This window comes from Rhinolophus hipposideros, assembly GCF_964194185.1.
Source record: "Rhinolophus hipposideros genome assembly, chromosome: 10".
NCBI classification, from domain to species: Eukaryota; Metazoa; Chordata; class Mammalia; order Chiroptera; family Rhinolophidae; genus Rhinolophus; species Rhinolophus hipposideros.
This window is the reverse complement of record NC_138056.1, coordinates 4,580,539-4,646,691: the sequence shown is the minus strand read 5'-3', so window position 1 is coordinate 4,646,691 and position 66,153 is coordinate 4,580,539. Positions and strand designations below refer to the sequence as shown.

Below are 66,153 nucleotides of genomic sequence, written 5' to 3'. Positions count from 1 at the left end.
TCCCCAACAATCACCAAGTCTGAAAGCTTCCACCTGGATGTGTTTGGAGAACCTGCTCAGCGCCCAGCCTAGGCCAGCCTCCACCTGGGGCCCAGCTGCAGCCTCAGCCCACCTGGCCAGCTCTGCAGGAGGGGTCTTTATGAAACACAGCCAGCAGCGCTGTCCCTTATGGCCACCATGGGGTCCCAGAGTAGGGCCTGAACCTCCGGAAAGGGGTTCCAAGGCAGACAGATGGGGTTAAACACCATTGCATCTCTCATCCTGCAACTCTCTGCAATCGTCCTTGTCACGCAGGGTCTCTGGTCCTGCTCCCAGCAGGTGAACACAGGAGATGTGGAGGCTGAAACGGAACAACCACCACACCCTGCTCGCGACGCCAGGTGTCACACAGGGACTCAGCTCCCTCTCCTCACACAAGGATATGGTGAGGCCAAAAATGAACAGTGGAGCCACAGATGGGGGTTCATACCATTATATTCTCGATGGCGGCCGGGCAAGACACAGGAAGCAGGATCAACACAATCGGCAATCTGCAATCTGCTTGTTAACCGCACTTTTTAGCTGCAATCTGCCGTGAATTTCTCTGCCAACCAACCAACCCCTAGCGTAGCCACGGCAGTTATATTAGTGACTAATGGCTAACCGGTAACAGCTGATGGCCATCTGATTACAGCTGATGGCCGTCTACTAGCCAAGCCAGCACCTTTCCACGTGAGGCCGAGAGCCTGGACACTGCTCTCTGGGACTCTGTCCCCACAGTCCTCAATCCTGATGCCACAGAGGGACACAGCTGTTTGGTGCTACTGTGCCAGAGACACCTCGCTAATGTTATTTTGGAAAAGGGAGGGTCCAGTGTCCCCTTGTCCAGACAGATTCTTAAAATGTGCTGTTCTCCTGATTATTCTTACAGTGACCTTCACTTATAACCAGAGGTGTGGGTTTCCAATTAGGAGTGAAACAGGTTCCATTTTTCAACAGGCGCATTTGAGTCAAAGTGAGGTAGTTTAGGGGAAAATGGTATGGAGGTGGCATACGGGTACATCACGTGACAAGAGCCATGAAGGTGGCATTCAAATGACAGATGGGGATGCCAAGCCCGGCTTGGAGTGTGGTTTATGTGAATACACGTGTGTCTGTCCGTCTGTGTGCAGCGTCTGTCGCGTCTTTCGTCTGTGGGAACAAACGTCTACATGCATGCGCTTGTGCCTCTGAGGTCTGCGAGCCAAACAGGGAAAGTGGCCGACCCGGCAAAGCAGGGCCTCTGGAAGATTCTGGAACCTGTACGCCAGCCCTCACCGTGAGCCCACTAGCCCCAGGCGGATGTTGGACAAACCCTCCCGGGGCGCAGGGTCGTGCGGTGCGGGCTGCGCGGGGCTCCGCGGCGGGGGTGCAGGCGGGCAGCCCAGGTTGGGCAGCGGAGGGACAGGCCAGCGCCGTGACTCAGCGCTGGGGGTGGAGCGGGGCGGGACGGGGCGGGGCGGGACGACCCTTATAAGGCTCGAGGCCTCCGAGCCTGCTTGAGTGCCGCCGCCGTCGCCACCGTTACTTTTGTCTACACGGCAACCAGTGAGTCCATGCGGCGTCTCCGAGGGCCTCGGGGCGAGCGGGGCTCCCAGGGGGCTTGCAGCGCACCGGAACGCGGCCCGGATCCCCGCCCGGATCCCTGCTTCGGGCCGCAGCTCCTAGGAGGCCCTGCCTCCCCGCCCCACCTCCACAAAACCGGCCGGGGATCCAGGACACCCGCGCTGGATTGGGGTTTTCCGGGAGGCCCAGCACCTCGGGCGCAGAGAGCAACCCTTAGGGAGCCCGGAGCATCCAGAGCAGGGGGCAGGACCCCAGGGGGATGGGGGGATGCGCTGCCCTTTATAATGCCCTTCACGGGACTCTAACAAACTTCTCTGTCCCCTCTAGTGCCACCCTACACCGTCGTCTACTTCCCTGTTCGAGGTAAGGGCCTGTGACTGGGAGGGAGGGTGGGGGGCAGAGGTTGGGGGCTGCAGTCCATGGCCCATCAACCACCGAGGGGAGATCCCCAACTCTTCCTTATCCCTCCTCATGTGGCTACTAGCCGGGACATCCTTTTCCAGGTCCCTGAGCTCCCAAGGCTGGAGTATCCTACGTTCTGTGTGCTGGGACATTATTGAAGGAGACCCCACCCCCATGGTCCCTCCCCAGGGCTCTGTGAGGCTGGGGCTCTGCCTGTCCCCACACTCTTGTCTCCCCACCTCCAGGGCGCTGTGAGGCCATGCGCATGCTGCTGGCTGACCAGGGCCACACCTGGAAGGAGGAGGTGGTGACCAAGGAGGCCTGGATGCAGGGCTCTCTCAAGGCCTCCTGTGTGAGTGCTCGTGCCCGGTGGGGTCAGGGGCTGGGCCGTGGGGGACAAAAGTACCGTGGGGGGCAGCCAAGCTCAGCACCTCTGACAGAGCTGTGCCACCCCCCAGCTGTACGGGCAGCTCCCCAAGTTCCAGGATGGAGACCTCACCCTGTACCAGTCTAATGCCATCCTGCGCCACCTGGGCCGCTCGCTTGGTGAGTCCTGAGGTCACAGGCCGCCCGGTGCTGGGCAGGGGGGTGAACATCCGCCGTTGTTCCTGAGCACCTGCTCAGTGCCAGCCCTCTGAGCCTCTTCCATTTAAGTCAAGCCCGCCAAGCACTCCTGTGCAGTGGAGGAAATGGAGGCACAAGGAGGTTATGGAACTTGCCCAAGGTCAAACTCAGGTCTGCCTACAACCCTAGCCCTCTGCCAGGCTGCCTCCACTGAGTTCTGAGCACCTACCATGGGTCAGGACTGTCCCCTCCAGCCACACCCTCCTCCGGGGCTGTGGCCCACAGGCAGCCACGTGGTCTGTGGATAGATGAGCCGGCAGTTGTGTGTCAGGCGCCCAGTCATGCTGTCTCCTCTTCCACGCCCCCAGGGCTGTATGGGAAGAACCAGCAGGAGGCCGCCATGGTGGACGTGGTGAATGACGGCGTGGAGGACTTCCGCCTTAAATACATCGCCCTCATCTACACCAACTACGTGAGGACAGGCACTGGGGCGGGCATGGGGGAACCAATAGAGAAAGGGGCTTCCTGTACTCTACCCCACACCACACCTGTCATGTGGCTGTGGCTGGGCTCTCCCTCGGTCAGGGGGCCTGGGCTGGGTCAGGCTCTCTGCTGGGGGCCAGGAGCCATTGTGGACAAGCCACAACCCTCAGCCTCACTGCCTAGGGGATGGACCCAATCAAGTGATGGGTAATGGCAGAACAGTGCAGAGACAGGAGACATCGAGGCAGGGATGGTTCCTGATTGTCTCAGCTAGGCAGGTCAGGTGGGCGTCCGGGAGTAGGTGGAGGAGAAGGTGGACCTATAGCCAGATTCTGGAAGGGTGTGCTGGCACTCACAGGTGCACAAAGAATGCAGACACTGAGCAAATTCAGGGACCTGAACCAGTTTAGCAGAGGCAGGGCATGTGTGTGCTTATGTGTGAGGAGGTAGAGCCAGAGGGGCAGCAGGCCCAGATATTGAAGGTCTCAGCTGCCTGTCTTGGACGTTCTCCTGCTGGCAGTAGAGAGCCATCGAGCTGTCTAAGCAGGGTGGTGTCCAAATGTGAGGTCTAGAAGGAGCCTCCAAGGCTTTTGCAGTAGTCTGGTGAGAGATCACAGCAGGCATGTTAAGCTAGAATGGAGTAGACAAGAAAAGAATTGGCTGCTGAAAGGGACAGGATGTGACAGTGGCCTGGGGTTGGGTCGTGAGCAGAGGAGCATTGGGCTCTAGGTGAGTGTTGGTTCCCTGAGATGGGGGCCAGCAGTAGGGGGCCTGTCCAGGCTGGGGCAGGGGTGGCCAGCAGTGTGAAGTTCAGGAGGGTGATACGCAGGGGCGCCTTTCTCACAGGAGGCAGGCAAGAAAGACTATGTGAAGGAGCTGCCGGGGCGCCTGAAGCCTTTTGAGACCCTGCTGTCCCAGAACCAGGGGGGCCAGGCCTTCATCGTGGGCGACCAGGTGAGTGACTGTCCCTGTCCTGCCCCTACCATGCCACCCTCTTCTTACAGATGGGCACAGGTGTAGAGAAGAGAACACATGAGCCATCCATTCATTACTGGGCAGACCTAGGGGACGGCTCAGGCTCTCAGGCTCTGGGTTCCCCACCTCCCCCCACCCCCTGGCCTGCCCACATGCTGAGTCCCGGCCCCTGCCCTGCAGATTTCCTTCGCGGACTACAACCTGCTGGACTTGCTTCTGAATCACCAGGTCCTGGACCCCGGCTGCCTGGACTCCTTCCCCCTGCTCTCAGCCTACGTGGCTCGTCTCAGCGCCCGGCCCAAGCTCAAGGCCTTCCTGGCCTCCCCCGAGCATGTAAACCGCCCCATCAATGGTAACGGGAAACAGTGAGGGCTTGTGGTACCCGCAACAGCAGGGAGGGCCTGCCTGCCTCCCTGGCCCAAGGACCAATAAAATTTCCACGAGAGACATAGTGCTGTGAGCATTGTGTTTCCTGGGGATGGAGCTGTGGGACCCTCACCTGTCAGACTCAGGGGAGGTGGCAGCCAGCTAGGTTACTTGAAATCCTAAAGCACAGAGTGTCTTCCTAGAACCCTCAACCTAGTCTGTTTACTGAACTCCAGAAACAGGAAGAGATAAAAGCAACAGAAAGAGAATTAATTATGGTCCCTGCCCTGGAGATCCCCACAATCTTGAGAGGAAAGGCTCACTCATGGAAGCGTGTTTCTCATGCCAGCAGGCCTTCTGCCAGAGGACTTTAGTCCGGGTCAGCAGAAGCTGAGAGGCCCCTGGTGGGGAGGGGTAAGGGCAGGAGCTGAGGAGCTCAGAGCAGCCTAAGCTGGGTCTGTGGGAAGCTCAGTCATTACTGTGTTCAGGTGGGGCTCTCCTGGCTTCCTGGACATTGAGGGCACAGTTGTCCAGGTCCAGGTAGCTCTCCCACTGCCTGCTGTCACTGTCCAGGTTGCTAAAGGATGGAGCCTGGCACAGAGAACGGTACAGCCTGGGTGAGCTGGTGGGGCATGTCCACGTGGTGAGAGGCCCTGGCAAAGCAGAGGCATTGGGGTGTGATCGAGTCAGCGCTCTGGGCTCCCAGGGAGGAGCCACGGGAGGGCCCCCCCCCCGGTGCAACCTGGAGGAGCTGACCCTTATGTCTGGAGCCTGGCCCAACGTTAGGGCCTCCTGCCACCAGCCCAAAGGGGCCCCCCACAGAGGGGAGCCACTCAGGAAGTCACCGCTCTCATTTCCGAGAGAACTCAGTGGGTTTAAGATCTTCCAGGAATTGTCACTCGAGCATCAGAGAGGAGGCATTCTGCCTGCATGCTGCAGAGGTGGGTCAGCAAAGGAACTCCTGCCCCTATCCCACAACTTCGAGACCCCACTTGGGAGCCATTGGTGGCTCGAGCCTCAGGGCAGGGTGCCTGGGCACTGTGAGGGAGCCCTGGGCGTACAAAGCAGCTGAAAGCAGCACCAGGCTCCCCCTGGGCATCACACAGGAGGCTGAGGAAATGGGTTAGAGGCTGGAACAGACGTTGCCAGTGCGAGGACTTTGAATCCAAACTGAAAAGGCCGGTGTCTTTGAACCACCTACAGCTGCACTTGCAAATGATAATAATATAATAGTTGCTGATGCTGATTGAGTGCTGGATCCATGCCAGGCGTTATGGTCCAGGTTTAGTATATTCCCTTCCATAAATAGGGATACGAGTATCCCTCTTTATAGATGAGGATACGGAGTCACAGAAAGTTTAAGTACTTTGCTGATGTGTGCACTGAGGCACAGACAAGGTCATCATCTTGTGGTCACGACAGATTGAAACACCCCAAATGCCCATCAGGAGGAGATGGGCTCAGTACATTAGGTGGTCACACACCGTGGATTTTGCTGTTGTAAAGAACAGGGGGGCCTAGATCAGGCTGTTTAGGAGTGCAGGCTAGGCTGCTGAGGAAACTGAGTGCATCCCTCTTTACAAGAGAATTTTTCCTATTCACCCGTGACATGGGAAAGTGGGGCTTCCCCGTCCGTCCTCCTTGCTGTTGGGAGGGGCCACATGCCATATTCAAGTCTGGGCTGTGGGTGAATGATTTCTGGGCCACAGCATGTAATTGCCGGTGCAAGGAACCCCTGTACTATCTTCCCCTGCCACCACGACTGGTGACGGCTTGGATGGTAGAGGCTCTGGCAGCCTGGAGTGAGGATGACATGTAGCAGATTCCCTGCTCATGTGTGATGGACTTGTGGGGTGGTTGAGCAGTGACCGTGTGGTTTTACGAGGCTGGAAATTTAGTTGTTACTGTAGCATAACCTGACCCATCCTGTCCGATCATCCCTTGTGCTTTGCTCAAGCTAAGGGAGTCCAGTCACCTCCCACCTTTGTCCTGTCTCTGAAGGTGATTGGGGAAGGGGATGAGAGAGAGAGAGGGCTATGATTTGGGGGTATTCTCCCCTCTCCAAGATGAGGCCCCTCTGCCTCCCTCAGACCAGGCCCCGAACGCAGTCAGTGGTGGGGAACAGAAAATTCCTCCTTTTGGATGTTGGAAGATACCAGGCTGAAGGAGGTGATCAGAGACAGTAAAGGGCACAGCCCTCTTGTTGGCATGCGCATTTGGCTGCAAGGCTGGGGAAAGTGGAACAGCCCAATGGGATCCTGGCCGGGTATTGGGGTGCCCTATCCAAGGACGGTGGGCACAACTGGTGCTGCTTCAGGAGACAGCACCTGGGCCTGGAGACCCCGGCTGGCTGACTGACCATCAGGGAGAGCAAAGGATGGTATCAGAGCTAGGCTGGGCCTGCTCCTTCTGGCCTAAGGAGTAAGTTGCAGATGTCCACCTTGTCCCCTGTACCCCAAAGGCCCAGCCCCGTGGACTGCTGAAGACTTTGCTCTGCCCTCCATCTTCTTCCCACATCAGCACCTCCCTCATCTCTCTTCTGGAAACTCTACTTCCCTCAGAGCTGGTTCTACCATGTTTCCCCGAAAATAAGACCTAGCTGAACAATCAGCTCTACTGTGCCTTTTGGAGCAAAAATTAATATAAGACCTGGTCTTATTTTACTATAATATAAGACCAGGTATTATATCATATATCATATCATATTTATTATACTATATTAGACCCGGTCTTATATTAATTTTTGCTCCAAAAGACGCATTAGAGCTGATTGTCTGGCTAGATCTTATTTTCGGGGAAACAAGGTAGCTGCTTCTGTGAAAGTAAACAAAGACCAATAAATGAGATAAAGTGCTGTTGACTCAGCTTGCTACAGCAAGGGGGATCGGCCTCCGTCACTTGAATTGGCAGAGGCGCAAAGGCAGGCAGGAAGGGGAGAGCTTTTTGGGGGGGAATATGGAGACTTCAAGTATGCCTGCATGGGGAGGTTGTTGTCCTGGGGAAGCTGTGGGCGGGCTAACTGGCACTGGGTGTGTTGCGAGCTCCTGTGAGGGCAGTGCTACATTTCAGTCTCTTCCTGAAAGCCAAGGGGACATTAACCCCTTGGCAGGGTCCTACGTCCCTGCGTGGTAGTTGTGGCACGAGTGGGGAACAAAGTCCCAGCACACAGGTTCAGGTAGAGTGAGTAACAGCTTTATTTGGGAACCAATGTCCCAACAGGTCAATGCTCTGGTCAGCACAGAAAGTTATACTGAATAGAACAGAATTTAATAATGAAGTAAGTCCCAGAGTTAATCGGGATGGAGAAGGTGCCTGGTCTGGGAGAGGAGACTGGGCCCATGATGGGTCTGAGGCAAGCTGGTCTTGCAAGGAAGAACTTTGGAGAGTCTTGGTATCGCGGCTTGCACCTCGCAGAGAACTCTTTGGATCGCCCAGACAAACATCCCGGAGGATCGTTCCGGAGTGTCTTGCTCAGCGCCTCACAGAGGGTCTTAGCCGGAGTGCCCATTGGGACTACTCATGGCATTGCTCTGGGGTTCTGCTTTTATCCTCTTTACCTTGGACTTGTTTACCAATCAGATGATAACCAGACGTTGTTTTGGTGAAGATGTTTATCACTCAATTTTGTTATGCTCAGTTTCCCACAAAAAACGTGTTTTTCACTTCACTCTTATCAGTTTCACACATGTGAGGCCATAGTCCTGTCGCTACCAGTAAACAACTTGTTTTGCAAACCTTAATCCAACATTTGTAATGCATTTTATATGCTCTATACAGGCTGTCCTACCTCATGGCTAGGGGAGCAGATTGTCTTTCTCTGGTTGGTCCTAAGTTGGAAAAGGGATAAAAATTAAGGAAGCTGTCAGTTATAAATCAAGTCCCACCCATTTTGGGCTATTGTTACAAGGGCTATTGTTGGGCTTCTGGGATTATTCTAGAGAGCAATCTGACTTCCTGTGAGTCTGACAGCACGCCGGCCTCCTGGCTGATTGTTGTAGATGAGGTTGGTTTCCTGCACAGGTGGCTTCAGGTTGTGGGTCAGAGTTCTGTTTTCATACATGGTCTGGCTAGTGTGCATTTGTGCATTCAGTCCCTCGCCTCTGGAGAATTGAGACCCCAGGCACCCCAACGAGAAGTCTTTTCCTCAGGCACTTGAAACTGGAGTGGAGAAATGTCTCACAGGGAGAAAGCAGGAGCCCAAGCCTTCTCCTTTCGAGAAACAGCTCCTGTCTTCATTTCTGGGCTCTGGGGACACTTGATTAAGGGACACCAGAAGGTTAGTCTGAGTTGTCCATCAGAACTCCATGATATAGAGATTGTGTGCCAACTGGCACTGCCTCTATGGCACATGGTGACTGCCGGACCTGCTGAGCAGGCCCTGAAACCCCAGGAAACCGCAGGAGCCTCTGGCTAGTGTCGCCAATGGACCTGCACCTGCCACACCTCAGCCTCCAGGACCCTGGGGGCAAACCCCAAGAGCACAGCTTCCCCAGGGCTCTGCACAGCATGGTTAGCTGGCTCTGATGGGGTGAGCAGCCCTGAGGGACCTTGGAGAAGGAAGCTCTCCCTGGGCAGAACTCGAGTGGCACCTCTCACTATTTTGGCAGGAAAAAGAGAAGCCCAAATGTCAGCATCCTTAGGCCTGGGCAGAGGCCAGAGTCCAGGAACTTGGAAGAGGAAACAGTGGGGGACTGGCGCTGGGGTTGTTAAGGGGGTGGCTCCTGCATACCACCCCACCTTGGGGGTGGCCCACGCATACCATCAGTGCATATCCCATGGGAAGGCTTGTCCAGATGACTGTGCTGCAGAAAGAAGCTGCAAACAATCGGGGTAATGATTCCTAGGAGGCTGTCGCTGAGTTGTCCTTCCCCAGCTGACCCAGTGCCTACTCATTGGGTTTTCAGGCACCTATCACTACATAACAAACCTGGTGGCGTCACTCTCCATCAGGAATTCAGGCAGGGCACAGCATGCCCAGTCTTTTTCACATGGCAGCATTCAGTGGGTGGGGTGGGGATGCCTGCAGGCCAGAGGGAGAGTCCAAACGCTCAACGCAGAGACTCCCCTCCAGTCCTCTAGCCCAGCCTCCAGAGCATGCGCAGAGGTGCCCATACACAGGCTATAGAGCAGTGGAAACTGACATTGGGGGTGCCCAACAACCAGGTCTGAGTTAGATAAAGCTGCCCTGAAGTTTACAAGCCCCTTTCTCATCCAGGACATCTATCAACTTTCCTGCTCACTCCTAACACTACAAATATCCATGGACAACAAATAATTGCCAGGTATTTGAGAGAAATCTCTAACATAAAAGAGATAATCAACAGGAAAATAAAAGGAACTCAGAGAAGATAGAGACCATGAAGGCTGAGTAAGAAAACTTCAAATAAACTTTAATCATTCACTCCAGAGTGATAACAAAGAAAAAAAAAAAAAAAAACCAAAGCATTACATCCAGAAGATAAGAAAAGGAGACAACCATAAAGAATGTTCCGAAAAAAGGAGCTCTTGGAACTTCAAAATATGATAGCAGAAATGTAAAATCTCAGAAGATAAAGTTGAAAAATACATATGAAAAATAGGACAAAAAGATAAAAGCATGGAAAGATAAGAAAAATAGAGTATTATTTGAGAAGGTCTAGAGAGAAGGAGAGAGGGGAGGGTAGGAAAAAAAAATAGGGAGCAGATGATCAAATGAATACAGTAAAACTTCCCAGGACTGAAAAAGATGTGCTTTCAAGTTGAAAGGCACAATAAGTGCCGAGCATGTTGAATGAACAAAGAACCACAGACTGATACAAAAACAGGTCATGAAATTAAACAGCCCCCCAAAAGAAAGTGAAGACCCTGCAACCTTCCAGAGAGAGAGAGAAAAAAACAAACACCCTGCACAGGGCAGAAGGAATTTTGAATTGCATCAGTGTTCTTGTGGGGATTTCAAAACATGCCCACGAATCCTTTGATGCTTGGCAGCTCTGTCCTCCAGTGGCAGCTGAGCAGAACCTGTGGCTGTCTTGATGAGAACGCAGCAGGAGTAACACTGTGGGGCCCCCAGGCTAAAGGAGAAAAGGTCACACAGCTTTGCACTTTCAGTCATCGTGCAAAAGTTCTAGCTGCCATGAAGAACTGCCTATGTGTACCCATTCAACCCTCAGATTCATACCTTGGTGAGGTGCAAGGGGGCTCTGTGTCCAGGAAGAGGAAATGAGCTTGTGATATCTAGTAGTGTCTACTACATAAAACAAGGGATCCATCCATATACAGGAACTTGGTATGCCACAGTTGTGGCATCCTAGATAAGTGTGAAGAGTTATTTAGTATTAGTAAATCTGATTCACCATATTGAGAAAAATTACTGGATCCGTACCTCACGCCATATACAATAAACAACGACATCAGTGGTTCTCAACTAGGTGTGAATTTGTCCCCCTAATTACACTTGGCAATGTCTGGAGACATTTTCATTGTCGAAACTTGTGGGGTGCTACTGGACGTAGGGTTGCTGCTGAACACCCTACAAGGCACAAGACAGCCCCACAACAAAGAATTATACAGTCCCAAATGTCTAGTGTTGAGACGAGAAACCCTACAGTAGGGACCACTTACACGTGAAAGAGAAAAATACAATACTAACAGAAAAAAAAATGTAAGACTTCCTTTATGACCTCGGGCTAGGGGTGAATTTCTTAAACAAGGTCCCCAAATGAATAAACTTGATTACACACCCAAACTAAGGATTTCTCTTGTATAATGATGGTTATTCCTTGTCAGATGATCAGATAGATGGTAAAGTCAAAGGAAATATTTGCAACATCTAATGAGTACCTGTGGTTTATAATATTGGAGTTGGTGTTCCCATTAATCTTTCGGAATCTCCCCCCAAAGCCACAAAAACCATGAAAAAACCAAAACACACACTCCATCTCTGATAAAGCAAGAGAAATCTGATGTGGTTACAGTCATGAGTGTCCCCACATTTATAAAGCAAAAGCTAATGGCAAGACAAGGATTTTGACAGCTGGAAACAACAGACTTCAAACTCTACAATAGAAAAAAAGAGAAGGCACCATCCTTTCAATTGCTCTTGGGATATTTACTATAATAACCTATCACGCTTCAGATAAAGTTCTAGAACATTCCATAGAGAGAGAGAAATAGTCCAGACAATAGTCTCTCATTATAAAACTATAAAACAAACAAAAAAAATAACAAAACCAGGAAACAAAAATATCCTAATGTCTATAGTTATAATATAAGTATATTTATAAATCTCTCTCAAACTGACTCATGTCAAAGAAGAAATCAAAACCAACATTGCAGAACTTGTAGCAAATTATGATACAGAAGCACCACATACCGGAAGCAATGGTCTGCTTGTCTCTAGTTTTGTAATTATTCTTGCTATCTGACAGGGCATGTCCCTCCCTGCCTCCCACCTTGTTCTTCAAAATTGGCTTGGCCGTTCTTGACCTTCTGGTTTTATATCTATATTTTACTATCAGTTTTCCCAGCTGCATGAAAAACCTTGATGGGATTTTGATTGGAATTTGCAATGAGTTTAGAGATTAATTTGGAAAGACGTGATAGCTTTATGATATTCAGTCACCCCACCTGGTAAGGTGCCCTGAGCAATTGAGGTGCTGGCTGGAGGCAAAAGGAGTGTTGGATTTGTGAAGGAGGAAGGAAGTCATAAATAGCTATGCAATCATGAGCTGTTACAGCAATGGAATCCCCTCCATATGTCCTTTGTGGATCTGAGTTTTGTATATCGAGAGGAAATTGTCTTTGTAAGGTGCAAAGTGGTCATGGGAGGAAGGTCATGTGACAGAAGATAAAGAGCTCAACCTGTTTCTAATAATAAACATTCAGCAGTTGTCATTTTTTTGTTTTTGGTGTTTTTTTTTCCTTTTTGCTGATTTACAAGCTTGGGCCTGGCATTTCTAAAAACTGAACTCCTGAGGGATGGGGAAGATGAGTCTCACATTTTCACAGTTTGGGATTAGTCAAGAGGTGTATAAGCTCTTTCTGTGTCCATCATCCCAAATAGCCATCAAGGGCCACATTGGACGAAAAAGAACAGATGAGAGCTTTTGTGTTAGGGGACAAAGGGAATGTAAGCAGGACTCAAGTGACGACTTGGGAAAGGGCAAAGGACCAGCATGGAGACACTCCAGATACTTAGACCTGATCTGCTGGGTGTCTGAATGTGGGTCTGCTATCAGGGAGGTGATAGGACGGGTGGGCCAAGGGGACAGTACTGGTACCTGGGACCTGTGCCCAACTGAAACCTCACAGGTCCTCTCTGATGGAGACTGCTGAGAGCGTCCAGTGCTTCAGGGCCAGTGTAAGCCAAGGAGGGACCCTGAAACACTGGAAGTCTAACAGAGAGTGGTTCTCCTGCCAAGACTAGAGAGACTGCAGAGCTGGAGTGTTGGAGAGAAGAGAGGGAGACCTGGCCACATTCGTCGTTGTGTGACTTCCCCAAACATGGTCACCTTGTCCTGTGTGTACCCCACCAACCACAGCTGATCAACGTTACTTTCTCCAGTTTAAATTAATGGGGGTGGGGAAGAGGGCAATTTCCAATTCAAGACAGCAGAGTACAATCTGAAATTCACCTTGTCCTCCTCTAACGCATCAAAATCTGAGAAGAAGAAACTGATAATAATGAAATCTCAGCCACACAGGGGGAAAAAAAGAATTCTATGTAGACTTGAAATAAGCTTCTCTCTGAAGGAAAGAAACAGGAAGAAACACACAGCCTGGGGTGGGAGCTGAAGCCTTGTATCTTAGCCAGGAAGTAGGAACATAGCCAGGTTGAATGCGCAGGCCTTGGGGCCAGGTCCCCAGTCTGTGCCCAGCTCTGAAGAGCAATGCTAAGGGCCTCCTGTGACTGAGGCTAGGTCTCCACCAGCAGCCTGAAGCAGAGGCCAGAAATGCCTTCCCTATCAGATCACAAACAGAGCCAACTCAGAAAGCAGAATTTGGGAGGGAAGGAAGTCCAAAGGAAGAAGTATATACTCTGTGTTTGGTTTTGTTTCATATTCAGCAGGAGGATAGACATATTAATTAGTTTTTGCCGGGAAAAGAAATTTAGGTATGATGTTTAAAAATGTAAGCCACTAAAAATAAAATGTATAACTTCAAAACTAATAGTGGCAGAGAAGGGAAAAGCACAAAGAAAATTCAATTAATTTAATAGAAGACAGGAAGATAGAGGAAAAAAGATATAAGGAGAAAGAATACTAAATGGAAAGCAATATAACATGGAAGATATAAATCATAGTGGCAATACAATTAATGTAAATGGGTCAAAATCTCTTTTAACAAGACAGACACTGGTGGGATTAAAATAAGACAAAAATGAAATTTCATTGGACGTTGTTTTTAAGAGGTATTCCTAAAACAAGAGCAAGATTGAAAATAAAAAGACAGAAAAAAACACACCAAATACGAATTTTAAAAAAAGCTTGTGAAACAATGGTAATATCAAAGAACCTGGAACCTCAAGTTAAGTTCATCAGAAGAGACGCAGAGAAATAGTTCACATTAGAAAAAACAATCCATCAAGAAAACATTGTTTAAAGTATAGGTGTTCAAAATCGTCTCAAGGAAATAAACAAATAATCACTAAAAAAATTGAAACAGTGATCAACCCACAGCTGAGGCCCAGCTCCAGGTGGTCTTACAGGGAGTTCTAGTCATGCTTCAGGAAACGACCATTTCTACCCTCCTGCAATGTCTAGGAAAAAGTGAAAAGTGGCCCGCCTCATTTTAACAAAACTGGACAAGATCCCCTGGAGAAAAGCAAACTATAGGCTTGTGGGGACAGAGCCAGGAGTGCAGTTTCCAGGCTCTCGGCCTCAAGTGGAAAGGTGCTCACATGGGTAGTAGATGGTCATTAACTGTGATTGGATGGCCATCAGCTGCAGCTAGTTGGTTGTCAGCTGTAACCAGTGAGCCACTGGCCACTAATATAACTGCCGTGGTTACACTAGCAGCAAATAGGGGCTAGCAAGAAGATGGTGGCTGAGCTAGCAAGCGTGGATTGCAGTTGGCACGGTGGATCGCAGCCAGCAAGTGGGGTTGGTTGCCAGAGAGAAGTGGACGGCAGGTTGTGGATAGTGTGGCTCCTGCTTCCTGTGTCTCCAACCCAGCCGCCAGCAAGAATATAGTGATATGACTCCCCTATCTATGGCTCCATGGGTGTTCCTTTTTGGCCTCACCATGTCCTGCGTTCTTATGCGGGGAATGGGACCAGAGACCCCGCATGCCACCGTACTTGACAAGGCTACCCTACTTATGAGCACTAATGTAAAAATCAATCCGGCAGTACAATGAACGAATGACCAAAAGGTCTGTCCCTGGAATAGTAAAAAATGAGAACAGCAAACACTTACCTAGCACTGTGTGTCGGGCCCTTACAGAGATTAAAATGTGGCAATGATGCCGTGAGGCACAGAAAGGTCATGGAACTTGCCCTTTAGCTGCCACACAGCTGGTAAGTGGTAGAGCCCAAGATTTAGTCCCAACTGGCTTTACTCTGTTCTCTTAGCTGCCTCATTCTACTGCCTCTTAAGGTCAACAATGGTTCAATAGAACATAAAAAAGATGGAGGTTATTAGGAAGAAAGAAAAAAAACAATGTGATCTTCTCAGACGTAGAAAATGCATTCAATGAAATGGAGCAAGCCTTCGTGATAAAACTGTGCTTTGGAAGGGAGTTTCCTCAATCTAATCAAGGTCTCTCCCAAAAGCCTCAGCAAACCTCAGACTCAAAGGTTGCCATGATAAACATCACACATGTACATTTTTTTAAGATAAGAAATAGGCCAGAGTCCTCAGGGAATTTTACCATCATGCCTCCTCACATGAAGGGGCCCATTTCTGAAGTGCCTCTGGGCAACCAGTCAAGCCACACCTGGATCAGGCAGGGCGGTTCTAATTTTAGTGTCCAGAACAGAACCAGGGATACCCACATGGAGGGACAGAGTCCCAGAGAGCAGTTTCCAGGCTCTCAGCCTCATGTGGAAAGGTGCTGGCTCAGGTAGTAGATGGCTGTCAGCTGTAACCAGTGAGCCATTAGCCACTGATATAACTGCCGTGGCTACGCTAGCAGGCACAGATTGCAGTTAGCAAGTGCGGTTAGCAAGTGGATTGTGGATTGGGATTATGTTCATCCTACTTCCTGTGTCTTGCCTGGCCACCAGCGAGACTGGGGTGCAGGAAGACCCCTCATTGGGGTACTGGCGGATGTTTGCTTTTGTGTTTCGACCAGCCGCCACAATGTAGTGGTATGACTCCCCATCCATGGCTCATGTTGGTGCTCCTTGGTGCTCCTTTTTGGCCTCATCATATTCTGTGTCCACCAGCCGAGAGCAGGACCAGAGACTCTGCATTACACCACAGTACATGGAGGCTAATGGTACAGTCTCCAGGGATGCGGCAGAAGCCATGAAAGATACCTCTGGCTGATGCGGAAAGAAGACGTTCTGTGGTAGAACAAGACAAGAAAGGAAGTTGGAGAAGACTAAGATAGATACTCCTGTAAATGTCCCCAGTCTCTAGTTGTATCTAAAAAGTTTCTAAGGTGTTATTGTTTAGAATTCCGTCTCCTGCACCCATTTCAAAGGTTCTTTTCTGAAGTTACTCTGTTTATTTTCACAAGCAGCTACGCTAATTACGGGGGGGAAAAAGACACCCATTTGCAGGAATTCCATTTCTGAGGGGCCAGTGAAAAACAGCCTACAGAAATCTGAAGGCATATGAAATGAAAAGGAGAAACAAAAGTTCTAACAAGTGGAATTGTGGGCTTTAATATTAAGCTTTTACACAATTCCATTAAATCATACCCCATAGGAAGCTCCCTACTGTCACCACTATTTAACCTTATTCCAAAGCTCTTAGTTGGTGCAATACGATAACTAGACACCTGACGTTAGAAAGGAAGAGACTCGACTCTCATGACTTCTCAACAATATGACCATCAGCATAGAAAATAGAAAAGCTTCAATGGATACACTTTTATAACAGGGGAGTCCATTAAGGGATCCAGATACAAAATCAATAGAGGCAAATTAATAGCTTTCTATTTACAATCAATAGTCAATTAGAATGTTATCAGAATAGAGAGCACAAAAACATAGAAACACAAACATCACATAAAATTCCCATATGAAAAAAAGGGGCAGAATTTTTTATAAGAAACATTCTAAATGTTTAGTGAAGGACCTAAAAGATCTGAAAAAATGAGGAGTGACACCACATTCGTGGGTGGGAAAGCTGAATACTGGAACGATGTGGGTGTGATGCAGGGTGTCATGCGGGGTCTCTGGTCCCACAGGACATGGTGAGGCCAAACAGGAACACCCACGGAGCCATAGGTAGGGGAGTCATACCACTATATTCTTGCTGGCGGCTGGGTTGGAGACACAGGAAGCAGGAACCACACTACCGCAACCTGCCGTCCACTTCTCTCTGCCAACCAACCTCACTGGCTAGCTGCACTCCGCCGTGCTAACTGCAATCCGTGCTTGCCAGCTCAGCCACCATCTTCTTGCTAGCCCCCATTTTTCTGCTAGCGTAGCCACGGCAGTTATATTAGTGGCCAGTGGCTCACTGGCTACAGCTGACGGCCAACGAGCCACAGCTGATGGTCATCCAATCACAGTTGATGGCCATTTACTGCCCGAGCGAGCACTTTTCCACGTGAGGACAAGAGCCTGGAAACTGCACTCCTGGCTCTGTCCCCACAGTGGGTTTTCTCCAAGTTAATCAACAATTCAGCGCATGCAGTCCAATATTCTTTGGGCATTTGCTGTGTGCCAGGCACTGCTCACTTACTGTTCTTAACCCTAACAGATGCTCCTTTAGGGTATGTGTTATCCCCATTTTCCACAAGAGGAAACTGAGGCACAGGCCATAAAGTCCTATAGGTAGTAAGTGTGGGAGCAGGATTTTGAATCCAGGCCCTTAACCTTGAAGCTCTGTTGCCACCTATAGATTAATCATGTTTCTAAATCTATTTGTATCAACATGGACTAATCTCAAAAACATAATGCTGAAGGAAAAAAAGCAAGGTGAAGAATTGTGTTATAGCAAGACACCATTACTACAAATCAAAAGCACCAAACACTCATCTTTTCCTGTGGGTAAGCATATATACAAGAAAGGTATTTTTAAAAAGGATTAGACAACAATATCGAATTCAACAGCATTTGGCTCTGGGGCAGAGAGACTTCAGTTTTTTCCTGTTAAGGTCTAAATTTTTAAGGATCATTCATATGCTATTGTGAAATGTTTTTTAAATCCCCTAGAAAATAGAATGGAAACAAATAAGCAAAAACGATAATGGGGGTTTAAGTCAGTGTGGTGAAAACACGTTACTACTTTCTTTTTGCTTTTCTGAATTTCTTAAATTGCCAACAAAGGAAAAACATAGATATTTTTCATTGTCCAAATATGAAATTAGATTATACTACATAAGCACCTCCCTTGAGAAGCTCTGTGCTGGGTGTCAGAGAAGAGAGAAGATCCGATCACGTGGTAGTCACACTGGACCTGTGGCAATAGTTGTTCAAGACAGTTGTATGGAGTGGTGGAGAAAAGCTTTCTGGGGAGGTGACATCCAAGGGCTCCTCAGGAGGAGGAGAGGGAGGGGGAGGAAGATGGCTCCTCTGGTTCCAACCTCGCTTGTGTGGGCAGAGCCATCTGAACTGGAGCTGACCTTGAATGCCAGGTCAAGGGGCTAGGGCTTTGTCCTGAGGACAGTGGGGAACCATGAAGCATCTTAGGCAGGGGAGGGACAATATGGATCTGAGGCTTCAAACAGTTCCAGGGTGCAAAGAAGAAATTGGGGGGGGTCAAGATGAGAGGCTGGGCAACCTCAAGGAGGCTTTGCAAAATTCCAGATGAAAGCTGAGGGGCCATCACCAAGGGACAGGCCTGAAGGCACAGGATCAGGGAGTTCAGAAGGCACAGTTGGCAGGATGCAGTGGATCTGGGGACAAGGGATCTTCACACCTCCCCACTGCTGGCCTGGAGGCAGATACAACATAGGATGGGACAGGCACAGAGGGACAGCTGAGAATCAGGGCCTGGGACACCGCAGAGAAGGAAGGTGACACCGAGTGGAGCCTGGCAAGCAGGTGCTCTAGGTGGGTGCTAATGGAGTGTCAGGAGACCTCGGGCCGAGTTCTGGCAGCTGTGCTGTCCTGGGTAGGCCACTCGGCGTCAAGGATACAATCTATCCTCTTATGAAAACAGGCTCATCATCATTCCTATGCCCCAGGTGGCAGGAGGATTAAGCAGATAACACATGACAAGTGCTTGGCACCGAGCCTGGCACTAGATGTTCAGGAGATCCTGCCCCTCACTCTCCATTTCCCACCACCCCATGCCCAGCCGTCTCCTGTCCACAGTATCCCCAGGTTGCCTTCTCCTCCCAGCCTTGAGCTCCCTTGACCCAGTTAGAGAGGATGAGGAAGGAACCCATCCTCTCGCTCCACTGCCCTCCTTCTCCTGCCCCAAAGGCAGGGATCCATGGACTCAGGTCTGAGCCCGGGATTAGCTGTGTAGTCCACAACTGTGTCTGGGCAATCTATTTCCCCACCAAGGAGAGAGGGCTGGGGCTGGAAACCAGAACTGCTGGGCCATTGGCCCGCTACTGCTCTGCCCATCTGTGAGACCTCAGACAAGGTGCGGATGCTTTGGCGCCTCTTTTGGAAACACCACTGACATCCCACAATGACTGTCACAGGTGTGTCAATTGTTCTGTGGGTTTGCTGTGGCGGGGAGGGAGGCAGGCATGCCTGGTGTGGGGACAGAGCCCCAGAGAACAGTTTCCAGGCTCTTGGCCTCACATAGAAAGGTGCTGGCTCAGGTAGTAAATGGCCATCAACTGTGATTGCATGACCATCAGCTGTGGCTAGTTGGCCATCAGCTGTAACCAGTGAGCCATTGGGCACTAATATAACTGCCATGGCTACGCTGGCAGAAAAATGGGGGCTAGCAAGAAGATGGTGGCTGAGCTAGCAAGCGCGGATTGCAGCTAGCATGGCAGATTGCAGCTAGCGAGGGGAGTCGATCAGTTGGCAGAAAAGCAGACAGCAGGTCGCACGTCGTGTGAATCCAGCCTCCAGTGAGACTATAGTGGTGTGACTCCCCTACCTATGGCTCCGTGGTGTTCCTTTTTGGCCTCACCATATCCTGTGTTCTTATGTGGGGAGCGGGAGCAGAGACCCCGCAGGACACCTGGGTTTGAGTCCAGCTCTACCCCTGAGCAGCACTAAATGGATGTCCACGGACAAGGGATGAAATCTCCACGGGCCTCAATTTATTTAATGTATAAAATGGAATGAACACCATCTAGGGCTGCTGTGGGGAATGTATGAGAAAACACAGGCAAATGAGTTTTGTAAATAGCACATTTTGTGAGAGATAAGAAAGGATGATTACAGGACAAGAGAACAGAGGAGCTGGGAAGAGAAGACCAAAAAAGACACACTTATCTCAGAACAGGGCAGTCTCTGAGACAAAGGGTTCCAGAGGACTGAAGAAGACAAGAACTGAGCAGGCTTCCAAGACTTCCAGAGAAGGCAAAGGACTGAGGACTTCCTCAGGTTAGTGGAGTACACACTCGGGGGGAGGGCATCCACACAAATGCCCTAAAGCCCCATGATAAAGGGGTCCTGAGCGGAGGGGATGTGACATGGTCTGGGCCAGATGACCCTGGAGGGGAGGGGCCGAGTCCCTAAATGCCAGGCCCAGGCCCCACTGAGATAGTAGAAGCCACTCCAGGATTTTGAGCAGAAGCGCCAAGTGCTGGACTCTCTGGACAAGGGCTGAGAAGGGGATGGTTGGGAGAGCTTAACAGCACCAGCAAAAGGATATGCCACTCACTGCCCATCTCCATCCTCTTGACCTCACCCAACATCTCTTCTGGGAAGACCTCCGCCATCAACCCCTGCATACCTCTGGAGCTGGGGAGGGGGAAAATCAAGTCTAGGAGGGCTTGGACTGGGATAGAATAATTACAGCATAGTTACAAGGGTCAAGCTGTAACCGGCCTCATTTGTCCTCCCCCCATATACTTGTGCATACAGCAGGCGCACACTAAATGCAGAACCTGTAGAAAGTGATAAACACCAGAACCCGGCAGAAGGTAACATACGAAGTTTGTTTACTTGAGGTTTGAAAGGCTGGGGGACCGGAAGCGAATGCGAAGAAGCCAAGCGGGCGAGTAGTTGGGCCACTGAGCAAGGGCTTGCCAGCCAGGTGGCGGAAGGAAGGCAAGGCCGAGGCTGGCGGGACTACATCTCCCAGCAGCCTCAGGGCTGATACCACTTCCGGTCCATCTGCCCTCCCCTGAGGAGGCGGAGTCGAGGGCGGGGTGGGAGAGGCGCAGGGATGCCTGGGCGCGGGGCGGGTGACGTGCTTCCTGTGCGCCGTCTACCGTCTCAGTCGCTCCGGTTCGTCTTGCCTTAGAACCGTGAAGGTGACAGCGAGAGGTGACCGGGCTGGCTCCCGCGATGCTGGCGGCACGGAGGCTGCTCGGCGGGTCGCTCCCCGCGCGGGTGTCTGTGCGTTTCAGCAGCGACACGGTGAGTCCCGGGCTGGCTCGAGCGAGGGGTGTTCGCGGGCGGGTCTGGCCGCCGCGCCTCTGCGCGCGCTCTCTTGCGTCCTGGAGAAGCCTCGTCGTCTCCCCAGCCCTGCAGGAAGGTTACCGCTCTGGGCTGGGTGTAGAAGGGAGGGGAACGGGTCCCAGCGGGAGGCTGACCCCACGCCCCCCCCAGCCCTCCGGCTGCTTGGTTTCCCGTATTTCACAGTCCCGCGGCCTAGCGGGAGGTTGTGCCGGTGGCGAAGGAGCCGAGTCCTATTCCTTCCGTGCCGTAGGCTTGTCGGGCGTGACCGTACCGTTGCCCCATTTTACAGATGCGGAAAACAGTGTTGGAGAGGGATGTGAGCCTCCCCAGGCCCGGCCCAGAGCTCTGCTCCCTGTAGTGGCTTTTAAGGGCATCGAAGTGTGGAAGCCAGTTCCCCGCAGCCCTCGGCGGGGATACTCGCCACTGGGTGACGTGGCGTCCCCGACCCCGCCTCTTCTCACCTGCGTTACCCGAGTGGGTCTCCCTCCGTCACCCTGGTCCCAGCCCCCGTGAGCCATGTCTTTCCCACAACTGAGCACGTTTTGCTTCCAACAGAGTTAGTAATGGAAGGCCCTGGCGGGCCTAAGCTTTGGTCCAGTAGGACAGCCCGACCCGCGAACGGACAGGACATCACACTGGGACCAGGGAGGTGCTGTGGTTCAGATGTGGGCTCTGGCCACACACAGACCTGAGCTCACGTTCCGTCCGCTGCTTTTGGCTGTACGCCCTTCCGTACATTCACCTGGCTCGCAGCCTCAGTTTCCTACTCTGTACAGTCCTTCCTGTCTCGGGGCTATGAGGGTTTTGGATTCTGGCAGTGGGATTTTGGGTGTCAAATGCTTACTTTAGTGTCTGTGGAAGAGGGGGTGCTTACTCAGCGGTGGTGGTAGCGACCATGCTACACAGGGTTCTGTAGTCAGGCCCCCACCATCTCCCCAGCCCAGCCCCCTCTAATCAGGGGAGCCCAAGCATCTGTAGCTTCTGGCCTGGCCCTTCATGACCCAGAGCTTCTGTGTCCCCAGACAGCACCCAAGAAAACCTCATTTGGCTCCCTGAAGGATGAAGACCGGGTCTTCACCAACCTGTACGGCCGCCATGACTGGAGGTGAGATGGGGCCCTTCGCCTGGTGGGTCCCGGGGCAGGGCCTCCTCTTTACTGCCTTCCCTACTCTGTTCAGGCTAAAAGGTGCCCAGAGTCGAGGTGACTGGTACAAGACAAAGGAGATCCTGCTGAAGGGGCCTGACTGGATCCTGGGTGAGGTGAAGGCATCAGGCTTGCGGGGCCGTGGAGGCGCTGGCTTCCCCACTGGCCTCAAGTGGAGCTTCATGAATAAGCCCTCCGACGGCAGGTGTGTGTGGCAGGCAGAGGTGGGGGTGCAGGAGAAACCTTGGGGGTGGCATGGCTTACCCACGGTGCTTTCCTTGGAGTGAATAAAGGGGGAAAAGCTACCAGAGCTTCAGTAGGTGGGACTCAGTTCTCTCTGGTCTTCAGGGGAGACTTGAAGGGTAGCAGAATCAAAACAAGACTTTGACTCAGGCAGACTTAATTGGTCAAGTCTTAGCTCTACCTTCTAATCGTATAGCTGTGGGCAATCCCCTGGCCTTTAGGAACCTCACTGTTCTTTTTTATAAATGGATACTGTATTGTGCAGGGATTAAAGAGATAAGGTTCGTATAACTTTCAGCCCACACGTTGGTCAGCACATAGAAAACAAATGATAAACGTCAGCTACTTTACCTTTTGGCCCCAGAGATATGGCGGAGGTTCAGGAAGGCTCTATGTGACCAGAGCAGAGTTTGGGCTCCCAGGAAAGCACAAGGAGAGACATTTGGACTGAGCAGAATGAAGACCTTTCCTGTGGTAATAGCCACCCAAAGGTGGAATAGGCAGTGAGCTCCCTGTCATTGGTGATGAGCAAGCAGAGCCCCTGGGAACCTGTTGGGAGGGCAGAGAACTGGCTGTCAGAGGAGACATCTGTGAGGCTTCCCTGGGTAGGGTGGGGGTTGAAAGCCCAGTGCTGGTGGCCCTGTAGCCTAACTGACCTTCTGGTCCCGACAGGCCCAAGTACCTGGTGGTAAACGCAGATGAAGGGGAGCCTGGCACGTGCAAGGACCGGGAGATAATGCGGCATGACCCCCACAAGCTGGTGGAAGGCTGCCTAGTGGGGGGCCGAGCCATGGGCGCCCGCGCGGCCTACATCTACATCCGTGGGGAATTCTACAATGAGGCCTCCAATCTGCAGGTGGGCCGGGGAGGGCACTCACACGTCTCCTTACCTGGCATGTTGTTCTTAGGTTTTAGTGCCTGAGCTGTCTGGGGTCGAACTGGGAGAGTGGTGGTCACTCCTGCATGCATTATGAATGGGACATAGCCCCCAAAGCCTTCTTCTCTGGGCTCTTCTTCAGTGCTCCAAAGCCTTCCAGGGCTCCACGAGTCCTAGGGGAACTCAGAATGGTGGCATGTTTCCTACAGCAGGGTCAAGGGGTCATTTCAGTAATTAACTCGGTGACGCCTATAGTGACCGGTGCTGGGCCAGAGTCATGCCTTTCTGTTAGGTTCCTGCACAGCAAGCTGAGGGATACGGGAATAGCACCTGGAACAGTGCCTTAGCACATAGTTGCATTGTGTATAAGAGTTATGACATTTTAAAATAAACCTCTAGGGTCTTTTCCTCTACTGCAGAAGTAGTACTGACTCATTATGAAAACAGGAAATCACACGCACAAGAGAAGAATCTCCCACAGATCATTACCTAGAGAAACTACTTGCTAAATTTTCATTATTTCCTAAAATCTTTCCTTTAAACATACACATAGTTGGAGAATGTTTAAGTGTTGTTATAATAGCACACACACTGTAGAAGTCCCCACCCTCTCCCAAAGTGTCCTCCATTCATGCCCAAAGGGAGCTTTTGCCCCCTGGATTTGGTGATAGACTCACAGGGCCTCTACCCCTTCCCCCCCACATGCTGTGTTCCTGGACTCTCAGGGACCATCCCTCATCCCCCGTCCCACAGGTGGCCATCCGAGAGGCGTATGAGGCTGGTCTGATCGGCAAGAATGCCTGTGGCTCCGGCTATGATTTTGACGTCTTCGTGATACGGGGGGCTGGCGCCTACATCTGCGGGGAGGAAACGGCGCTCATCGAGTCCATTGAGGGCAAGCAGGGCAAGCCCCGCCTGAAGCCGCCCTTCCCCGCGGATGTGGGTAAGATACAGCCCATTACTGAGTCTCGTGTGTGGCATCTGCGATCTGGCTTCAGGTGCCCCCGGTCATTCTTAGAGTATTTCTGAGTTCCTTCTGCACTGGGGGCCGGATACAGAACGTAGGGGGGCAACAACAGAGGCTGCACCAGTTTGCCCACCTCAGCCCGCACTGGAGACACCCACGTCCCCTCCAGCCCTGTGGGAGTGAAGGACAGGGTGGTGAACAAGGTGATGCAGCTCCTGCCGGAGTTTGGGGTCCACTGGGGGTGAATGATAAAGTGGTGGGGAGGGCGCTCCCTGCCTCAGGAGCGGGACCCTGGGACAGACCCCATTGCCAGGAAACCTGTCCCCACCCCTGGCAGCCAGCAGTCTCGTATCCCATTTCCCCACAGGAGTGTTTGGTTGCCCCACTACTGTGGCCAATGTGGAGACAGTGTCTGTGTCCCCCACCATCTGCCGCCGTGGGGGTGCCTGGTTTGCCAGCTTTGGCCGCGAGCGCAACTCGGGCACCAAACTGTTCAACATTTCTGGCCACGTCAACCACCCTTGCACCGTGGAGGAGGAGATGTCTGTGCCATTGAAGGAACTGATTGAAAAGCATGCCGGTGAGGCCGGGGGCCACACGGGGGGACAGGGCAGGGTGTCCTTGAAGAGAACAAGGGCAGGAAGGGAGTTGGGGTGGGCGTGGGGGCTGACGGTCCTCGGCTCAGGACTGGGCAGGTGTGCCAGCTCCAGCCCTGACCATCCTTCTGGGGACTGACGGGGGCTTCAGGGGGAGTCACGGGCGGCTGGGACAATCTCCTTGCTGTGATCCCCGGTGGCTCGTCCACCCCACTGATCCCCAAGTCCGTGTGCGAGACGGTGCTGATGGACTTCGACGGACTAGTGCAGGCGCAGACGGGCCTGGGCACAGCCGCGGTGATCGTCATGGACCGCTCGGTAAGGGCTGGCCCACACTCCCCACGCGGCCCCTGCCTTGTGCCAACCTGCCTAGGACCCCTCCCCGGGCTGCTCTTGGAATGTTTGCCAATTCTTGGGTCCCCGTTCCTGTAGCCAAGATACAGTGAGGTGGGAGAAAAGGGAGCAAGGCAGCTGTGGGGGCGGGTACCCCTGGAGTGGGCAGTGCGGGGAGGGTCGGGGAGGCCGCTGCTGGCCTTGGGTGCCTGCTCACTGTCCCTCGTCTCTCCAGACAGACATTGTGAAAGCCATCGCCCGCCTCATTGAGTTCTACAAGCACGAGAGCTGTGGCCAGTGCACCCCATGCCGCGAGGGTGAGCGCCCCAGGCAGGGTGGGGGCTTTTTCTCTGACTCCCCCTGGGCCTGTGTTGAGCATATGACAAAGGTGGGGTGCGCTCTGGACCCTGAATTAACAAATGCTGCCTCCCGGCCTGCTGTGGCTTCTCTTAGTCTCCACCCGCTGTGACCTGTACCCCTCAAGTGCCATCCCCCACAGCCTGGCTAGAGGGGACCACCAAGCTCTCTTGCTGCCGTGGCTGCAGGTGTGGACTGGATGAACAAGGTGATGGCCCGCTTTGTGCGGGGGGACGCCCGGCCAGCTGAGATCGACTCGCTGTGGGAGATCAGCAAGCAGATCGAGGGCCACACCATTTGTGCCTTGGGCGACGGGGCCGCCTGGCCCGTGCAGGTATTCACTGCCCAGCTACATGGCACTAGGGTGGGGTGCCGAGAGCCCAGGGCAGTGGGCGATTTTAGACGCCAGCTCACACAGTGCGCCCACCCCCTCCCAGGGCCTGATCCGCCACTTCCGGCCAGAGCTTGAGGAGCGGATGCAGCAGTTTGCCCTGCAGCACCAGGCCAGGCAAGCCGCCTCCTGAGCCCAGCCCTGGCTGGCGTCCATCTGTCTGGACCACTGGACAATAAAGCGAGTGCTGCCCACTCTCCTGTTGCAGCTGCTCTGTGGCCTTGCTCTTCACCCCGCCGCCCACGGCCCATTACTCTGAGAGGCGTTTCCCAGACAGAGGTGGAAGCTTGGGAGCGATAGGTCAGCTCAAGGTCATGTCACGAATATACACCTTGGCCTCTGTGGGTCAGTGAGTCTCCTAGACCATCCTGAGCGCCAGCCCTCGGTGCAGGAAACGGGTGGGGAGAGGGGCTCTCCCTGGTGGGTTAGGGGAAAGCTGTTGCCTGGGGTCTAGACCTGGGCCTCTAGAGGGTGGGGCAAGGAAAGCAGGGCCCACACTGCCCTAGGAGTTGATGGGCAGGGAAAGAACAGGCTCGTTCTGGTCTGGTCTGGACGAGAGGTTTATTCTTGCTTCCTGGTTTGGCAGTGGGCAGATTTGAAAGCTCAAGGGAGGAAACAATTTGACTAGGGGCTGGGCACAGTAGGTGAGACAGCGCCAGGTCCTCATAGCTCTGGAGAAGTCCGTGGGTCAGTTTGGAGGAGAAGCGGTGAGCAGGGTCAGGGCAGGTGCCCTGCTAGGCACTGAGCTGGAAGGGCGTGCTGTCCAGCGCATGCCACAGCTCCAGCCGGCAGTCGCTGTGGGTCAGGCACTCGCACCAGTGCCTCTGGCGCTCCCCACTGGCTCGGCTGCTCAGCCGCACCCCACCTGGGTTGGAGGATAGGGTCAGGAGCTGTGTGGAAGCCCATTGGACACCCGCCACCGACGAGCTCCGCTGCACCCCCACTCACCAATGAAGTCGTTGGCCGTGCCCAGGTCATAGTCCCACACGGACACCAGCAGTGTCTTCTGGGCCAGTTCCTCCCTTAGGCCAGCGTAGAAGAACTCCTGCGGGGAGGGGGACCAAGGCAGGAAGCATGCGGCCTCAGAAGCAGGCTCAGGCCGTGAGTGGCTCAGCTTAGCTGGGACCTGCGCTGTCTGACTGAGGCAGGACGCTGACCTCCCCCCACCTCCCGCCCCCAGAGCAGCCAGGACTGGCCTGGCCCAGCCCTGACCTACCTCATTGAACTCGGGGTTCAGGGTCTTCTTCCGAACGTTGGTCTTGTATTTAGATTTCTTTCCCACATTTGGATGCAGGAAACTGGGGAGGATGGGGTCAGGTTGGGTGTGGTCCTGCAGAGGTGAGCCCCAGAGGGGCTCTGAGAAACCCCCATGCCCACCTGTGTACCCCTGTTCACACTCACAGGCGGACGAAGGGGTCTGAGTAGCCGTTGGCATCCATGGGGGCGAGGTGGGCGCAGCGCAGCACGCCCACCAGCAGGCCGCCCCGCTGAGAGCTGTAGCACAGTGACAGCAGTATGCGCCCGCGCTCCTCCCCGGCCACCTCTGCCTCCACCTCCTGCGGGGTAGGCTGGGGTCAGCCCCTGGGTGGCCCAGAGCCCACCCACCCACCAGTGGTGGCCAGGACATGAGGACTCAAACTGGCTGCATAGAAATCGGCCAGTGACTTGACTTCATGATTCAATTTCCAGAAAGCCACTGACCTGGTGCCCTGGAAGGGGACTTAGTGAGTCAACTGTGCCCTCGAGAGCCTAAGAAGGCTTGCCCAGGCAGGTCAGCTCAGCATCTTTGTGTGGAGAGGGACACTGATGTCGCTGAGTGCCACAGACATGCTAGGAGCTTCCTAAATGGCTTCCCACTACGTGCCCATTGCCCCCTCCCGCAGGGCAAGCCCCTACCTCTGACGCAGTTCTGAGAGGCTCTCTACCAGGACACAGCGGTCTTTTCAGTTACAAAACCCACCTTCTTTCCCCACCACCCTGGGGACCAGATGCTGAATGTCCTTTGCCACACTCGGCCCCTGGTGCTTCCAAAGGCTTCGGGAGGATGTCTGGGAAGAACATGGTTCTCCCACACTTCGCACAGGATTCAATTAGGAGAAAGCCGACCACCGTGCCGCATTCGGTTCTCGGGAAGTGCTCCATGAGCACCCACGCAGCGCGGCACTGCTGTGTGGGGTCTGGGACGGCACGTGGGCGGTATAGGGGGCCTGCCCCACCTTGGTGGGACTAGCCTGGCCATGGTTTGGCAGTAGCTCTAGTAACTTCGGCCCTTCCCTCTGAGGGGCCCGGGCCAGCCCTGCCACGGCCTGGCAGGTGCCCCTTCCCGCCTGGGCAAAAGGGGTTCTGGCCTAGTCTCTCGTGGGGCCCCCTGCAGTCACCGTCACTGCCTCTTGACAAGGGCCTGTCTAGGGCTACCAGCCCGACGAGTGGCACCCACACTACCCCAGGGGCCGTCCTGGCAGTCAGGAAGCCTCCCCCGATCCAGCCCCCCTGCCCTCTCAGCTCCTTGGGCCACGGACAAATCCCACCTCTGCTTCAATGTGGGCTGGGTCTCTGCCCCCTCAGGGCTTTGCTTGTCCCAGTGCCCACAGCTCTGGGCTGCTCTGGCACGGAAGTCGCTGGCCCCCAAGGCTCCGAGCACTCGGATCCTATGAGACGGCCTCAGTCTCTCCAAGCACACCTCGGCCCCTGCCTGATGCCCTTCAGCCTGGGCCACCCCAGGCCCGTCCCTTCCATATCCCTGCTCACCTGCTGTCCTACCCACCTCGTACAGGGACATGCCACGGGCTGTATCCAGGCTCTTGGGCCTCTTGGTCTGAAAGCACAGAGCTGTCACCTTGACTGGACACTGCCCAGGTGCCCTTCCCTGCCCCTCCCCTCTCTAGCTCCCCCATCACAGCTTCCTGGGCCACGGAGCACCACCCCGTGCTCCACTCACCAGCCTCCGCTTCTCCAGACACACATCGAAGCTCCTAGCTCGGTTGGGTGCCAGCTTCCTCAGGGGCACCCGCAGCTCCCCCAGGGGAGGCGCCTGCCGCCTTCGCCGCAGCCGTGAGTCTTCACACACACACAGCCTGGTGGCCACCAAAGTCACACCTGGCCAGGCAAGCCCCCACCGCCCTGCTCCCTCGGGGCCCAGGCCCAATGCTCACCGCAGGGTCTTGCGCCCAGCGTCCTGGCGGGTGAAGCCGTGATAGGTCAGTGTCTCTTCCCAGACAGGTCCCCTTGTACCCCGAACTGTGCGTGTCCGCAGCTGGCTGGCCTGGGGGCCAGGCAGCGTGGGTCAGGGCCTCTTCAGCTCCCAGGGTACCCACTCTCCTGATGGGATCCCCAGTTGCACATTCCAGCAATGGGGAGCTCCAAGCTGGGTGTGTGGCCAAGGGCAGCAGTAGGGGCCTCACCTTGCTGGCCCCTGGAAGCAGATTGGCTTTGACATAGGTGTCCACGGAGCCTGAGGCTAGTGACTGGAGGCCCTGAGAAGAGACTGGATGTGGGGCAGGCCTGTGGCTCAGGCCCATGGCCCAGGGACCCATGTCCCCATCCTTACCTTGGCACGGTGAGCTGTGCAGTGCAGGGCACTATGGTCCGCATCGAAAAGAAGCGTGAACTCAAGGGTGCCCAGGGCAGCTAAGGGCAGGTGGCAGGCAGGGTCAGTTCCTACCTGAATCCCCCCCGGCCCCTCCCCCTCACCCCACACGGCATCATGCCTCCTGCCTTGCCCCTCTCTGTCAGATGCCTGGGATGCCCATACCCCACCCTGGCTGTGCTGAGCCTCGGGCGTCCCCCTTGTCCCCTGCCCCACTCACTGCTGTCATCTGAGTCTCCTTCTGGCTCTGGGTCTGGCTGCAGCTGGGGTGCAGAACTGATGGTGGGGGCCACTGCAGGGTGCGGGTCTGGGGTGCGCAGGGCAGGCTCAGAAAACGGGTAGAAGTGCGGGAAGTAGTCAGAAATGAGGTGGATAGGCCGGATGGGGCCTGGGCTCACGTCGATGGCCATGTGCTCCTGCATGCTCACCCGCTGTGGCTGCCTCCTGCTTGCTGCTGCCGCCGCTGTGCCCGCCATGGGGGCTCAGGCATGGGGCAGATTCAGAGAAGCCCTGCAGACTGGAGATGAGGGGACAGCACAGGGCCAAAGAGACAGGGTGAAGAGGCATCACTGAAGGTGCTGGGGCTGGGGTCCTGGGTGGCAGCCAGGATCTGAGGACAGCGCAAGGTCAAAGCAGGTGGGGTGGGGGAGAAGTGAGGGGCTCCAGCCTGGAGGGGGGGGACCAGAGGCAGGCAGTCTGGCCGACTGGGCTACTTACGTCTCTGAGAGCTCCTCCACCTGGTTTGGTTCACTGCTGGCGCTGCGTGTGCGCCCGACTGAGATGCCCCGTGAGAGCAAGTGTGACTAAGGGCCTCCCGGTACCCATGGGGGAGGGGCTGGGGCTCAGAACCCACTTCCAGAGCTCAGGAGACAGCACCTCCCTGGCCTCAACCCCAAGGGTCCCTTAGTGTGGGGGGCGGTGCCCCAGCCTCCCTCCTCCCTCGCCACTCCCTCCCCCCCAACCCCCCATTCACATGCTGTCAGAGTTATTTTTACCACCATCATGAGGCCCTGCTCCAGGGTAAGGCTGGAGGGCCAGAGGTGACACATGGGGTGAGGGACAATGAGAGGGGTGTGTGGGGAGGAGGTAGGTGAGATGGGAGCCGCGCAGGAGGAGAGAGCATGTGGGAAAGTGTATGGGAAGGGGGAGGAGTGTGCGGCACTTTGGGAGGTGTGGAGGGAGTGCTTGGGAAGGTGAGGTGGAAGGGCTTCTATGGAGGGGGAAGGGGTACCTGGGGAGGAGGGGGGCACCCGGGAAGAGGGCTTCTGCAATCTGGTCCCCTTGCAGCTCAAGCTTTTTAAAACATAGATCACTTCAACACCTCTCCCCTCTCTGGTCTTGGAATAAAATCCTAACGCATCACTGAGCCTTGTCCCCTTGGCACCGCACAGGGTCCCCTGGGTGGTGGGGTTGCCCCTGCCCCTGCATCTCCAATTTACTCTTCTTGGTTTCCTGGAACACCCCAAGCTTTGCACATGTGCTGCTCCTTCTGCCCCACCTACCCTCCCCTGCCCTTTAACCCAGTCCATGCCTGCTCACTTTTGGTTTTTAAGGTCACTCTGAAGGAGAACTTGGCTGGCTTTTGCCTGCTCAACCTTCCCTCTTCCCAGTGGTCCTTTGGAGGACCCCTTCCCTACTCTCAGTCCAGGAGGCTCATCCTCTTCCCCACACTTGTGCCCCAGATTCTGCCAATCAATGAATTCCAAAGCCAGCAGGCCACATGACAGGCTCAGGGAAGGGCATGTGACCCAAGGCAGGCCAATACAGTGTAATTCTGGGTTAGACTGGTCGAGAAAGAGAAGCTGTGCTTTCCGTTGAGGGAACACTGGTGCTGTGCCATCCTAGAGCTGTTGCCCTCTCCTCACCTCTCATCCCTGTGGATTAGAGAATGCTCCTGAGAGTGAGGCCAACACAGTGGGAAGCACAGAGAAAGAGCCCCTGGATCCAGCCATTCCTGAAGCTAGTGATCTCTGGAGTTCGTAATCACTCTCTCTGTTTTGGCAAAGTCAGTTAGTGGATGGAATTTCCTATCACTTGTCCTGGCTAATACTGCCCACCACCATGTCACGGTCAGACCACCGACCCCCTCAACTCTCACAGAACCCTGGTCTACATAATCGATGTATACTTCCACTATTATCTGTGATCAATTACTGTGCAATCTCATGATTATCTGTGTGATCTGGTCTGAGGTCTACCGGAGAGGCCAGGCCAGCATCTGGCTGGTCCACAGATGTGGCCCCAGCACAGCAGCTGGTGCATGGTGGGCACTGGCAGTAACATGCAGGGCTCCCCTCCAGACACCTGCAGCCCGGCATGGAGGAGGAAACAGTACAGCAGCCAAGAGTTTGGGCTTGAGTCAGAGAAGGCCTGGTTCGAATCCCAGCTTGGGGTAACATTGGGCAAGGTGTCTCTCATCCCTGCACCCCCATCTCACCAGCCAGGGAGTGTTGGCCCCACCTCACAGGGCTGTGGTGAGGGTGAAATGAGAGATGATGCCGAGTGGGCACACACTAAGTGCCCACTGATGTGCACGACAGTGTGATTGGACAGAGGCACCCAAGCCAGGCGACCAGCTGTCCTATGGGGTTTGCCCCAGGGAAGGGCCCAAACGCAGAGGATATAAGTGCCACAGAGTTGGTCGAGGTTCTTTATTCAGTCCTGGAGTGAAGCTGGTCTGGCAGGGGGAAGGCAGGGGCCACTGAGGGCCAGGCCTTCAGCCCCTGGACAGCCCAGGGATGACCAGGCGGGGCTGGTAGGCACCAGGTGCCAACAGCTGCAGGGCGAACTCAGTGATGATAGCTGTGAGCCCCCAGACACGGTGTGGCCCATGAAGGAAGACAGGTAGTGTGTAGCCGAAGTGGCCACCCTGGCGGAAGTGGGTATAGCCCTGGTTCTGCGCTTGCAGCAGGTGGGCTAGGGGCAGTGCAAACACGTCGTCCACCTGTGAGTAGGAGGCAGTGAGAGGGTGGACAGAGGACTGGCCACTGCTGCCTCCCCCCATTGGGACAACCCAGTTCCTCAGCTGCCCCCCCAACTCACCTCCTCAGGGTTGGGCTTGAGGCTTTGGGGATCCAGTGGGCCCACACCGGCAAGCACGGGCACCACGGTGGCCTTCCTCTGGTGCAGGAAGGCAGACAGTCAGGGGAGACATGGCCTTGGCAGGGCTTTGGGACTGGGCACGGGAGCCTGAGAGGAAGACCCCATCTTGCCCTCCAGAGGCCTTTAGCAGTCAAGGCCAGTTCCACCTGGTCCCTGCCCTAGGGCTCACTCCAGCCATGAGACTGACTCGAGCCTGTTTTCAAGCCTTTGGGTCCTCCACTTAGAACAGCCTTCCCTTACTTTTACTACCCTAAAATCTGCCGTTTGTCATTCAATCCCTTCCTACCCTGTGAAGCCTTCCCCAACCCTCATCCACTAAGCTGAGCAAAGCTGGCACACCTCGGAACAACTTCCACCCTGGGACCCTGTGAAAAGGGGATGAAAATACCCCTGGCCCCTCTGATGGGTTGTATGGGGATAGACGACTTCCAGGCAGGTGTCTGGTGCTCCACTGCATTCTACGTCTGCCAGTCCATGACCATGCTCCCAGTTCCTGGGCAGGCAGAGTGGGGGAATGGGGTAAGGGCTGGCAATGGCCTCAAGGCCTGGTGGGCTCACCTGGTCATATACGGGCTGTAGGACACCCCACACATGGTCCTCAGGCACAGCCAGGCCCAGCTCCTCGCGGGTCTCCCTCAGGGCCGTGTGCACCACGTCGTGGTCAGCGGGGTCACACTTGCCGCCTGGGAAACTAAACAGGCACAGGCAGCCTGGTCCTTGGGCTGTTAGGGCCGTGGAGGGGCGGGGATGGCAGCTGTGGCAAAGGGTCAGTGACCCACCTAAGCCTTGGCCCCAAGTTTGCAGTGAGGCCTCTGGCAAGTCACAAGATCTCTCCAGGCTCAGTTTACTTCACTGAACAGTGGGGGTAAGGGAGAGAGGCCTTGGAGCTTAGACACACAAATTCTGTCTATGGTGGCCCCAGTGGCGCTGAAATTGACCCTAAGGTGTCCCCAGTTCCCGCCGAGGGCGGGGTCAGGGCGGGAAACCAGGAAGCCCCGTCCAGCGCTCTGGCTAGACTCTGGGACCCGAAACTCCCCAGAGTCGCCGGGAGGGGGCGGAGTCCTGCCTTTTTAGAAAGTGGGACACTGCTCAGAGAGGTGTCGCCACCCGAGGTGGTGCGGCCGCGCCTGGGGGGCTCAGCAAGGCGCCCGGGCTGAAGCATTCCCAGGCTCCGGGAGGAGGGACGCGGGTCGCCGCCCCGGTCATAGCCCGGGGCCGACGTGCTGTCCGCAGACCCATTCTCCGAGGCTCGGAGAGGCTAAGTGCCTTGCCCACGGTCCCGGCGGTCTCCGGGGTTCAGCGGCCTCCTCCGAAAAGGAGGAGAGTCCTCGGGAGGTGTACCTGACGTCACCCTTGTGCCTCCCGGCCAGGCGGCTGGACCGCAGCGTGTAGAGCAGCGCCGGGACCCCGCGCACGGAGCACAGCGGCACAAGCACTGCGGCCGCCGCGGGCCGCGCGCGGAGCCGGGCTGTAGCCTCCGCCAGCAACCGCCGACAGCGCCACTCGCCCTCCGCCGACAGGCAGTTGGGCAGCATGTCCGGCCGGGCGCCGCCGAGACAAGGGCGCCGGGCTTCGGGAGGAAAGGGGCGGGGCAGCGCTCACACTCCCGTGAACCTGGTGGGGGCCGCGGGAGGAGTCGGCCGAACGCCCCGCCCCGTCCCTAGAGGCTCCCAAGCTGTGCCCGCTCATTTGGGGGCGGGGCTCCGCGGGACAAGGCGGGGCCTCCACAGGACGGGGCGGGGCCCCAGACGGGCGAGCGGCGGGCGGGGCTTGAGGGAGAGCCTCCGCTCTGAGATCGGGGCGTGGTCGGAAGGGGCGTGGCCAGGTACCTAAGGCTACCCGCCGTTAGGCGATCCTGGGCCTGGGGCGGAGCTGAGATGAGGGTCGGGCGAGTGTTTTCGTTGCCGGTGGAGCAGGTCGGGCGGTGCGCAGTCCGGCAACCGGACCCGGCCCTTTCGACCGCGGAGTTCAGGAGTCGTGGCGTCTTGCTGTTGAGGCCCCCCCGGGCCCCGCGTCCCTCCGCGCCCCCGTGTGTTGGGTCCTCTCCAAGGACCTCACAGGAAGTGCTCCAGGACGGGCGGAGTCGGTGTTTAGGGGGTTCAGGGCGCTCCCCTTGGAAGGCCGACGACGTCAGGGCCCGGAGGGGTGCCCTCCGGGCCCTCTTTCCTGGTCCCGCTAGGTGGCGCGCGCCGCGCCCTGCCGCCCCAAGGGACCCACTCCAGCCCCAGGCTCTTGCTGAGTGTTCTCCCTTCGCCTTGTCCCCGCTCCCCAACAATTTCTACTCCTTTAGGTATTAGTTTAAATGTCACTTTCTCTAGAAGCTCTCCTGTCTCGAATCTTGATCAGATTCTCAAATCCCTCCACTCACCCCACCTTGGCCCATGAGGTCATTGCCTGTGTGGTTCTTCACCTATCCACCAGACCCTGGCCCCTGGAGTACCAGACAGCCCTAGCCTTACGCACGGCACCTAAACGTGGAATGGTAGGTGTCGCCATACTTTGCTTTGACTGTGAGCACTTGCCTCTCTGAGCTGCAGTTTCAGTCCTCACCTGGGCACACATGGCAGGGCAGGAAGCTCAGCCCACATAGTCCCAGCAGTCGGCTGTTGTCATTACATTTACCGTCACTCTGTTCTTCCAGGACGCCAACTGCACTGGGCAGAGCTTTGGGATGTCTGCAGCCCAGACTCTGGGGTCTGGGCATTCCGGAGGCCCTCCGCCCCGATCGCTGAGGACAGAAGTGCTCTGACCACCCATGCCAAATAGTTTAATGTGTGGAGTAGGGGAGAGGCAAAGCGGGGTTTGGAAGAGTCACCTCCAAGACAGAAGGGGGCAGGTTGGGAGGTAGGGGGCCTGGTTCCAAGCCAGGCTCCATCCCAGGCTTGCTGTGACTGAGCAGGCAGCCTCCTTTTCTGGGCTTCCACCTGTACTGCTGTCCTTGGGAAGAGAGGGGTTCTCTGCAGAGGTGAGGCTGGAGGGGTGGGGTCCAGAGAAAGAGGACTCTGTCCACAGGTGACCCACCATCACTGAGGGGCCTGGCGAGACCCCAGGCACATGGTGCTGGGGGACAGAAGCCCCAGCCCAGCTTGGAGAGGCAGGCCCTCCTGATCCCTGTCAGCCTGGATATTGGGGAGGGGGTATGGTGTTGGTCGGGCTCTTGGGATTCCGAGCGGGCTTGAGACTCCAGTGTAGAGGTCCTGGTAGGTGAGGGGCCGATAGGTGGCTGGGGCCAGCAGAGCCTCAGGGGGGGCCAGCAGCTGATGATGGAGTCGGGCAGGGGTTCTGGAGGTGGAAGCTGGAACTTTGTTGGGGTCTGAGGGAGGAAACGGTCTGAGTGGACCCTAGACTTCCCCTCACATCCACAGCATGCCCTGTCCCCTTCTACTCTTCCCATTCCAAGTTGCCCACCTCTCAGCTCTTGCTCTTACTCTTTCCTCTGCCTGGAATTTCTACCCTACTTTCTCCCTCTATCCAAACCCTTCCTAGTCCTCCAAGGCCCAGCTTGGAAACCACCTCCTCCAGGAAGCCCACCTGACACCCCCCACCCTGCTCTCAGCACATTTTTCCTGCCCTGTTCTCACTTCCCTGGGCCCCAAATTGTTTTAGAAATCTCTGCTTCCTCCTCTCTGTCCATGCAGATGACCATTGGGCTTGCTGATTACGCTGGAGCCCCTTCTTGGAGGCCCTGTGGCCCTGTCCCCTGGCTTCCCACCCACCATGCAGGCTCTGGGTCTGGGGGCTGACCTTTCTCCTGCTCTGTGGAGCCCTTCATCAAGCAGGGGCTGAGACTGCTGCGGCTCCGGGCTGGGACACTGAGCAGGGGCCGTGGAGGTACAGTCCTGAAGATGGGCAGGCAGGAATGGGGTCAGGGGTCAGGTTGAAGAACCCAAGCCAAGGGTCTAGTTCAGAGTCAGACACTGGGACCCCAGGACAAGTCAGTGGGCATGACCCTGAAACAAGGGTCAGTAGCAGAGGCTTTAGGAGATGCCTGGGGATGTGGTTATTATGGGGCTGGGTTAGGGCAGCAGGGTAGAACTGGCAGGGGCCAGACGGTACCAGGAGTCCGGGTCACTCTCCCTAAAGCCCTTGGCAAAAGGGTTGCTGGCGATTTTCAGCTGGGTGATCTGCAGAGGAGAAAGTGAAATTATGGGCCAGCACTGAGCTGGGGAAAGGCTGTCCTCCCTGGACCCACTGGTCAGGGGGCCCTGGGACCCAGAACCACAGAGCCAGTGGATGTGTAGGCAGGGGAATGACTGTGGGAAGATGCTCATTGAGTCCCAGGGAAGGAGAGAAGGGCTGGGGTCTGTGTGTACGTAGGGGCTAAGAGCCTTGGGTCTCAGTCTCTAGCCCTGTGAAACGGGGCTGGCAGGTGCCCCGTGAGCTGTGCCCCACCCACCCGGTGGTTCTGATATGCTGTCACGGCCGTGAACTGGGTCTCCGTGAAGATGAAGGACTTGAAGTTCTCCTGGGCGTAGCGCTCGCTGTCCTTGCGTGGGTCCACGAAGACCACGTGGAAGCGAGGCTGGTAACGGTGCATGGAGTTGAGAATAATCTGTGGGGGGTGCAAAAAGTGCAGGGGTGGGGGACAGCAGAAAGCTGTCACTGAGGCTTCAGCCCTTCTCCCTGGGGCAGAGAGGCTGCCGTGGGCCTGCTGCCCCCCTTTCTTGTGCCGGTGGTACAGGGTGAACTTGAGAGTCTACAGTTCTGTGTCAAAGCCCCTTGTATCTGAGCAGCCTTGCTGCTTGGCCTTCTCTCACACCCACATTTAGCTGCCCGCTTTGCCTTCAGAACGAAGCAGAATCTGGCCACCTCTTACCCATCGCTTCTACCCTATATCATCATCTTTCACCTGGGTTTCCTCAGCGGCCGCCTGGCTCGTCTCCCTGCCTCCACCTGGCCCTTCTGTCCATTCTCCGCATAGCAGCCCGAGTGAGTCCCAGCAGGTCACTGCTTCCTCAAAACCTTCCTGTGGCTCCCACCTCACACGAGTAAAGGCCAACTGGCGCTGCAGATCAGCCCAGCTGCCTCCAGGATCTCTCCCTCTCCACCCGCCTCCCTCTCCTTGTTCCACTCCAGCCACACAGGGGCCTCCTTGCACTTCTCCCCCAATTCCTCCGACATTCTCTAGTGTCAGGGCCTTTGCACTTGCTGCGTTTTGTTGTTGTTGTTGTTTTGCCTGCAACAGCTCCCCTTCTATATGCATGGGCTTCCTCCTCCATGTCTGTTCAAATGTCACCTCAGCAGCTTCCTGGGCCTCCTGCAAGGAGCAGCCCCCTCCCTCAGCCATCCCCACCCCCACCCCGTTCCTTTTTCTCCTGGCATTCATTACCATCTGACACTGGATCCAGTGTCTTCGGGCTTCTTTGCCCCCCATGATCCCCTTACCCCAGGAGGTGAGCCCTGTGAGGGCAGGGATCTTTGTCTACCTGACAAAGTGTCAACCGTGCTGTGTTCTGGCACCTACCACGGGCCTGGTTCGTGGTGGGCGTTCTATAAACACTGTTCATGAGAGGGACACTGTTTGCTGGAACATTCCCACACCCCTAGCCCACTTCCCCACCTACCTGGACAGTCCCATCTGCTGTCTAACCCCCGCCAGGTGAGCTCTGTCCCCCAGCTATGATTATCAGAAAGGGCGGGGATGCTGGGCACCAAAAGCCCAGCCAGCTCTGGCTCCAGGCTTTGTCACAATCAGGTCCCAACGTCCCCTGCCCAGGCCAGCCCCTCCCCGCTATGACCCAGGCCTCACGTGGCCGTTGTCATCCAGTAGGTTGTTGGTCAGCTTGAGCTTGTCGAACGACACGATCTGGCGCATCCACTGGGCGCCCTTGGCGGGTGAGTCGGGGTGGAAATGCACGCGGCCGGGCGTGGCCGGGTCCGCCTTGCCTGCCACCAGCCAGGCCGAGCTGTGGAAGGCGTACCTGGGGAGCACAGCGAGGTGGTGAGGGCACCCCATGTGCACCCCATGACACCTCATCTGCTGCCCCCACCTGGAGGCAAGACTGGCGGGGCGCAGGGGGTATCAATGTCTCCACTACTGCCCATGCACGATGGCCATTTTGCACACGAGGAACCAGAGGCCCCAAGACTGCTCTCTGGCCCTGAGTTCCCTGTGGTTACACCTGCTGCCCTGGGCTAGCCCACTGCCACTTCAGACTGTCCGCTGCCCTGGGCTCGGCTCTCTCCTGCCACCAGGCTCCCATTATTGGCCTAGGGTAGGCCTCTCTGACACTGGCTGCTCGGACTGAGCCCTGCCTCCCCACAGTGCGGCTGGAGGTCGACTTCCCGTCTCTGCCCTGAGGCCGGCCTCCCCCCGGCCGGCCCCCAGACCTGTATCTCTTGTCATCCAGGGGCACGAAGTCCATGAGCAGGGCATAGTCAGCCAGCGAGTCCATGCCCAGGATCTTCACCTGGAAGGTAGGGAACATCCTCCTGCAGGACGGAGGTGCCATGAAGCGTGACTGCGGCTCCAGCCTGGCCCCCGCCCCCCACCACACGCACCCTCCACCCCCTGCGCACACCTGCCTGCCTTGGTGACAATCATCTCTGTGCCCAGCTGGTTGAATTCCTCCCACAGAGCCTTCATCTCCAGCTGGACTGTCACGCTGGACACACATGGGTTCTTGGGACCCTGCCCAGTGGGCTCGGCCACGACTTGGGTCCCTGTAGAGCCAGTGGAAGGGCCTGATGGGAATGGAGAAACCAGCTGGGGCTCCCAGCTGGAGCTGGTCACGGGCTGGGTGTAGGTTTCTAAGGGTGCAAGTACCCTGAGGCCGGCAGAGAGGAAGGCTGGGGAGAGAGGACAGAAGTGTGGGCCTTTGCTCGCCTCCCCCTCTCCCATTCTACCCAGCCAGCCCCCATCCTTCAGGCTGCATATAGGTGCCTCTTCCTTCAGGAAGGCCTCCCTGACTGCCAGGCCTGTGTGTTCCCATAGTTAATTTGACTCAGCATCACCTCATAAAGTAAATGCTCACTTAAAACTCCTGGAGGCCGGAGACCAGGCCTGTCTGACTCCCCAGGGAATCCTTGAGCCATCAGGTGGCCATGGGCCTTGAGCAAATTGTTTCATCTCGTTTCTACATGTGTAACAATGGATTTTTAATACCTGCCTCATAAGGCTGATGTGAGGATTTGTGAGGACACATGCAGGGCCTGGCACACAGTAGGCCCTTCATAAATGACACACGTTATGGATGATAGGACTTGTGAGGTTGTGGGAGTTGGGTGGAGGTTCCTTTTCAGCTCACTGGAGACTCCACTGCCTGGTCCTGCTTAAGGAGAGCTGAGCTGAGAGGAGAGCCCATGAATTACCACGACTTGCTCTTATTCATCTCTGACCTAGAACACCTGCCCAAATCCTGCCTCCGGAAGCCATCTTTCTTCTCTGGCCTCCTCATTTTTTTCTAAAAATCCCTTCTTTTGATCTGCAGTCCTGGCACAAGTCTTGGCCAAAAGCTTTGCCACCCTCTACCCTTCCGGTTAACAACAACAACAAAAATCCTAACTACAATGAGGTATGACTTTACACCCATGAGAATGGCTATTACCAAAACAAAACAGAAAACAATAACAAAATTAAAACCATAAGTGTTGGCGAGGAAGTGGAGAAATTGGAACCCTTATGCACTGTTGGTGGGAATGTAAAATGGGGCAGCTATTGTGGAAAACAAAATGATGGTTCCTCAAAAAATTAAACTTAGAATTAGCATATGACCCAACAACTTTATTTACTTTTAGGTATATACCCAAAAAGAATCGAGGGCAGGGACTTGAACAGATAATTGTACACCCATGCTCATAGCAGTGGTATTCACAGCAGGCAAAAGGTGGAAGCAAACCAAGTTTCTGTCGATGGATGAATGGATAAGCAAACTGTGGTCTATCCAGATACATTATTCATTTTTATTATTCAGCCTTAAAAAGAAAGAAATTCTGACACATGCTGCAACATGGATGAACCTTGAGGACATTATGCTGAGTGAAATGAGCCAGTCACCAAAGGATAAATTCTATATGATTCCACTTGTAGGAGGTCCCCGCTGTCATCAAATTCATTGACAGAAAATAGAAAGGTGGGTGCCAGGGCTGAGGGAGGGAAATGGGCAGTTAGTGTTTCATGGGGACAGAGTTTCAATTTTGCGAGATGAAAAGCTCTGGAGATGGATGGTGGGGATGGTGGCACAACCGTGTGAATGTACTTAATGCTACCGAACTGTACACTTAAAATGGTCAAGATGGTAATGTTTGTTATGTATATTTTACACAATTAAAAATCTTCGAAGAGAAAAAAAATCCAGAAAAATAGATGACTAGTTTCTAGCAGCCCCAGGAGAGACAAAGGGCCTGGTAAAACCATGGAATCCCCTGGGCAGAGGTGGAATTTCGATGTTGGATGGATGGACAGACAGATAGATGGGTGAAGAGAATGACTAATGAGCTAACAGGTCTGCAGCCCCTGGCCAGAGCTGGCACAGAGTAGGTGCCTGGTGCGAGTGTGGGCCCCAGGGCCACGTATGAGAAGTGGCTCCTCGCTAAAGCCCTGACATTTCTGGGTCTGAGGTAGGACTCTCTGAGAGTGATGGACCACATCAGGTCTGCACCCCCAGAAGAGCATGAAGGGTGGATAGGCAGATGTCCCCCACCACCTGGCCCAGGCCATCCGATGGACAACTGCTAGTATGACATCCAGGTCACTGAGGCCAGCCCCCAGGGTCCATAGTGGTGGGTCCCAAGGGGAGAAGCTTACAGCTTCTCTGGGCCTGGGGGCTTCACAGGATGGCCACGGGCTCCCTGCCTATCCTGATCAATGTCCCACCCGACAGTGCCCTCAGGAACTCTGGGGAGGGGCCTGTCCTCTGCTCAGTTCCTCTAAAAGCCAGCGTCCCGTAGGGTTAGGCCCACAGCATCAGTCAGGTCTGGAGAGGAGGTTAGCGGTTTCTTGTCCAGCCCTCGCCCTGATACTCAAGGGGTGAAGCCCAGAAAGGAGAGGGGACAGCCCAAAGATTCCCCACGCCTGATAAAGCTTCACCTCCCACAACCAGCTCTGTCCCCCTGGCTGTCAGCACCCCATAATTGCACGGTGGCTTTGAGTCCATCAGCCCTGCCCAGACAGGATCTGAGGCCTCAACCTGGGGTGCCCCTGCCGCACCCTCTTGCCCAGGACCTGGGTCCAGTGGGGTTTCCTTGGTCCCCACACCCAGTCTCTGCTCTGCTCAACTCACCCTGAAGCCTAGCCAACCCATGGGGCTGCCTCAGCTGCCCGCACTGTACCTGCCATGGGGACAGCCTGGATGTCCTGCTCCTGGAGAAGCCCTGCTCAGCTAGGGTGGGGCTGTGACTGCCACCCGAGGGGGCCCTGCCTGCCAGGAGAGGTGGTCAGCCACTCCTGGTCTCCTGGTCCATTCGGCAGCACGGCTCAGCTCTCAGGGGCCCACTTCATTCCCGGTTTCTTGGTAGGAACTTCTTCCTTCCTCGTCGCCCAGGTCTTGGTTCTCCACCTGAGCCGGGCACCTGGTCTCGGCGGAGGGGACTCTGGCTCTGGGTGCAGGTCCCTTTCCTCAAGCCACCCTCACACGGTACTGTCAGGCCACTGGCTGGGCTAGTCCGGCAGCAGGCGTGATGCTGTGTGGGAGGAGGGCAGGTGGGGAGGCTCTGACGTTGCAAAACCTCCCACTCCTCCTCCCACTCCTCCTTCCTGGCTCCCTCCCTTCCCCAGCTAGGAGCCCCCCAGCCATTCCTGATCAATGGGCCCAAGCGCGGGGTGGGGGACCATCTTGAGAACGGGCTGCGTGATGTGAAGGGGCCCAGGGCTGACCGACTGGAGGGGCTGAGGGCCCATGTGGCCTCGGGGAAGTTGGGGAGGCCACAGTTGTGGCAGCAGCAGAGGGATGAATGGCAGAAGCAGTGCCCTCTCACCAGGACCCAGACCCCTGACCTGGGGCCGCTGGTGTGAAATCACCAGGAAACATGAGGGGGCAGCCGCAGCAAGCGATGGCAGAGGCAGAAGCCCCGGACTGGGTAGGAGGAAGCCTTGTCCTCTTGAAGGCTTGGCTCAATGAGCTGTGTTACACTGGCAGGTCCCTGACAGTCCCTGTGTCTCAGTTTCCCCAGCTGAACTAAGTGCATAATCTCTTCTGCCTGGGAAGGGCTGGCCCAGCCTGGGGAGCAGTAAGCAGGCCCCATCCTGGCTGATGGGCCTACATAGTCCTCATAGGGTTAGAGGCTGGCCCAGGTTGGAGGTCGCTGGGCGGGGTCTGCTCTGCCTGTGGGTCTGTCTGTGTTCTTCTCCAGCCTCACCGGCTGCCCCTGCCAGTCCTGGGCTGGGCATTGGGGGACACACCAACCACTGGTCAGGAAGGCAGAGGGGCTGATGTCCCCTGAAGCTGGTTGCTCTCAGTTGAGAGTATTGTTTGGCTATTTGATCCCTGTCACATGGCCTAGGGAGGGTCATGTGGCTGGACCCCAGGTTCGCCCACTCTGGGAGGAAGCATCCCAGGCTGGGCATGCTAGGCAAGGGCACCCCAGGCTGGTCTGGGCATGCTCGACAGGAGACCCCCAAGGCCAGCTCGACTCCCACACACCTTCTCCAGAGTGTGGCACTGGGGATATGGCGTTGGCAGAGGCCCATTCCTAAGAGGGGCCAACAGTCAGAGAGACAGGAGGGGCTGCTTCTCTCCGAGCGTGACACCTCGTCCCTCCCTGAACCTCATGCCTCATGCAGACCTCTCCTCCCTTCAGCTGAGATGTGCCTGCTGCTTTTTTCTCTAGGTCCCAGATGCCTGCCTGCTGAGCCGGGAGGGGTCCCACAGGGACAGGGTAAGCCGGCCCTGGTACGCACCCACACCCAGCTGTGGGGGGAAGGCTGCACCCGCTCCCGGGTTTGCTGCCGGACAAGATGGGGCAGGAATTCTCTGTGCTTGTGAGGGAGGGTCCCAGTGGCGCCGAGGGGCTACCCAGTGAGGTGTGGCCATGCCACCCTGCCCAGGATCCACAGAGGGGCTGGTGGGAGGTGGGAGAGGTGATGGAGGGGCCTGGTGACTCCCCCTCAGCCCGGACTCCCAGGGGCAGGCCAGCCTGGGGTTCTGGGGGCTCATGATGTGTGTGAGCACGTGTGTGTGGTTGCACACGCCTTTGCTCTGTGTGATAGGAAACACCCTCACATGTGTACGTGAGCGCACTGACATACCAACCTATGAATACACATATGCACACAGACGCTGACCTATCACCCCTCATGTTCACACGTGTACAAGCTCCTGTGTGCACAGATACACACGCTCGCACACACACACAACCTCCGTACGCACACACCAGGCACACAGGCACAACTCCGCCTCCTGCACAGCCCCCTCCCCTCTGGCCAGCCCTTCCCCACCGGAGGCGCCAACTGGCCCCCTGCCCCCTCATCCATCTTGCCTGCCAGCATGTCCCTGGCGCCCCCATATCCTTCACACCTTCTCATCTCGCTGCTCAATAGCAGGAGGCAGTGTGGCAGCTGTGGCCGCAGGGAGATGGATGAGCCAGGCAGGGGTGTGGGGGGGCCAGGGCGTGAGGTCTCAACAGGACGGAGCCCTGGGCTCCACCAGCCCCACTGTCAGCCAGGAACTACATCCTGTCGGGCTCAGGTGGGTGTGGGCAGCGCCTTCAGGGCCCCGTCCTGCCCGGCCCTGCCATGGACACCCTGCAGAAAGTGCCTGGGTCAGCAGACCCTGTGCCCACTCCTCCCCGACGCTGACATGGGGTGTCCGGGGTGGTGGAAGAACCTCTGCCTCCCGGGTAGGACTTGCCCTGCCCCAAACCTAAGGCACCTCCTCCCTGTGTCCCCACACCTGGGTGAACAGAGCCTTGTTGAGCTGTACCCCTTCCCCAGCCCTGACTCCCCCTGATCTCCCATGAACTCTGGGTTCACTACACACCTGGAAATGCACATCCGGGCTATGCGCCCGACCACACACAGATCCTTCCAGAAGAACAGCCAAGGTACTGAGGCTGTTGGAAACACGTATGCACACACACACACACACACACACACACACACACACACACACAACGCCTGAAGCAGGCCCATGCATGGGCACTCACACATGTGTGCATATACATGGGCACACACTTCTGCTCTCCCAGGTGTGCTGGGGCTTGGAGACCCCCGTCTGTTAATGGCCTCTGAAAGCCCCTCTGCAGTTCCCCAAGTCTTCTCCACAGCGTAGGATCTTCCCTGGAGAAGTGTGGGCACAGAGACAGCTATCACTGGCCCCAGGACACACAGCATGTCCAAGGCCACACTGAGCCAGACCTGCCCCGGATCCTGAGGCCACAGAAAGGGGCCAAGCAGGACAGAGGACACAAACCATGAACCCCTAGACATCTTCCACTTTATAGAATGGGAAACTGAGGCATGAAGGTGGTGGGTATGAAAAGGATTATGGTATATATCAGGTGGCAAAGGGACCCCTGAGCTGGGCATTGAGCCTCAGACTGAGGCTGGGGTGGCCTGGGTTAGGGACCCAGGGTGGGGGCGGGGGCCAGCATGGACAGGGCGGGCACGGAGAACGTGAGCTTCTCAGTCTGCAAGAAGGCAATGCCCTTGTCGTAGTAGCCAGCCTCGTTGATGAATATGGGGTACACGGTGGACTCCCCCTCATAAAGCACGTCCTCACCACTGAACATCTGGAAGATGGGTGCACCAGGCTGCAGCGGCTCGAAGTCTCGGTCCTGGGAGGAGAGCCAAGGGCCAAGATCGCTGGGGCTGACCTCTGCCCCAGCCCCAGTCAGGGCGACCCAGCAGGGACTGCCCAAGAGACGTCCCTCACTTAGGGCCTCGCCCACTCACTCCAACACTTTCTCAATCAATGTGACAAGTGTCTGCTGAGATGCCACCTGGCCCTGTGTCTAGAAATGGAGACACCAGTCACCTTAGAAAGACAGTTGTCATTGTGGAAGCCCATAAGCCTAGCGGTTATGGGCACAGACAGTGAAGCCTGGGTTCAAATTCTTGCTAACTGTGTGACCTGGAGCAAATCACTTAACCTCTCTGTTCTTCAGCTTCCTTGTCTGTAAAACAAGGACTATGATCTCTTCCTATCATCCTGAGGTTTAAATTAAATGGCTAATAGTGCTTAAAGCAGTGTCTGGTGCTTAGTATAATAAACACAATATAAAAGTTTATTAAATAAATTTTAAAATTGTGCAGGAAATTACTCAAAATAACTGTTATTACTTAGCCTCTGCAAGGAAGACAGGCAGGACAGCTTAAGACCCTCTAGTCCTAACACTGAAAGGATGGAGCCCCCTCCACCACAACGCTGTTCCAAGTAAGGTAACAACTCAAAATAAAACCCAAAGTTATAGTCAGAGAAAAAAGGTCCAACCAAATTCTGATTTTTCCTACGGTTGTTACTTTGGTCCTTCAGAATATTTTTGATATATCAAATTCTTCCCAATATTCTCTCTCTTTCACGTTCCCAGCGCATGCCAGATCTGTCTGCTGGGTCGCTGCCCTGCCTGGGGGTCAAATAGGGCTGACGGAGGGAGGTGGAGGCCCCTGAGACAGACACCCATCCTTGCAGCGGTTCAGCATTACTTGGTCACCTCTGATACCGGAGAGTTCCCGCGCCTGAGTTCCACCCGCAGAAAAGGACCCTGCTGGCCTACAAGGACTCATTCTGAAGGAGGGGCTTCTGGCTTGGCAGTGGGTTCAGCAGTTGAGCTTTGAGGTGTGCGTGGGGAGGACTGGTGCCAACAGAACAGGTGGCACCCTCTGAAGCCCTCTAACCTCTGAAGGCCAGATGGGGAACTTGGGGAATAGTTACTAATGAGGCTAAGACTGGGGCGCCGGACTCGGGCACTCCTGCTACCTGGGTTCTGCAAGGAAACAGAGGCCAGGGGGAGCATGGGCCTTGTTCCACAGCGACCCCATGTGGCAGCACGCAGAGCGCCAGCTGGTGGGCCACCCGTTTTCCCCAACCTTTTCCCTGCCAGATGTAGAAGCAGGGTCACCCAGTTCCTGGACCATTCAGGAACGGGAGTCCTGGAGAGGGAGATACTGGGCTCCACGCGAACGTGCATAGGGATGCTCGAGGAAGTCATTGGAAAATAAAGAGGGGGCTCTGTATTTGCACCTCCAAGCAGGGGAATGGGGCAGGCCTGCTGCACGTCCCCGCCCTCCCTCTGCCTTCTGTGGCCAGGAGAGGTGTCTCCGGGCTATTGAGGAGCCTCTGGTGTCCTCCACAGGCACTGTGAGTGTCACTGGGGCCCAGAGCTCCAGGCTCGTGTGCTGGGTTCCCGGAGAGGCCTGGGGGCCCAGGCCACCGTCCTGCTCTTAATTCTAAGATGCTGGTGACTCTGTGGGAGGCTCTGTGGTCCCTGCCTCTGGGCCTTGGCTTTCAGACCCCCCCACCCTGCCCACCCGTCTCCCCAAGGCTGTGACCCAGGAGCCCACACTCCATAGCGCAAGCGCACACACACACACCTGCAGCCGAGGATGCACTGTGCCTGCCAGGTCCCCCGCCTCCGTGCGTGGGAAGTCCACGCCCCTCAGGACTCGATATGCTTCCATCTCAAAGGCAGGAAAGGCTGTGCCTGTGCAGGGAGTGGGGGGTAGGCTGCATGAATGAGCTTGTCCGTCCCTCCAGGCCCCAGAGTAGAGTGGGCTGGGAGGGCCCCTCAGGACTGGTTCCCAGCCCACCCGAAAGCCTGGCTCCTTAGCCCCTGGGCCAAGTCCCCTCCTCTTTGGGCCTCAGTTTACCAGCAAATCCTGGGGGGTCTCACCCTGGTTGAAGAGCTGGATGAAGTCCAGAGCTGCAGCCACCAAGGCCCTCATCCTGGTGAAAAGGTCAGCCCGCAGCACTCCCTGAGGCTGGGGACCCAGCTCCAGGGCTGGGGACCAGGAAGGAAGGTGTCAGGCAAGTGCCCCAGAGAGGGGGGATGCTGGACCCCAGGCCCCTGACACCACCCATCATCTGGCCCCGCACTTCCCAGCCCCGCCAATTTCTCCCAAGGTCGTGGCACACCCATTCCGTTCTTGGCCACCGAATCCAGGCTACCACTCTCCTCCTTGGGCAGCTGGTATAGAATGACCCGGCAGGGCAGCTCCGGGCTCAGCATCTGTGAGCAGAGGGGTGGGTTAGGGCCCCAGGAGGGGAGATGGGGAGGCACATAGAGAAAGCACAGGGCACCACGTGGGGAAATGGGGTGAGGGGTCCAGAGGGCCTGGGGTATTTGCGAGTGGCCAGCCCCAGGGACAGGAGCCCAGGGAACCACCCCCTCCGCACCCCCAGCCACAGAGGCACCAGAGCCATTGGTGTTCTCTTCCCATCCTCCCTCGCTCTGCAATCTGGGGGCACAGGGCCACCTGTAGGTGGCGGCACAGGTGCATTGCAAAGACATTGTGGGCGGTGTCCACGATGAGGCAGGTGCCCATGTTGGCGGTGGTGTTGTGCAGGTCGAGAACAAAGTCAAAGGCCCGGCCTGAGGCCATGGGCCCCAGCAGCTGGTTCAGCTCCCGGGCCCTTGTCACCTCGTATGGGTCATCTGGGTGGGCCCTGGCACTGCAGGGGTAGGGGTGGGGTATCAGCCACTGACAGTCTCTGTCACAGAGACAGAGCAGCTCAGGGACTCCTCCTTCGTGCCTCTGTGGCATGCTTGTCTTACCCAGAGCCCTCCTTGGCTCCCCACTGCTCCCATAAAGGTCAAACCCTCAGCCTGGCCTTGCTAGCCTGCCTTATCAGCGCTCACTCCAGCCACACTTCTTAGCACTGTGCTGGTCTCACTGCCAGACCTTTGCACCTGCTGGGCCCTTCCCTGGAAACTCCTTTTCTCTTTTCTTCACCTGGTTAACTTCTAATCACCCTTTGGGGTTTGGCTGAGATACCACCTCCTCCAAGAAGCCTTCCCTGACTACCTGTAGCCAGGTTAGATGCTTTGTGTTGCCTCCACCCCTGCATTTAGCCTCCTGGGTTGTGGTTGCTGAGTTTATCCTGTCTCCCCCAGTAAGTGGAAGACAACACCTTGGTCCTACTCCCCATTCTCAGAGGAGGCCCTGACCCACTGTAGTATCAGGAAGGGCTTCCTGGAGGAGGTGACATCAATCTGGATTTCCCTAAATTGAAAAAGGAAGAATGGGCATTGAGAGCAGAGGGGTGTGTGTTGCTGGTGGCTGGAGGGGAAGTTTGAGGTGAGGACCTCGGTGCCAGGCTAAGGGGCTGGGCCAGCCTGGTGGGCAGGGGCCCCAAAGCAGCGAGGACACTTACGTGAGGAAGGTGTTGGTGAAGGTGCGATTGAGGTCACAGTCCATGTAGCGACGGCAGGCGGCTGTGGCCTCCGGGTTGGCCAGCACAGGCATGGCAGAGAAGCTGGGTCTCTGCAGCTCCCCCGGGGCCCGCAGCCAGTGCTGGGCCAGGCAGACTCCAGACATCTCATTGCCGTGGGTGCCCCCGGTCACTGCCACGCGGCGCAGAGGCTCTCGGGGCACAGGCAATGAGCACATCCTGTTAAGCGGTGAAGGACCTGGTGGGTGGACCTGCTGAGGCGACCCCAGCACACATGTAGAGCCCAGCGCTCAGAGCCAGGATAGTGGCGATGAGCTCCCTGAGGTCTGACGAGTCCAAGCCGGGCAGGGCAGGCTGCCTGTCAAAAAGTATGGCTGGCTGGCAGCTCGGCTGAGTCCCACTGCACCTCCGTGGCTCAGCTCAGGGTTTGTCCCTCCTGCTGCCTGCAGCCCCTTTAGCACCCTTCCTGGGAGGGCACCCTGCTTTTCTCTGAGACCATTTTCCTGCTCCCTTCGGAGAAGGCATTTCTTCCTCATAAGTTGGGACAATGGATTCACCGAGACACACACCCTATAACAAAAGGATTAGGCTCCCATTCTATAGATGGGGAAACCAAGGCACTGGATGGGGAGCGGAGAACATCACGTGCATTAGCTATGGAGCTTCCGGGTTCCAGGTATCTGCTCCTTCCTGCCCTCCTGCTTGCTCCTCTGAGCCAGTGCAGGGACGTCAGGGAGCGGGGTGGTTACCTGCCGATGGGGGTCTGGGCTTCCTGGCCTGCCAGGGCTGGGGTGCCCCTCCTAGACTGGCTGGTATTTATAGTGCTGGAGATCCCTGGGCAGGAAGTGTTTGCCACAAGTTGGTGGAGAGCAGGGAGTGGGTGGTGAGGGTTGAAGTCCAGCCAGAGGTCAGGAGCTCTGTGGTCTCCCCACCCAGCCCCACCCCACACTGCGACTGGCCACGGCCACAGTCCACTGAGTTCAAGCCTGTAGAAAGGCTTGGATCCTTGCCCCCACCTCCCAAAGTCAGGTCGGGCCCCCACTGGGGAGCTACACTAGGCCTTGGAAAATTACTTGCAGGGAGTCTTTAAGGCTTGGGATGAAGATGAAATTCCCCCAGAGAGCCTCAGAAGGCTGTCAAGCACGGACTGTTTACTGCATAGGGGTCCAGCCAAGGCCGGCGGGCCTGGAATGCAGCCTTTGAACCACTGACTGGGCCGTAGGCCACCACCAGACCAGGCTACTGCGTTTCCTATTAAGACATGGGCCTTGGTAGCTGCCCCTTCCCTCTATCCCCTCAGCAACATGATTCTGTCCTTGCAGCCCCCAGAGGAACAGGTGTACCTCAGAGATTCATCTTGCTTTGTTTTAGAAATGACCTTCAGACACACTTCACAGACGTGAACCTGGGGCTCAGACAGAATGCCCAAGGGCACACAGGGCACTAGAGCAGAGCTGGAGCTGGAACCTGGGGGTGTCCAATCTGAGCCCACCCTCTGGGCCTGTCCCTCCCCCAGGCTTAGAGTTGGTGTGAGGGTTAAATGGGATCACTTGTATTTAGGGCCCGAGGGTCCCCACTCCAGGGTACAGTGGAGTCCAGACTCATGTAAGGGATGCCAGCGTCGGGCCCAGAGGCCCTGGCTGCAGAGGGGCTCCTGACCACATATCTCCCAGAGCTTTCCAGGGCTCTGTCATGGCCTCAAGGACGGTCCAGAGGTCAATGAGGCGAGAGGCAGAGCTAGGCAGAGCTGGGCAGTGAACTGTCTCCCGCCATTTCCCCCCTGCCATCCCCAGGCATCTGGTCTCAGGCCTTCTTCACTCCCAGACTTAGTCCTCCCAGGCTGGTTCTTCCCTGGCCAGAACCAGGCCCACCAGCTGGCATTTCCGGTGGCCAGGCCCCTCCAGGCCACCCTCTTTGCAGCTGCGCAGATTACATTCAACTCATGGTGAGGCCTGGGCCTGCCTCCGCTGTCCTGCCGTCCACCCTGATCATGGGGACGGTGGCTCCCATCAGGGCAGTGGGTACCTTAATAGGATAGCTGGGCAGAGATGATGAAGTGTGAAGCTGGGTCTCCAAGGGAGCGGGGTCCCCTGATACCTCCTGGAGGGGAGGACCCCCTCCTAGGGTCTGGAGGGCAGCAAAGGGAGGGCAGAGACCAACATCAGGGTCATTGAATCTCCAACTGCATTGGCCCTGGAGGGCAGCAAGGAGTGTTTCACAGTACGGACCTGGGCTCTAGGAGGTGGAATGACTTGGCCGAAACCGGTAGGTGATGGTGGAGCAAGTCAGCAGGTGAGCCTGTGTCTGTCTCCCTCCCAGTCCCAGCTACCCACATACTCTGGGCAGGGGCCTCAGGGCCCACAGTCACTCCAGAAGCCGTGGTCTCCGATAGAGAGGCTGCCCCCTCTGCCGGGATTCTGCTGACTTGTTGCTGGCCTCTTGGGGAGGAAGGAAGGGCCTACTCAGCAGACCTGGCTATTTTGGGGCACTTTCTGCCAGGAGGTGCTGGGCCTCCAACTCTGGGGAGGAGAGCAGTAGGGGGTCCTGCAAAGTTTTACTTCCCTTGGTGGGGACCCAGCTTCCCTGTTTCAGAGGGTGTCTACAGAATGGAAGGGGGTCCGGGAGCCGGGGCCAGAACCCCCAGAAACAGCAACCCCCAATCCCGACTGAGTGCGTGTGTGTGTGTGTCGTGGATCTGTGTGTTCACGTCTGTGTCATGTGTACTGACGTGTGTCTGTGTCGCAGTAGCGAGAACAGTTGAGGTGGGCCTGCTGAGTCTCGTCACCACAGTTGGGGAAACTGAGGCCCACAAAGAGGCTAAAACCTGAGTCAAGCCACAAAATTGTAAGGCTTGGCCCAGAAGAGCCACGTGACGTGAGAGCTACTCCTATGGGCCACTGTCCAGTGGCTTTGGAGCTCCTGCCTGACTGCCCTCCATCCTCACCAGGCTCTAACTCCCTCTTTGGCCTCTGCTCACCCACCATCTGCTGTCTTTTCACAGCACCCTCGTCACAGCCTGGTCCTCCATCCCAACCCCCAACCAGGACCACCCTGTCCAGTTCATCCCACTGGCCTGGTGTGCTGGTGTGGGGGTGAGAGGAGGACACCTCATGTTGTAGTTTTTCTTAATGGCCCCACTCTAGACTACGGCCAGTTACCACAGTGGAAGCAGCACCTATGGCTGAAGTTGACCCCTGAGCCCTGAGGGACCCTGGGATGGCCCCGAAGCCTCGGGCGGCAGAACACCACTGCCAGACAAGGAGAGGTTGCTGTGCCAGACCTTGAGGCCGTGACAGAGCCCTGGGGAGTGTGTGGTAAGGGGCCCCTCTGCAGCCAGGGCCCCTGCCCAGCGCTGGCTCGGCTTACGTGAGTTTAGACTACACCGCAGCCCAGAGTGGGGACCCCAGGGCCCCAGACACACGTGATCCCATACAACCCTTCCACCAACTCTATGAAGTAGGTGGGAACCCCATTGGACAAGATAAGAAAACAGAGGCTCAGAGAAGTGAACGGTGGGGGGGGCAGAGGTCAGCGGGAGGGAGAACTGGGAGGAGAGAGCCACCGTGCAAAGGCTGGGAGGGGCTTGAGGCTCCTGATCTGTGTTTAGGACCCAGACTTTGTTCTGTGTATGGATGACACTGTCTCCGAGACTGGGCCTGGTCAACCATGACTGAGGGAGCAAAGGGCTGGAATTGGGAAGGCGGTGTGAATAGGGGCTGCTGGTCATATTCGTGGTCTCTCCTGAACAGCCTCCCTAGGGTAGAGGGGAGAACATGCTCTCAGCCTCCCTTCCGGCCAGGATGCCGTCATGTGACTCTGTTCTAGTAGTCAGGGGCCACTGAGACTCAGGCATCCTGGGACTGCCCTTCCCACCCCCAGTGGCCCCCCAGAGCCTCATTTCCCTCCGAGGCTTTGCCCTCTCTCTGAACCACAGCAACCAATGGCCAAGAGGACAAAGGGAACAAGATTAGGTGAGGTGAGAGCAGTGACATTTCCAGTCTTCATGGGGCAGAGTCTTCTGTTCTTTGTTCACTGGGCTCGTTCCCCATGGCCTGGAGACGCTCCGATTCTTTTCAATCCCTCTGGCTCTCTGTTCAGTCCAATGGCCATTTTGAGGAAACAGCTTCCCATGGCAGGGGTGGGGAGAGTGGAAACCTCTCAGGCCCAGGCCCACTGGTCATTCAGCTTCTACCCTGGCCACCTACCCGTCCAGCAGTTCATCCACCACCCACCCATCTAGCCATCACCTCATTCATCCATTCAGCCAGCCACTCACTTGCCCTTGTACCCGCTCATTAACTCATCCATCTACCCAGACATCTATACATCCGTCCTCTCACTTCCTTACTCATTCTTTCCTTCACTCAGCAACAAGCCCTGTTAAACACCTCCTGTGAGTCCACTTCGTACCCTTTTGGAGACAACTATCCCCAACAATTCCCAGAGGAACAGGAAAGTCACATTTTCCCTTTTTCCCCTCAACCTCAAGCCACTGGCCCAAGTTTTTCCCTGGCTCTGCGGGGTGAGGAGCCCACTGACGCAAGACTGGGGGGTCGGGAGGGGACTCCCAGTTTCAGGACTGGGGAGAGAGCAAGCGGCTGGTCACCATGGACCAGATATGCTCTGTTTACTGATTCCTACCTCACATTTCTCAGGAAAGTCCACCATCACTCAGCTCTGCCCTGCTTTTCTGTGTAAACTTCATTCTGCTCTGTTCCGTCCCGAGACGTCAGTTTCCCCATAAGGTGAAGTGGCCATATGTAGACTCTGCCTGCTCTGACCTTCTATTGGGAGTCTAGAGTAGGGATGACAGACATGACCACCGTGTACACAACCCTCTCCTGTACCCACAGCAGACATCACTAATCAACTGTTGCACATACCATTGATTCCACACACAGCATCAACGTTCTTGTCAATTACATACTTCAGGCAATTGGCCAGATCTGGGCTCCAGATCTGATCACTTTAGGTCAGACAAACCCAGTTCCCCAAACCATGTGTGAACGGAGCTGTTAGAAATCGCTCTGTATTTGGAGAGCCTAATTATAGATCCCGTACGAGGGAGTCCTTTCTAACATGAGAGCTGCCCAACATTGTGGGGAGGCAGGTGAGTTCTCTGTTACCAGATATCCGAGCAGAGGGTCAGTGAATCTGCCAGGAGGATACAGAGGGACTTAGGCCCTGAAAGGGGTGGCCCAGCAGCCCAGAGGTCCTGCACAGCTGGGGGACTGCTCAGACAACGCCCCGGGAGCAGGATCTTAGCACTCCTGGATAGGACACCCACTTTCAGGAACCACTGAACACTTGGGCAGCAGCAGGACAGAGGGGTTGTGGGGTGGGCTGCTGGAGGCAGGCAAAGCTCTCACAGAAGGGTACACTTCGGGAAGCTCAAGGCCCAGTCGATCAGCTGCTTTCTCCTGGTAGTATAGGGCGGGTAGCGGATTCCCTTGAGCTTCTCCAGGCCTGAGTGGGCCAGCAGGCAGGCGCGGTGATGGGAGAAGGTGTCAAAGGAGAACTTGCCGTGGTATTTTCCCATCCCGCTGTTGCCTGCATGGGCACAGAACACGCAGTCAGGCCCTCAGTAGCCAGCCTGGGCAGAGGCAACATCACACAGACCTGGGCTCTGCCAGTCACACGCAGGGTGACCTGGGTAGGCTACTTGACCACTCCGAGCCTCAGTTTTCTCATCTGTAAAGTGGGCTTATCATCAGAGGCTGTGGGTAAAAGGTTTCGCCCTGAGCCTGGCACCAGCTCAGTAAACATTGGGGATAGCAGGTGCCGTGCCAGCTGTTAGGACAAGATAGGTAGACAGTGGTCAACAATGTGTGGCGTTGAATCCCAGCTCTGAACTAGCTGTGTCACCTTGGGTGGGTGACGACCTTGGTCTCCTTCTCTGTGACATGGGGTGACAATGGCATTCATCTCTTAGAGTCGTGGGGGTTGGGGAAGTGTTCAGACCCGTGGACACAGTAAGCACTGTCTTGTTATGAGCCCTCAGTGTCTAGGTGGGGAGGAAGCCGAGGACCAGGCGGCTTCTGCACTGGGAAGCCCAGGGGACCCAGCCTGGTGGAGTTGGGGGTAATCAGGGATGGCTTCCTGGAGTCAGTGAGGCATCAGGGATATAGTGTTGACCAGATGAAGGGGGTGGGTGTGGGCAAGAGGGACCCAGGCTTGGGCATGACAGAGAGCCCTGGAGGTAGGTGACCTGTGGCCAGTTAGGACCTGGGCAGAGCTCAATGTGGCTGGGGCAGCAGGCAGGGAAGGGGGAGAGAACAGAGCAGGAAACACAGCCACGCAGGATGGGCTGGCCTCCAGGAGATGTGAGTCAGGGGCCTGGCGTGATGCCTGAGGGGTCTGGGAGCCCTGGGAGGTGGCCCCTGGGAGCAGCAGGACCAGGTCCACACCCAGGCAGACTCCCACACCTCCCTGAGGAGCGGGGCTAGGACCGGAGACAGGCAGCCTGCTGGGCTGGGGAGCGGGGGTCCCAGAGCCAGGCACAGCGAGTCATGCGTTGGTTCTCCGCCTGCTGTGTGCTCCTGTGACACCGGCCACTCTCCAGGGAGGGGCCAGGTCCTGCTGAGTGTGGACAAGTAGAGGGCAGTCTCGGGCCTTCCCATTCCACGGAGGACGAGGGCTCAGAGAAGGGAAGTGGCTGCGCCTGAGGCCAGGCCTTTGCAGAAGGAATGGGGCTGGGACAGGGGTGTGTGGACTCACCTGGGCCTCCCTTAGGGGCAGGTGGATGACCCCTGGGGATGTCGTGCTGAGGGGTAGACTGGGGCACTCGGGGAAAAGGAGCACACAGGCTGCCTGGGGGCTGAGGGGCAGACAGGAAGACGTGCCTTGGAGGGGCGAGCGGGGGCCTGATCACAGTGTCTGTGGGCCCACCCACGTGGAAATGCAGAACCGGGCTGTAGGTTCTGCTCAGGACTGTGTGCGGGGAGCTGGAGGAAGGTGCTGGGTGCCATTCAGTCAGTGAGGTGAGAGAAGGCAGGGCTCTGCCCGCACCTACCCACTCCTCCAAAAGGCAGGCTATTGAGGGTCATGAACATGAAGCCATCGTTCCCACCGAAGTTTCCGCTGCTGGTCCGGGCCAGCATCTGCTTGACCACCTGGGAAGAAGCAGCAATGAGGCTGAGAGGCTGGACAGCAGAAAGCCAGCCGGCTGTCCCCAGGTCCCAGGGGCTCTGCCCAGCCCCCTCAGGGCCCTGGAAGGGTCTAGTTCACCCTGTGAGCTGAAGGGGGGGGTGGGCAGCTGGAGTACATGGCTGTGCAGCTGCCAGCGAGCTCCCTTCTCGGGACACGTTTACAGCACATCTGCTCCCCTGTGCAAGGTGCTGGGACACAGACTCAGGCCCTACCGGGAGGTGGGACCCCAGCACTTGCCTGGGGACAGGGTGAGTGCAGGGTGGTCAGGGAGGTGTCTCAGGGGAGCAGTGTCACATGCCTGCTGAGTCTCAAGGGGGCAGGAGTCATTCAGGCAGAGAGGAGAAGGGCCCGCAGGCTGTGGGGGGGGGGCGGGGGGGGACAGGGAAGTGGGGTTGGGGACTGTGGAGCAACATTTCAGGGAAGTCAGATTGATCACGTGGTCAGATTAGAAACATGCACTTGGTCTTGGTTGACTTAATGAAGCCCTTCCTCTTCAATCTATAGGTTTACTTGAAGAAGGAGAAGGACAGAAAAGATTAGCAGACACCAGTTTTGCACGAAAACTTTCCTGTACTTGGTTCCAGTGTGTGACCCAGAGATAATGGCTGCGTCAGGGCTTGTCTGAGGGGTAAACATCCATCCGGGGCTCAGAAATCATGTTGAGACCAGCAGTAATGACCACAGAAGCTAGAGTAGGAAGTGTGGATGTTTGGAGAGGACAAAGGGCAAGTCACATAGGGTAGGACATGTCTTAGGTGTCCCAGTGTCCTGGGACCAGTACTGCCAGATAGAAAAGCCCAGAAGCAACTGTGATGCCACCTGCTACCCGTTCCAAATACCTGGGTTGCATTTTCTACAGTGAACATAACCCAGATAAACCAGGGCTCCTGGAGGAATGGCTGCTTGTAGGGCTGGGCAGAGAACATCCAGGAGGAGACCATGCATCTTATAGACCCAGAAAGGAAGGAAGTGGTGCAAAAACAAGAAGATGGGCAGGTCTCAGGGACACAGCAGCTCCTAGTGACCAAAGCTGGGACAACTTGAGCAAGGAAATAAGGCGGTATTGGATTATAACCCAGAGAATAAAGCAGAGGCACACGAGTCCATGCTGATGTGAAGAAATGATTCCAGAGCCAAATCTTTCATACAGATTCCATGTGAAGTATGTAGATATCGCCCCTTCGGCAGGCGGAGGTTAAGCCACCCTCTTCCACGGAAGGTGGGCTACACTTTGTGACTTGCTCCCAAGAACAGAGTAAGGAAAGGAAAATCAGGCACTTCTCAGTGGGACCAATGGCAGACACGACCTTGCCCAAGTGGGGAAGCTCCACCTCACCAGGGATGTGTGGCTCTCGTGTACCCGATACGATGGGCAGAGTTCCGCCCTCGCCTCTGTTGTGCTCTTTCATGAGAAAACAACAGACCACTGACATTGGGGACTCTCTGCTGGAGACTGGCCGGTACCCCCAAAGCGGAGAGACGATCGCAGGCCAGAGGAGCCATGACAACTAAATGCAGCGTGGAACCTGGTTTGGATTCTGGGCAGAAAGAAAAACTGGCAAAATCTGAATTCAGTCTAGAGTGTAGTTAACTGTAATATACCAATCAATGTCAGTTTCTTAGTTTCGATCCATGTAAGGGCCCTTAACGGGAACCTGGGTATAAGGTATATGGTCCCTGGAATACCTTTGCAACTTTCCTGGAAATCTAGGCATTCCAAAATAAAAAGTTTATTTAAAAGAACATTGTCTAGTCTGAGATGGGTCTCATGAGAGCTGGTGGGAGGGGCGGTGTGTCCTGCCCATGAGTCTCAGGCTGCCCCCAGGGTCTTGAACAGAGCAGGGGTCTGGAGGGGAGGGAAGGGGAGGACCAGGGCTCCTTCTCAGTCTGCGTGTGCTGGTCACACCCCTGGTCATTTTACCCCAGGCTGTATGTGCCTTCCATGAGCCAGGCACTGAAAGGGGACAGTGTGTCCCCAGGTGAAAATGATGAAGACGAGGTGGGACTGACCAAGAGGGGACGCTGGACCCCGAGAAGATCCCAGGGAGCTGCCCACTGAAGGTCCGAGAGAGTGTGGCCTAGATTGTAGAGGGAGGGAGGCCCAGCTGCTCCCGGAAGAAAGTAAGGGACAGAGCCAAGAGTGCCACCGTCGTGCCACCATCCCAGAACTACTGTGACTGCCCCAGATGGCCCGGGACCCTCTGCCCTCCCCCTCCCGGCCCCTCGATCCTCTGCTGGCACCTGCCCACCCCTGTCCCGTCTGACCAGCCCTGCCCGAGCCCCCACCTGGTTGCTGGTGGAGAAGGCGTACAGGGCCAGGGGCTTCTCCCGACAGTTGATGAAGTCGATGGCCTCGTCCAGGCTCCTCACGTTCAGGATGGGCAGGATGGGCCCGAAGATCTCCTCCTGCATCACCGGCTCCGTCTGCTGCACGTCCACCAGCACTGTGGGGGCTGCCCGGGCACAGGGCACGGCTCAGCCCAGGGCTGGGGCTCGGGCAAGGCTCTGGGACCTAGGGCCCCAGGCTCGAGGCCGCTCCAGGGAGAAGTCTCCCCACAGCCCCGAGAAGTGGCTCAGGAGCAGGGCCTGTGGGGAGAACCCCCAGCCTTGGTCTTACAGTCGGGGGGTGACCGGATCTCAGGCCCCTGGATCCGAGGCCCGAGGCGCCAGCCTGTCCGAGCAGCAGCGTCACCGCTGAGCCCTTCAGCCCAGGAGACGGGGCGCTTTGTAATGACAGCCCAGCGGGTGCTCAGGACGGGCCTTTGGAGGTCAGGACCTGGGAATTGTGGGCTCACAGGACCTGGGGTCACGGCCTGTGGAGCCGCAGGGCATGGGATGGAGGTTGGGAATCTGAGCACCCGGGAGCCCTGGAACACCAGGGGCCCAGCTCGGAGACGCCAGGGCGTGGGCCAGAGTGTGGAGTCATGTGGCCACAGGCTCAGACTGCAGGGACGTGGGGCATTGGCCTCAGGGACTCGTGGCACCGGGCCAGGGACCAGTCTGAGCTCCCGCAGTGGGGCCGTGGGAACCTCAGGGAGCAGACTCGGGGACCCAGCTGTGGCCCGCAGTGTGGAAGGGCCTTAGCTTCAAGGTGGCGTGGTGGGGACAGTGGGACTCACCGATATAGCGATCCCTCTCGTCGCTCTGGCCTCCGATGGCCACGCGGCCACAGCCCAGCAGGCCCTGCAGCCTCTGGAAATGCTTCTCATTGATGATGCGGCCCAGGTTTGGGGAGCTCCTGGGGTCGTCGCCATAGAAACGGGTGATGGCATTCTGCATGGCAGGCAGCAGCCGCTCCTGCATTTCAGGGCTGCACAGCACGTAATCGGGGGCCACGCAGGTCTGGCCCGTGTTGTAGTAGCGGAACCAGACCACACGGTTGGCCACGGTCTGGGGGTCGCAGTTGTCGTCCACATAGCAGGGGTTCTTGCCCCCCAGCTCCAGCGTGATGGGTGTCAGGTGCTCGGTGGCAGCGGCCATGACAATCTTGCCAACTCGAGGGCTCCCTTGAGACATGAGAGTTGGCCCCTCATCTTCCAGTGGCCTTGGCACCACCTGAGCTATGCCCTCAGCCCCGCTGCTCAGGTCCTGCCCCTCTGAGGCCCAGAGGCCCAGCTGGTTGCAATCTGGGATGGTCCCCACCGCCGGCCACAGCCTCCTCCCCCCAGTGCCTTCCCAGTCCTGCTCTGGATGTCCCACTTCCCCCAGGATACTGCCTGGGGCCACCCTCACCCGTGAAGAAGACGTAGTCAAACTTGTGTTTCAGCAGCTGCTGTGTCTCCTCAGGCCCGCCCTGCACCACAGCAAAGCAGCTCTGCAAGGCAGTGGGTGGCTCAGGGGATACTGCCAGCCCCAGCGCGAGCCGGGCCACCCGGGCAGAGGCGGAAGGCTGATGTGGAGGGCCACTCTCACCTGGTCCAGGTACAGGGGCAGCACCTCGGCCAGGACCTTCTCTGTGCCCTGGCTTATTTCTGATGGCTTCAGCACCACACAGTTTCCTGCAGGGGCAGACAGGGGAGACACAGTGGGAGACCAGTGCCCCCACCGCCACCCAGGGGCTGGCCTCGGAAATCAGAGACACAGAGGGCATGGAAAGCTGGAGGCACCTCATAATGGAATTCTAGGGGCCCCTTTTGGGAAGGGCCATTGGGCTGGGAGGGCATGGGGCTCGGGATTCTCTGTTCACCTGCAGCGAGGGCGCCCACCAGGGGCACCAAGCTCAGGTTCACGGGGTAGTTCCAGGGGGAGATGATGAGCGCCAGGCCAAAGGGCTCCTTCCGGATGAAGGCGGAGTCCAGCTGCGTGAGCTGCGGTGCAGGATGAACAGTGAGGCCCCACCAAAAATCACCCCAAAACCCCTCTCCAGGGTCCTCAAGCTGCCTGTGCAGTGGAGTCCCAATAAAAAGACAGAGGTCTCGAAAAAGTCAGTGACTCTGGGTCAGGGATGGCGAAAGGGCCTGGGCTAGAGCTGCCCCTGGGCACTGCCCCCCACCCGGCCCGCCGCTTACCAGGTTCTTGGTCACCGGCTCGTCCTTCATCCAGGTGTGCAGATTCTTGAGGGCCAGATTGACCTCGTTCTGGCACAGGATGAGCTCGGACAAGTCCGACTCAAAGAATGACTAAAGGGAGTGGGATGAGGGTCAGGCCCGGGGGAGGGTGGTGTGGGGATCTAGCGTGTGGAGTCCCCAGTTCCCACTAGTGATACAGAGACAGCCTCCGGGGGCTGCACAGCCAGTCCCCTAGGAACTGCAGTGAGTGTTGAGGAGCACAGGCCCTGGGCCAGGTGACCTGGGCTTCAGTTCCAGCTCTGCTACTTCTTGGCTGTGGTACCTTGGACAAGTGATACAACCCCCACTTTCCTCAGTGTCCCCATCAGTAACATGGGGACAACAATCGAAACTGCCTCCCAGGTTTGATAGAGTGAATATTGTAGAGTATCTGTATACACTGCCTGCCAGGGAAGGGTCTGTTAAATAAACAGGGATGAACTGGGGACACAGCCAGCTCTCCTCCCCTTCACCTTGTGCAGGTCCTGTGCCAGCGCCTCCTGCAGAAGCTTCTTGTGGTCCTGCAGGAAGCGGCCCAGACCCTTGAGCTGTGCAACCCGGAACTTGGCAGGCCGCGTCCGCCCTGAGCGGAAGGCCTCCCGCAGTCGCTGCAGTGTGTCTGAGAAGGGGTCCATCCTGCCAGTGGGGAGAGGGGGCAACATGGGCCAGGGCTCTCCCACCTTCTCGGGCACCCACCCCGCCTCTGCCTGTACCCATGTGGACACACAGACACCCACACTGGGACTCACGTGTAACCCCAGAGAGCCAGGGCTGGCCCTGCACCCCCCAACACACGCATTCCACCCACATTCACTCCAGGCCCCCCTCCACCCAGAGCACAAGGCCACAAGCAAAATCGAGGAGCAAGATTCCTTGGACGGTGGTCAGGGCCACCTCCGGGCCTAAGCCAGGCACTCTAAGGGTTCTTTGCTTCAGAGGCCATAGAGCTTTTGCAGTGGCAGATGGGGAAACTGAGGGCAGAGTGTGCCACAGATACCCAGAGCATGAGGAGGGCTCAGTATCTGCTCTGGGGAGGTGGTCCTGGAAGGAGGGTCCCAAAACAAGTTGCAGAGGAGAGCATCTGGTAGGCAGGACATCATGGAAAGGCGGAGGTGGAGAGGTAGGTGGGCAGAGCTGGGACTGTACGTCTGTGTGTCTCTGTGCGTCTGTGTCTCTCTGTGTCTCTGTATGTCTGGGTGTGTGACTGTCTGTCTGTGTGTCTCTGCCTCTTTTCGTGTCTCTGTCTCTTTGGGTGTCTGTGTGGAGTGTGGACACGGGCCTTCAGCAGCATCTCATGAGCCCGAGCCCAGCACCTCTGCCTCAGAGCTTTGGCCGTGGAGAGACATGCGCTCAGCGCCCGCACTGGGCACCTCCACCACTCCTGGGACCTTGGGTAGTTCATGCTCCTCTCTGAGACGTGGGGACAGCACTGTCCGTGGACAGCACAGGCCTGGCCACCCAGACGTCGGCAGACATTGTGGGCTGTGGTTATTATTCTTAGGAACAATAAGACAGAAAAAGCAACTGGTGCTGGCTTAGTGGGTTGTCCCAGCTGAGGAATGCGGGAGGTGGGAACAGATGCTGGGTATTCCTAGGAAACACCAGCAAACACACTGTCCCTTCCCCATGGCAGCGAGGACACCATTCCTATGGTGGCTGGGGCTCCATACACGCTGTCCAGAGGAGGACACAGCCACAGTTGATGCTCCCTAAAGACTTGTCTGCTCTCTGTGTCCAACCCTTGTCATGGGCTGGAAGAGGACTCGGGTCATGCCTCCCAGGGGCCAGGACCAGAGTGGGGTGGGGTCCCACCTAGAGCCCTGCCCCAGAGTTGCAGAGGGGCAGTAGGAAACCTGTCCCAGGCCCATTTCCTCCTAAGCACTTCCTGGAAGAGTTGGGTCAAGATAGGGCTGCTTTGGGTCCAACTCTGGCTGCTGGCACTGCCCACTCTCAGTCCCAGGGTTGGCTTGGAGAACATTCAGGCCTCAGATTCCAGAGTTGCCCCAAAGCTCAGCCCGGAATGCCAGTATCACTCACCTGCCCTCACACAGCATTCCCCGACTGGGGTTCAAGCAGCACTTGGTTCCACACCCCTGCTGCTCTAACTTCTCCATGGCTCCCTGGGCCTCTCTAAGACTCAGTGCCTCAGCCCTGAATCAAGGCCCAAGGTGTTCCCTGCCTTTCTCAACTGTCACGGTCTGTGTCCCCACTGTGCACACCTGAAGTGTCTGGGGGCAGCCTCAGGCGTAGCTTGTCCATGGCCGAATCCCCAGGTCCAGCCCCACCACCAGTGACTAATAAAATGAGGAAGCAGACCGCTGGGTGGGGGTGAGGTCAGCAGCGTCCCCAGGGGGGCTGGAGTTGCTTGCGGAGCTGGGGCTGACTAGGGACTCCTCTCTGCCTACCAGGCAGGCCCTGGCTGGATGTGCACCATGGACTTGGCAGCTCGCACAGAGCTCACAGTTTAGACATGAAGCAATAAAGACGCAGATAATAATAGCGTTACGAACATGGATGGGTGTGCCGCAGACTCTGTGAGAGGCCAGCAGCGGGCTCTGAGTGGGGAAGGGGCAGGTGTTCTGGACAGAGGGCCCAGCATGTGCAAAAGCCTCTGTGAGAGCGGATCTTGAGAAAAAACATGGAGCTGGGCAGGTCAACAGCCTAACCAGGCCTGCACTAGGGAGTTGGGATTTATCCCATGCGGAGTGGACGCACCGCAGAGCTGGCACCTGGAGCTGAGCCTATGGCATCATCTCATCTGGACCTCACAGTTTTATCACCTCATTGTAAGGATGCGGGAACGGAGGCTCTGAGCGGCAACCTGGTTTGCCCTCTGCACAGCTGCTGCACGGTGGGTTCAGTGTGGGCCCACGGCCCCTCCCCCACAGGGCTGCCACCCTGCGCCAACATGTGCCTGCACTCTTTATCCATTTCTCAGCATCTTTCTGCAGCTTCCAGATTGTCTACAATGAGCATGCAATTCTTCCAGAACCAGAAATGGATAGTGAGTGTCGCTTTTACAACCTGAAACCAGACTCGGTTCTGGCCTCCCCTCCCAAGAAGCTCCCGCATCCCCTCTCCTGACTCCCCTAGCACAGCCCTGGTGACACCTGCCTGGTTCCAGTCTGTCTCTGATACCTCCCCCAACTTGGGAGCCCCTTGAGGGAGGACGGGATCTGTCCCCACCCCTGGGGCCAGGCCAGCACAGAGCCAAGATGGAGGTTCCTCCGTGAGTGCTCCCAGGTATCTTCAGGGAGAAAAGGGAGACGCAGGCAGGAGAAGTCACCTGAGGACACGGCACAGCCAGGGCAGCACAGCTCCCTGCACGGAGCCCTGTGGCCTCACATCCCATTGTCCTTGTGCTGCTGCCCCCCAGTGCCTTTTACCCTGTGGCCCCGCTGCTCCTCCCTTTGCCCCACGGCCCCACGTACCCCAGTGTGGACGGTGACCTTGAATCCTTCACCGCGCCTTTGACCTCTTTGCCTGACATTCTGCCTCAGATGCGCCAACTCTGCTCCTACCCAGGTCTCACCCCTGCCTCTGCCACCTGCCAGTCTTTCCAGGAGACTCTGGCCGCTGTCAGACCTCCTGTGCCCACACCTAGCAATGGAGTGGCAACCAAGGTGACCCAACAGAACCATGCGACCAGTTCAGCCGCCTTATAATTCACACACCTACTCTTCTCCTGACGTGGCTGCATCTGCCCCAGCTCAGCTGGTCCTGGAACAAGTCTGGCTACTCCAAGCTGGCAGGGAATTACCTGATAAGGAGAAAAATTCAGAGTGGATATGAGTGTGTGGGAGGGAATTACATGATGAAAATATCAGCGGGACCGTGGCAGCAAAGGCAGCCTTCTCCAGAAAGCCCTCAGCCACCTGAGCTCTACAGCCCAAGTCCGCATGGCTACCCCACTCCCGAACCCCACACCACAGAGTTCCTCTATTTGCATTCTCCTAATGTGCCCAACTGGCATCCTCAGGACAGAGGAAGGTGCCATAGCTGTGGCAGCGAGAGCATGAACAGGCCAGGGTACCTGTGGCTGCAGTGTACTGCAGCGTTCCTTTGTTCCTTTATTCTCTTATTTACTGTGTGACCCTGGGAAAGTTATTTAACCTCTCTGAGCCTCTCTGAGGTAACAGCAGTGCTTAATTGTCATGGTTCTTGAGAGGATCACATGGGAAGATAAAAGAATAGACCAGAAACAGCACAGTTCCTGGCACAAAATCAGTGCTCCCAAATGCGGGCCACTGATACTTCTGCAAGTGTTTCTAAGGCACCTACTAGGTTCTGGGAAGCAGAACAGCGGTTCCAGGCAGAGCGTGTGAGAACCTGTGTGCGCTCGTCTGAGGTCCTCCTTGGCTGTGATTGGAGCCAGCCCAGAGGGAGCCACAGCTCACAACAAACCTGGAGCCTTCATCTTCAATAGCTCCAGATGTCAGTGCCAACACGATGCCAGGAAGGGAAGTCAGGGCAGGGGGTGGGGTGCAGCCATTGAGGGGGTCCGGCACCTCCAACCACTAGATTATGGGTGAACTGTATTGCAATAAAGCTGTTAAAACAAAAGAAAACTGAACCACAAGAAGCCTGAAGAGCGAGCCCATAGGCAAATGAGAATATGCTCAACCTCCAGTCGGTAAAATGTAAAATGAAACAATTGTAAGACGCCTTTGCATACCCATTGTGTTAGTTTCCTGGGGTTGTTATAACGGATGACTGTAACGGTGAAATTCAGGGAATCGATAAGGCACTTAGACTTAGCCAGTTTGCAGTTTATCTCACCACATAGCTTGCTGTCTAGCCACCTGAAATTAAACCTAGTTTATATGCACTTTGGTCCTTCCTGATATTCAGCTGTTTTCTATTTGTTTCTCCCTTACTGATTAACTGAAGAACTCTGTGTGTTCCCTTTCTCAAGGCTCCCCATATCTCGTTAATTAACAACATCCTACCGTGGAAAAGAGCAATTTCTTAATCCTCGGGCGCCCAGACCCTGGAATCCAATTTACAACTCCCCTGCAGTTTTTACTAGTGATATATTCAAATCCCAGGCCACGATGGCCAAGTCCGAGTTCAGAATCTGGAGATAGCATCCGCTTCAAACAGACCAGACCCCAGGAAGGATGTCAGCCCTCAATCCTGCCTCACCGACTCCCCTTTCCTGTATAAGAAAAAGCTAACCTGCAGTTAGTGCCCCTGCCTGTCAGGCTCTGTCCTGGCAAACGAGTCTGCCAGTATTTCTCTCTTACCCCTCTGTGGGGACAGAGTTCCAGAGAGCAGTTTCCAGGCTCTCGACCACACGTGAAAAGGTGCTGGCTCGGATAGTAGATGGCCATAAGCTGTGACTAGTTGGCCATCAGCTGTTACCGGTTAGCCATTAGCCACTAATACAACTGCCGTGGCTATGCTAGCAAGCGGGGGTTGGTTGGCAGAGAAGCAGACGGCAGATTGCGGCTAACAAGTGCGGTTAGCAAGTGGATTGTGGATCGTGTTGCTGCTTCTTCCTGTGTCTCGCCTGGCCACCAGTGAGACTGGGGTGCAGGAAGGACCCTTGTTGGGGTGCTGGTGGATGTTTCCTTTTGTGTT

At 56.2% G+C, this 66,153-nt stretch overlaps 7 protein-coding genes across 14 annotated transcripts; 2 read left to right on the top strand and 5 right to left on the bottom strand.

The window, feature by feature from the left end:
* The first annotated feature begins 1,164 nt into the window (after positions 1–1,164).
* Positions 1,165–4,453, top strand: LOC308504052 (glutathione S-transferase P 1). 3 transcript variants are annotated; one of them, XM_081064055.1, is made up of 7 exons: positions 1,165–1,280; positions 1,912–1,947; positions 2,232–2,338; positions 2,445–2,532; positions 2,919–3,022; positions 3,880–3,987; positions 4,189–4,453. In XM_081064055.1, the coding sequence occupies exons 3-7, from the start codon at positions 2,246–2,248 to the stop codon at positions 4,375–4,377; spliced, it is 582 nt and encodes a 193-aa protein (XP_080920181.1). In that variant the 5' UTR covers positions 1,165–1,280; positions 1,912–1,947; positions 2,232–2,245; the 3' UTR covers positions 4,378–4,453. The 3 variants fall into 3 exon arrangements, with proteins under 3 accessions (XP_080920181.1, XP_080920183.1, XP_080920182.1); XM_081064057.1 differs by having other exon boundaries at positions 1,176–1,297; XM_081064056.1 differs by lacking the exon at positions 1,165–1,280 and adding an exon at positions 1,471–1,566.
* Positions 4,454–20,745: 16,292 nt separating this feature from the next.
* Positions 20,746–26,118, top strand: NDUFV1 (NADH:ubiquinone oxidoreductase core subunit V1). The gene is made up of 10 exons (XM_081063855.1): positions 20,746–20,971; positions 22,036–22,118; positions 22,192–22,362; positions 23,073–23,256; positions 24,031–24,220; positions 24,612–24,824; positions 24,992–25,158; positions 25,409–25,490; positions 25,719–25,864; positions 25,968–26,118. The coding sequence occupies exons 1-10, from the start codon at positions 20,900–20,902 to the stop codon at positions 26,052–26,054; spliced, it is 1,395 nt and encodes a 464-aa protein (XP_080919981.1). The 5' UTR covers positions 20,746–20,899; the 3' UTR covers positions 26,055–26,118.
* Positions 26,119–26,459: 341 nt separating this feature from the next.
* On the bottom strand, positions 26,460–31,178 carry LOC308503900 (double C2-like domain-containing protein gamma). 4 transcript variants are annotated; one of them, XM_081063685.1, is made up of 11 exons: positions 30,225–30,449; positions 29,728–30,024; positions 29,469–29,548; positions 29,323–29,394; positions 29,074–29,183; positions 28,860–28,995; positions 28,686–28,736; positions 27,323–27,477; positions 27,138–27,219; positions 26,870–26,966; positions 26,460–26,786 (listed from the first exon to the last, which is right to left on the bottom strand). In XM_081063685.1, the coding sequence occupies exons 2-11, from the start codon at positions 29,981–29,983 to the stop codon at positions 26,656–26,658; spliced, it is 1,170 nt and encodes a 389-aa protein (XP_080919811.1). In that variant the 5' UTR covers positions 29,984–30,024; positions 30,225–30,449; the 3' UTR covers positions 26,460–26,655. The 4 variants fall into 4 exon arrangements, with proteins under 4 accessions (XP_080919811.1, XP_080919814.1, XP_080919813.1 ...); XM_081063688.1 differs by having other exon boundaries at positions 29,728–30,017; positions 30,225–30,417; XM_081063687.1 differs by having other exon boundaries at positions 29,728–30,117; positions 30,225–30,412.
* Positions 31,179–32,146: 968 nt separating this feature from the next.
* On the bottom strand, positions 32,147–34,184 carry NUDT8 (nudix hydrolase 8). Its single transcript, XM_081063684.1, has 4 exons — positions 33,951–34,184; positions 33,168–33,300; positions 32,550–32,627; positions 32,147–32,451 (listed from the first exon to the last, which is right to left on the bottom strand). The coding sequence occupies exons 1-4, from the start codon at positions 34,142–34,144 to the stop codon at positions 32,224–32,226; spliced, it is 633 nt and encodes a 210-aa protein (XP_080919810.1). The 5' UTR covers positions 34,145–34,184; the 3' UTR covers positions 32,147–32,223.
* Positions 34,185–35,632: 1,448 nt separating this feature from the next.
* On the bottom strand, positions 35,633–42,048 carry TBX10 (T-box transcription factor 10; the record flags this gene model as incomplete). Its single annotated transcript, XM_081064299.1, is given in 10 exon segments — positions 35,633–35,922; positions 36,354–36,448; positions 36,666–36,733; positions 37,006–37,161; positions 38,359–38,530; positions 38,940–39,041; positions 39,131–39,417; positions 39,957–40,014; positions 40,016–40,081; positions 42,044–42,048. Coding segments are annotated over 10 exon segments (1,299 nt in total).
* A 2,909-nt stretch (positions 42,049–44,957) lies between these two features.
* Positions 44,958–49,778, bottom strand: ACY3 (aminoacylase 3). 3 transcript variants are annotated; one of them, XM_081062327.1, is made up of 7 exons: positions 49,624–49,778; positions 48,857–49,093; positions 47,959–48,154; positions 47,618–47,711; positions 47,376–47,483; positions 47,077–47,186; positions 44,958–45,320 (listed from the first exon to the last, which is right to left on the bottom strand). In XM_081062327.1, exons 2-7 carry the CDS (start codon positions 49,090–49,092, stop codon positions 45,105–45,107), a joined length of 960 nt encoding a protein of 319 aa, XP_080918453.1. In that variant the 5' UTR covers position 49,093; positions 49,624–49,778; the 3' UTR covers positions 44,958–45,104. The 3 variants fall into 3 exon arrangements, with proteins under 3 accessions (XP_080918453.1, XP_080918452.1, XP_080918451.1); XM_081062326.1 differs by having other exon boundaries at positions 44,960–45,320; positions 48,857–49,232; positions 49,624–49,732; XM_081062325.1 differs by having other exon boundaries at positions 44,969–45,361; positions 48,857–49,232; positions 49,624–49,667.
* Positions 49,779–54,239: 4,461 nt separating this feature from the next.
* ALDH3B2 (aldehyde dehydrogenase 3 family member B2) lies at positions 54,240–64,060 on the bottom strand (the record flags this gene model as incomplete). The annotated part of the gene is made up of 10 exons (XM_081062197.1): positions 54,240–54,424; positions 55,887–55,986; positions 58,310–58,476; positions 59,143–59,529; positions 59,756–59,837; positions 59,936–60,021; positions 60,210–60,330; positions 60,532–60,642; positions 61,044–61,206; positions 64,002–64,060. The coding sequence occupies 10 exons, from the start codon at positions 64,058–64,060 to the stop codon at positions 54,240–54,242; spliced, it is 1,461 nt and encodes a 486-aa protein (XP_080918323.1).
* Positions 64,061–66,153: the final 2,093 nt, after the last annotated feature.

Bases quoted from the DNA above. Each gene is read 5' to 3' on its own strand.
- LOC308503900 (XM_081063686.1), bottom strand. From the start codon at position 29,983: ATGGCGGGCACAGCGGCGGCAGCAGCAAGCAGGAGGCAGCCACAGCGG. The intron at 27,478-28,685 runs GTGGGTAGGACA...CCTACCCCGCAG, and splicing joins GTGGCATGTCCCTGTACGAG to GAGGTGGAGGCAGAGGTGGC. The intron at 26,787-26,869 runs GTGAGTGGGGGT...CCTCCAACCCAG, and splicing joins CACGGCCAACGACTTCATTG to GTGGGGTGCGGCTGAGCAGC.
- LOC308504052 (XM_081064056.1), top strand. The intron at 2,339-2,444 runs GTGAGTGCTCGT...GCCACCCCCCAG, and splicing joins GCTCTCTCAAGGCCTCCTGT to CTGTACGGGCAGCTCCCCAA. The intron at 3,023-3,879 runs GTGAGGACAGGC...CCTTTCTCACAG, and splicing joins CCCTCATCTACACCAACTAC to GAGGCAGGCAAGAAAGACTA.
- NUDT8 (XM_081063684.1), bottom strand. From the start codon at position 34,144: ATGCTGCCCAACTGCCTGTCGGCGGAGGGCGAGTGGCGCTGTCGGCGG. The intron at 33,301-33,950 runs GTACACCTCCCG...GTGCCTGTTTAG, and splicing joins AGGCACAAGGGTGACGTCAG to TTTCCCAGGCGGCAAGTGTG. The intron at 32,452-32,549 runs GTGAGTTGGGGG...TCCTACTCACAG, and splicing joins TCAAGCCCAACCCTGAGGAG to GTGGACGACGTGTTTGCACT.
- NDUFV1 (XM_081063855.1), top strand. From the start codon at position 20,900: ATGCTGGCGGCACGGAGGCTGCTCGGCGGGTCGCTCCCCGCGCGGGTG. The intron at 22,119-22,191 runs GTGAGATGGGGC...TACTCTGTTCAG, and splicing joins TACGGCCGCCATGACTGGAG to GCTAAAAGGTGCCCAGAGTC. The intron at 25,491-25,718 runs GTGAGCGCCCCA...CCGTGGCTGCAG, and splicing joins GTGCACCCCATGCCGCGAGG to GTGTGGACTGGATGAACAAG.
- ACY3 (XM_081062325.1), bottom strand. From the start codon at position 49,092: ATGTGCTCATTGCCTGTGCCCCGAGAGCCTCTGCGCCGCGTGGCAGTG. The intron at 47,484-47,617 runs GTGTGCCACGAC...CCTGGTCCCCAG, and splicing joins GGTGGCCAAGAACGGAATGG to CCCTGGAGCTGGGTCCCCAG. The intron at 45,362-47,076 runs GTGTGTGTGTGT...GGGCTGGGGCAG, and splicing joins CAGTGCATCCTCGGCTGCAG to AGGTCAGCCCCAGCGATCTT.